Source organism: Lygodium microphyllum, chromosome 6 (assembly GCF_053477565.2).
Source record: "Lygodium microphyllum isolate KBCC chromosome 6, Lygodium_microphyllum_v1.1.10, whole genome shotgun sequence".
NCBI lineage: Eukaryota > Viridiplantae > Streptophyta > Polypodiopsida > Schizaeales > Lygodiaceae > Lygodium > Lygodium microphyllum.
In genome coordinates this window covers 105025417-105097505 of record NC_141140.1, presented here as the reverse complement: position 1 = coordinate 105097505, position 72089 = coordinate 105025417, and the positions used below count along the sequence as shown (strand labels likewise).

The following is a 72089-nucleotide window of genomic DNA, read 5'->3' as shown; positions in this document are numbered from 1 at the left end:
CATGGAGAAAGGGGAAGATGTGGCATCTTTTGTCAATAGGCTAAAAAGCTACTGCACACAACTAGCTTACATCAAGAGCCTCGTAGATAATGAAGATCAAGTTGCAATACTTCTAAAGGCCATGACAGTAAATGATGATTTTAGCCAAATCGTGATAGTGCTAAAAGAAAAGGACCCTATGCCAAAGATAGAAGATGTAATCAATTCACTTTCAAGAACATGAAAAGAAGTTTAAAACAAGCACCAACAACCATGGAGGAGCGTTAGTGATAACTTCAAGGAACAATACCAAGAGCAAATGTGCGCATTGTGGAAGAAACAACCATCTTTCAAAAGACTGTTTCTCAATCAATCCTTGCAAACACTGTGGCCAAACCAACCATTCTGCCAAATTTTGCAGAATCAAGGAAAGATCACCAACTATGACAAGCAACAGCTCAACATCAAGCAACAACCACCACTCTCAAAACAAAGGCAAAGCCAAAATCAACATTGCTATTTGTGAAAACTCTAGCGAGGATGATCAACAATCCATTGGAGTTAGTGACAGTGATATATTGTAAAAGCACTCAGTTTGTGTGTCTCATTACCCTCTTTATGTAGGAGAGGTTTATAAATGTGTACCTCTACCTAGATGTGTTGTAGGGGAGGATTTGTGTCTACACCCTTTATGTCAGGGGAGACAGTTTGTGTACTTCTACCCTCTGTGTGTTTTGAGGGGAGGCAGTTTGTGTGAGTAATCCATTGTGCAACAAAACCCACATAGGGGAGGGTTGTTGGGGATGTAGGTTTTGTTGCAGCTCTTGTGAGAACCCTCTCTAAGTTAGAAGCCATGTGTAACATGTGTGAGCATTTATGAAGGCAAGAAGAGTGTGTAGGCAAGAAGCATGTGTTAGGCAAGAGTCATGTATCATCCTTGTATAAAAAAACCTCTTTGTACTCACTTTTTAGCATTGCAATCTACTCTATTTTGTATCCACATTCTACTACTATTTGATTAGGGTTTCTTGATTAGGTTTTGTACTAATCTTTATCATTAATGATGAATGCATCTCTCTTTCATCCACCCTAATCCCATCATTATCTCTTTGTGAGTAAGGCACCCTCAACATCCTACAGTTTCAAACCATTCTTAGGCATATTAGTAAACATGGCAGTACGAAAAGTATCCCACAACTCCTTAAACTCAATACCTTGTGAAGTCAACTAATTTAGAATCGAGTGAATTTCATTCGAATACGCCAACAGACTACTCTCTTCCCTTGTGCAAAGGTCCATGAGCTATTTCAACCAACATATTTGCGAAGTAGGATTTTGCTTATCATAAAGATTACATATATTCTCCCATAACTATTAATCCTCAAGTCCCATAACATTGGAATAAATGTGATTTGACAATAATAATATAATAGTAGATTTACATAGCTCAACCAACTCATCCCAAGTATCTGAATTAATACCTTCAACCTTTACATTATTTATTTTCAAAGGCCTAATCTACTTCCTTTGAACCAACACCTACCATATCTATGTCTTCAAATAGGTGAAGTTTGTGCCATCAAGCTTTTCAATATAGAAAATAGCTGATCGTTTGAAGAGCCAACCATAATGATAGTATACCAATGTAAAATCCAAGAAAATGGCCTATTGTCTATAAATCAACCCCCAAAACCCAGCTAAAACAAAGGCAAAACAAGAGGAAATACCAAAGTCTAGAGCTATCCACCAACTACAAGCAATAAAATACGAAAGTATAATATCTCTCTCTAAGATAATGCTAACTAGGTTTACATGTGTAGCTCAGTAAAGGAGTTTGAAGTTCTATATATAGTTCTTGCATGTTTGTTATGTAGTAGTTTTACTTATGGTCTTTAGACATGTGTCATGTTTCGAAGCGAAAGAATTTGTAGATAAGATTTTGTGTTGTTTAAATACATAGAGGATGTCAAAAGGAGAATATGATACATATGTAGTTCAAGTCATTGATTATGATTTTGAATGTTCATGTTTCTTTTGGTCGTAGCACGCCATGGCCAAGTGGGAATAAGAATGGAAACACCACATTTTCCAAGTTGATATCTAGGTAGAGTGAGGTTCTTGCAAGCAAGCAGTCTGTCTTAAACGTCATTGTTCTTTCAATGAGATGGTTACTATTTTGTAATATGATGCATGCAAACTCATGCTGATCGGCTCTTTGGAATGCCGATCGCCGACTTAGCTCAACTACGTTTTCAAGCAAACCGTAACATCTTTCATTCTCATGATCTACATGGAGCATTGGGTCGAATGGAGAGCTTTCATGATGGAGCTCTAGAATTCTTTCGATGGATTGTCTGTTGAGGATGCAAAGCCCTGTCCTTGGATGTGGATGTTCTACTCTAGCCATGTACTTTTGGATCCATGGATTAAAGCAAATGCATCCGCAATATCGAATGCAATCAAGTCAATTTTAGCAGATGGCTACGAAAGCGATCCTTCATTCCAAGAGACTAGAGGCTTATTGAGAATACATCAATGATCCAAGGTTCCATTCGCAATCGCTCTTGTCGTTTTGCAGACTGAGATAGAAATATCAATTATGCTCAATGGTTGAAGTTGTAATGGCTTTGCATTGAGAATTCATTTTGTGTAGTCTGGTACGAGTGGCACCATGTATTTGTTTCTCTCTTTCTTCGCAAGACATGGTCGACATTTAGTTATCATCATGTTGACTCCATGTTGTTGGTATGCAAGGATGAGCATAGTGCTTGACAAAGCTATTGTAACTTGTATTTCTTCTATAGATGGATCATTCTTTTGCAAGTTGAGAGCATGATGTTGCACTATGACTATATTATAGAATGCGCACATTGCTAGTCTTCCAATGATGCTTTCACATTATGTTGCCCAAGATTATTTGAATTTTTCTGTCATACCAAGTTGCAGCAAACAGTTTTAGTGATGTTTTTCTAGAAGCCATAGTTTTCCTTTTTTTTGGAAGTTTTGAAGGATGCCTTGTGACTTTTTTTCTTTGTAACATCCATTAATACTGATGATAACAATATGTTTTTATTATAAAATTGTAGTACACTTGTTCACGAAAAAACATGCTATACTTCATAATTTCATTTTTTAATAGTTTATTTTTTCGATATACAAGGATGATGATTTTTTTCTTCTTAATAATTATTATAATAAAATAAATAAATGAAATCAATAAATAATAATATTACTTTAAAAATTAAAATAAAATAAATTGAGAAAACATGCTATATAACATACCAAAGAGTTGACACAAATCTCTTCGTAATTAAATAATTATAGGCGAAGGTGTCATTTCCTCGTGCATTCAAAATATCCGCTTTATTGAAGTTTTACATTTTCAGTTTTTTTTCGTACTATGTTCAGAAGTTCATTACACTTTCATTTTCCCCATATATTCAAAAGATCATTTTCTTTCATTTTCGTTTCACTGCTAATTGAAATGAGAAAACATGCTATATAGCATGCCAAAGAGTTGGCACAAATATCTTTGTAATTAAATAATTATGGGAGAAGGTGCCATTCTCTCATCCATTCAAAATATTTGATTTGTTGAAGTTTTACGTTTTCATTTTTTTCAATACATTCGAAAGTTCGTTACACTTTTATTTTTACCATACGTTCAAAATATCATTTTCTCTCATTTTCGTTTCGCTACTATTTACTAATCTTGAAAAGAACCAATGATGAATATTTGAATCTAACCTTAATAAACTAAAAAGATGAAGGACAATTTTTTTTAAACTAATCCTAAAAAGAACGAATGACAAAGATTTGAATCTAACATTTTAGCTTGCAAACATGATGACCCAGGAACTGACGTTTGTGTCTCCACACACTTGTGTATGACCTTCCTCTCTCCTCAAATAAGAGACTAATTTTGTAATGAAGAGAATGGCCCATACTACTTAACTCTCCCCCCTTTATATAGGCTTAAGGCTTCCCAACATTCAAAAGCTTTTCTTTAAGCTTTTTAAAGCTTTTGTAGTTTACAAACTTGAAAAACCTAAAAGCTTTCAAACGTTTAAGCTTTTCTTACAAAGCTTTTCTTCAATTTTGGGTATACACTTATGTTTTCAATCTTTAACCCAAAAAAAAAAACAAAAAAGATAATTATAAAACATCATATGGTTGCACCTGTAAAAATTATAATTACAACAATGCTAAATTAAAGACAATAATATATGTCAATCCAACTATGGAAAAATACCCAAGAAAGCAAGCTCCATTACTAGGGATATTTGAGTAGCAACTCGGATACAAAGAATGCAACTAGCAATGATTAAGCATAGACTAATGGTACCAAATACTATCACAAACTCAAATTGTTAGTTAAGTCAAGTCCAAGGTATACAAAATCAAATCAACCCACTAGCAGAGATAACTACATCCAATAGTATATAAGAAAGCATAAACCAAGAGTCCCCCTATCTCAAAGAAACAAGCTTTGCCAAGTAAGTACAAGCATCTCCCATTGGAAGAAAATTCAAAATGCAAAGTGGGCAAGCAAAGCTCAATACATATATATCAAAGCATCAAGGAAGCCCAAGCGCATCACAAATACATCAAGAGCATAAGTGTTAAATAAAGCTTCAATAAGTGAGTAAACACAAAAGCTCAAAGCAACTAACTAAAGCCCATGTACATCAAATGCAGCTCAAATCCAAGTGTCAAATCATATCAAAATTGTATTCGAGCTCATACATCAATGCTAGACATCACCATAAACATATAGCATACTTGAAATACCATGTAAGTGTATGAGGCATTTAAAGCATGAAATGCACTATTGTATACTTGTTCTTGAAACTCTTATGAAAGCAATAAGCCTCTACAAAACTGAGCTAATCAAGCTCTAAACAATCCAAGTATCATTGCAAAAGCATAACCATACCATCTGGTACCAAAGTAGCATCAAACATGCATTATAGAATTTATTGTTTGTTGTCCAAAACCACAATTGTTCTATTCTTTGTGGAATAGAGAATAGAAAACTTCACAAAACCCACTTTGTGAGTACTCAAATCTATAGTTATTATTATGCTCATTTTTTCTAGCCATAGAATGCTTAAATCCAATACCATATATAAAAGTTATGACCAAAATAAGACAGTGCTATCAAGGTACCATCATTGTCCACAACTTCTAAAGCATGCTCTGTATCTACTCAAAATGGATGGAATACCTACTTAGTCTAATAAGCACTCAACAAGGCTCAGCTAAGCCCTGGGAAGCTCCTTGACAAGTTGGGAGCAAGCTGGGAGAAGGAAAGACTCAATGCATACGCTAGGAGGAATAAACAATGGTTACCATGAAACCTTGATTTGAAGCTTTGAATCTAGGCTGAAGCAAAGGATGAAGAAGCCTCTCAAATGGTTGGCTATGATACCACTTGAAAGGTAAAGCCCAAGTGGAAGCACACAAGTGGAAGCAAGAAAGGAAGAGAGAGACACCGTATGTGGAAACTCTAATAGTGTGAGATCAACCTTCCCTTATTCAATATTCGCTAAAAGAATAAAGAATAAAGTGGCAATGATGGGTGCCCACCACCTACAATGTACAAGTGTGCATTCATAGTATGTGAAGTAAATAAATGGTGGTGTAGGCACAAGTGCCTTTGCCCCCAACATTCATCTTCAACATCATCATAATTTTTTTCCCTATTGTCAACATCATCATCAACAACATCAGCATCATCCTCATCTTCTTCTCCAAATTCTTCATCACAATCCTTCTTTCTTATTAACATCAAACATCATCACCATGTTCCCCATTGTCCTCTTTTTGTAACCCATATGCTTCACCCTCTATTGATTCTTCTTCACCACCACCATCAAACATCATCATCACCATCTTTGTCCCCTTTGATCCTACCGCTCTCCCTGTATAATGACTATCATAGCCACTTATTGCCACCAAAAGGAAGGAGGAAAGTTTGAGGGAGAGATCCACCATCAAAAGCAAGAAGAACCACTATTGGACGCTAGAGGAGATCCCCTATCAAAAGCACCATCAATGCACAACAACACTATATATGCTCCTATTTCAAGCAATTAGGTGGCATTTAAATGTTGGGTTCAAGCAAATTGCCTTGGGACCCCCTCAACCCCCACAGTGACTCTACCTAGAAGGGAGAGAGTACACTAAGGGTAAGAGGTAGAGAACAGGTTGTCTACACACAATACCTTTTAATGTTTGCACATGGAATAATCCTCTTGGAAATCCTTTTGTCTATGTGTATACCTGCATGTTGAAGATAGATGATGTGCCCTCGCTCTCCCTTGTGCAATGCATTAAATAACATGAGAAGGTCTCTATGTTGATAAGAATGAATTTCTATTTAATTTATTTTGTTCTTTAAGATATTTTCTTTTTAAAGAAGAGGGGTCTCTATCCATCTCTATGTACACTCTTCCTCATCCTCTATACACTCGTGTGTTTCATTTATACCTAGTGTGGATTTGTGAGCATTAGCTTCACCCTCTTGCACACAAAACCATCTAACCTACTAGGAAGGAAGGATCGTTGGAGGGGTAAGATAGGGAGGAGGGCTTGATGCACCATGGCCACTCAAGGAAGGGCACATATGCACTACATCAACACACATTGACGCACATGGTGACATGCACCACATCCTTGTGTATGCCCACACTGTGAGCATCACTATAGGTGTGCACACCAAGACCCGCTATCCCTCTCACAAACAACATCCTCCCTTCCTAGCAGGGTAGTAAGAGAGATAGAAGGTGCTTAGATTACACCTGTGTGACACCCCCTTATGCCTATGTGACACACATACAGACTCCATGATCCATTGATGCATGCACCATCTATCCATAATCACATAGTGTATCCACTATGCACATATAGATAAATGCATAAAAGTGTGACCACGAACATTCACACAAAGATCCCTCCATCTCCACAACCAACATCCTTCCTACTAGAAAGGGGGGACCGTAGTAGAGAAGTGTGAGAAGTAGAAGGCATCTTGGTGTTGCACCTATGTGCATCCACCTACACACACCATGCATCTACCTACACATCCTCTACACATCTTAGTGCCCACACGCATGCGCACGCACACGCACAAGCACATGTGCACACACACGCACACACATGCGCACACACGCACGCACGCACGCACGCACGCACGCACGCACGCACGCACGCACGCACGCACGCACACACACACACACACACACACACACACACACACACACACACACACACACACACACACACACACACACGTGCATAAGCACACATGCAACACACCTTCGCACATTCACCTAGCTTACACACAAACCATGTGTCCACAAACCATACATAGCATAGCCACATCCCATAGTGCATTTATTAAACAGATGGTGCATCTATATCCATAAGGAACATCTACCTATGCACTTAGCCCAATAAAACTTTTTGCACAAGGAGACCCCCTTTCCTACCTCAACTACCTTAAGTGTACGCTATTAGGAAGGGAAGACTAAAGGAGAGAGTGAAAGAAAGGTAGTGTTTTCCAAGTTTATAGGCACATTCCACTCATTTGCACACACATCATGTATCTAAAATACACATAGTGAACATTTAGCTACATACACTAGCTGTATACACTCATTGTACATCCACCTAGATGCAAAATCCTTCCAATGTTCATAGTACATCTACCACAAACACTTACTCATGCATCTCGCATAGTAGAGCACTACAAGTAGTAGTGCTCACACGCATGCTCACACTACACCTTGAGGCATATAGATGGAGTATGCATAAACACTATGTGCATAAGTAGGGCATAGTGTCTTGGATGAATTATTTCTTTCTCGATCTTCGTGATTTCCATCCTAATGGAAGGAGGGAACTCATAGGGAATTGAGAAGGAAGCAACATCTTGCTTGAGTAAACTATAATACCTTGCAACACTCATACACAACCGCATCCTAGTGTACTTGTGAATTGGATCCACTATGTGTGATGTATTAATCCACCCTCACTAACCCACACCATAGCCTAAACACTATGCATATACAAGCACTACTTATTGAAAACGTGTTCATAACTTTATTTAGTTTCTTGCACTCCTGTGGGAACTTGTGCCACCTAGGCCACTCAAATGTATGTGTAATATAGTGTGCACTTGCAATACCTTGAGTACCCACAAGATCACACTACCATTTACACCATCATCATACACATAAAAGATGTAGACTCCCCTCAAACCCACACACTGCTCTTTGATTCCCACCCTAACTTAGCCCATTGCAACCACAATCTCATTAGCTCAATGCATCACTAGCCCGACTACACAGCACTAGCACATGTACACAAATAACACAACAACTAAAAATCCTACATAACACACATATCTACGCATAGCATAATCACAACTGCATAAGGATGCTCATTTCGCTTGTATTGTGTTGCTTTCTTTTCTCAATAAAAATCAAAACAAAAACCCAAAATACAAACAAAAAAAAACAACCACAAAACAAGAAAATCAACCACAGGAACAAGAGACCAAAACAAGGGAAACTGCACTGCCAAGTCTGCAACCAAGAGAAAACATACCTTGGGATGAAACATAGAAAAAATGATTTTAAGAACTTTAGACCAAGGACCAAAACCTGAAGCATAGCCTATAAAGGAGGTGCATACACTTACAAAGTGGATGTAAGCTTCAAAATTCAACTGCTAGTAGAGACACTAGTCTTGACCGAACTCTCGATCTTGAGAGTACACCCCTTAAGGACCTCATCAATCAAGTAGTTTACCTAGTCAATCAAGTGACCACCGGGACTTAAGCTAACAATATGGATAGACCTGGGAATCCAAGTGGTGACTCAAACCATTTCTAGGATACTGTTGATAGCTTCAAGAAAGCTACAAGCTTTAACATAAAAAATATGGCTCTAGACACCATAGAACATAAACTTGTTGAATTGCAAGTGTAAGAAACTATAATTGTAAATCAATTGCTTAATATCAACAATGAAACCAAACAACATATTGCTGTGGGAGCTTTCACTCAACTGCCAAGACCCTCATACCGCTTATTATTTCAAGCGTTCCAAGCCGAGCACTAATGGCTACCTCTCACATAGCTGACGCGCCATTCATATCTATAGGTGTAGTGATCTTACCTCCATGCCGATTGAGTTACCTCCTCTCCCGCACACTCCGGTAGCTCCATGATCCAAGTGCAAGCTTCAAGCAAGCTCCATCCTCAAGCTCCACGCTCCAAGCTCCATCGCAGCGAGCAAGACAAGAGAAGAGAAGAAGAGAGGAGAAGATGGAGAGCTTCTCCTCCCCGGTCCCTCACCCTCACACACTCACTCCCTCACACTCTCACACTCCCTCTCTCAAGCACAAGCTCAAGCAAGCAAGAACAAGAAGAAGAAGAAGAAGAGGAGGAGAGCTACTTTTGGCCACACACAAGAATGAGCTTCTCATTCACTTTTCAACTTTATATACAAAACCCTAAATCCCTTTTGGGCGGTCATCCCCTTTTCCCTTTTTTACGTGGCCAGCCATAGCCTAGGCCCTTTTTCCCATTGTCCTTCTATCTTTCTAGCTTCCTTTCCACCGCCCGTCTACATTTACAAATTGCACGGGTGAGAGCCCGGTGCTCCTTGAATTAAACCATGATATGCTTGCGCTCTTTTACAAAAGTATTGATTTGCGCTTTTTTTTGTGCGCCTTTGCCTTCCATTTCTCTCGCCTTGGCCTTTATCTTTGTCTTTGTCTTTTATTTTGGCTTTCCGGCTTTTCCACTACCTAGCACTCTTTTACAAGATTTTTGTATTTTTAAAATGCACCTTTCTCCTTTTGCAGCTGCCTAGGACTTTTAAGGTTGCCCTTGCACTTTTTGGCCTTTTCTCCTCTCCTTTCTTCAATCGAGCTACCTCTTCTCAGCCTTTGCCCTATATCTTTTTTATTTCCTTTTGCTTTCTTCGTGTTGGGGTTAACATTACCCCCCTCCTAGACGAGTGCCAGTCCCATGGCACTCTTCATTGAAGGTAGCATGCGGAGCTTGCACCGAAGATGCGAGTGGAAGGGTTGTTGTGGGTTGCCTTGGAGGAGCGCTTATGTTGGTGCGAAGGAAGGGAGTTTGTGGCATTGTGATGTGCCGATTGGCGGTTAATAGGATTGTGGTATATAGCGATAGGGCTATTCTTTGTTGGGAATGGCCACTCATGGCTGGCACGAGGTTTGGGGTGTGTAGGATGCTTATGGTGGATCTTGCTTGTGAAGATTTGCTAGGGGTTTGCATGATGAAGTAAAGGACAAGAGTTCAGAGTTGAGTGTTGATGTAGATCTAACGGCGCGTTCGTCGGAGTCTTTAATACCTGCAGTTGGAAAACCTCTCAGGTGGTCTCTCCCTAAGGGGTAGTGCTAGTTTTAGTGTGTACAAGACATATTTGGATTAGTTTGGGAAACATGTCGAACTCTAAGCAAGCCTGGAGTATTGCCTCGCACTTGAGGACCCAAACTATGTATAGACTTTAGTGTAGATATTATGTGAGTGCCCATGCATACTTAGATATTACGTAGTTAGAAGGCCGCGGGCTAGGTTATCGTAACAATGTGTGGATGAAGCCAAGTTGTCTCTTTTGAGAAGTTCTCGTGAAAGTGTATGAGACGTCCTTTGCGTTGTGGCTGCACAACGTAGCATAATTGAATACAGGAACACCGCACTTTCGGTAGCTAGAAGCTATTGGACTTGTTTTGTGGAGGATGGTGTACTTTTCATGGCCAATTATGCGATGCCCACCACCATTGATATTAATGGGGTTAAAGCAGAGTGCCGGAGGGGATTGTGCAAGCGGGCCAAGGTGATAGGTTTAACCATAGGCGAGACAAGCTCACCTCGGTATGTCCTGCCCGTGATGTGCCCTGAACTTGTGTGGGTGATGCTAGGGGGTTAGGGGGACTAGGAACGGAGCCAGCCGACTAAAGTCACTGGACGCACCTCACTTAAGGACCCCTAGGTGCGGTGCTGTGATCGTGGGTACTTCTTGTTTCTCCGTTTTTTTTTTTTTCAAAGTACAACCACTGCAATATGCTGAGGCTATGAGCCCTTTTCGGCTGGGAAATGTCAAGCCTAGAAATGGATATGACAACGATGATTGTGCCCGAGCCTTGTTATTAGGGAAGTCGTTGTTGCGATATTGGTGTGATTGCGGGGACACCCGTCGTGAGCTCACTGTAGCGCTTGGCCCTAGAAGAGAGTGTAGCCCACGACTATTCTTTGGTACGAGCAATGGGGGTACGAGCAAGGGTGATTTTTCGCATTCCTCATCGTGGTTGTGTTGAGGTTCATGTGCGGTTTGTGGTCTTGTAGTGGCCTAGCCGTTGGATATGTTTGAGCGACGACCTGTGTCATCCTGCATCCACTTGGCACTTCGTGAGAGTATATGTTCACTTACGTTAAGTACATTGAACAAATGCAATCATGCTAAGACATAAATTTTCAGAATTCTATAATGTCTATTGGGATGCCTATTTCATTGCTTGTTAAGGTCACATACATTAATGAGAGGTAACGGAAATGTGTACAAGTGGGGATCCTGCCCCTTTACTTCATCAAAAACAAAAAGTTATGGCATGCCGACTTGTCGAGCTACTTGCACATCATTGGGGTTTAGTCGATAGGTATGAGGTGGGGTGCGTTTGGTTGGCTAGGCGACCGAGGCGGTGCTAGTGCGGAGTTCCCTTGAGGCTGTGCAGGGAACATGTCGACCGGGACATGAACAGTGTAGTCCTGGGCCACTACCGCTGCCAGAATGTCTTTAAACAATTCATTAAATTATTCCCTATCCCGAGCTGCCTTGTCACTTCGTGAGCACCTGGTACTCGAGCGCGCGTTGGGGGTCTATGCAACTGGCGTTGCCACATGCTGCGCGTTTCTATGAGTCTCGACTTTCTTGGCCCCGGGATTCTTCGGCCTTCGTCTTGGACGGTGTCGCTTAGGGCCTCGCTTCTTCGCGTACCTTTTGAGGGTGGGCACGTAGCGCACCTGTGGAGGGGCACGTGCCACATGTTCCCGACGTGTGCGAAGAGCGTCCTTGCATGCCAACTGACCATGGTTCTCCATGTTTTTTTCTTTTGGAAACTTGCAAAATGCAATATAAGAGTTAGGCTTTGATACGGGATAAGGGCGTTTGCATTGCGGAATTACAGTGTGGGTTATCTAACGCATATGACTTAGAAGAGGCGGAGTGGCCCTGTGATGTCGTTGACTCAGCTTCCCGCCCTTAGCAGGTCTTGGCTCACGCCGAGTTACATTGGTTGGTGGCTCTGCGTTTGGAAGGCTCCTCGAAAGGATAGGATGGGGAGGGGATCGTGGACAGAGAGAGAGAGAGACTGTGCCCTGCTTACGTCCTTTGGACAGAGCTACCGTGGTGGTAATGCGGAACACATGCTCTTCACCTGGAGGCGAGCATGATCTGGTGAACGTGGAGCCGGCCTAGCATAGCTTGGCAGCCCTAATTTGTCTGTCTGCGCTTGACTCATTATGGCTTGTGTGTGTTGATAATGTCTGTACAAGGTGACACGAAAATCATTGTATATATATGTGTACACACATTTGTCCGAACCCTTGGCATTCCACTAGGATAGGAACCAATGGTAGAACTCGGGATTGTACTGAAGCGTGGCACACGCATCTAGCACATGTGGTAGCTTACTCAATACTGATAAATATTTCGCCACATCGAGTAGCATGGAACCTTGTCCGAGTCTACTGGCGACATGTAACTCCTCCTCAGCAAGAACTTTATCAAACAGAGGGTTTTCTTAGCTTGGTTCGGCCAAGTCCTTGCCTGGAATGGCAGTCAGCACTCAAAGGGAAGTTGGTGCCACATAGGTTGGGTCTCCTTGGGATCGCCATTTGGCCAATCACTCCTCAGAGACTGTCATGATCTGAGCACCCAGTTCGGCCATTGCAATGCGGTTTTCACACCAACGCTGCTCAAATTGACTCTGGCCTGTTACGGTCGCTTTAGTTGCTCTATGTCTACGAGATTCGGTTGGCAGAGCACTTCATTGAACATGACAGTTAAGCGTAGTTTGTTAGCTTCCTCGCCCGAAATGAGTCACAAGCATTCGTGTAGGAGCCTGCTATAGTGCTCATCTAGATGTTCCTGCTCTTCCCAAGATAAAGGGAAGGGTAAGTAATCCCCAAGCTGCTCCTTGGGGATTGTGCCCATGTCCGCAAGGACGTAAACTCGTGCAAACACCTTGAACTTAGCATCCAACTCAGTTAAGCATTCTGCAACACTTCTATGTTCAACGAGGGCTTGCTTGGTTGCTATCTCATGCAAGGTTATAGGAGTTTGCCTAGGCTTTAGCATGGCTGGGGGTTTAGGCCTATACGAGCAAGATTGGTCAACGCTAGAATTGCTCATGCTCTTGGGGTCTCCGTGTTTCTCTTGAGGCTTCGTTATTGCGTCATGGTTCTTTTTGGGTGTGATAGGTGTGAATTCGTCACCTCGTCGTGATAGTGTTGTATCCACTCTTGATTTGTCAATGCGAGTTCTATTGCCAGTAGATAGAGTGTTGCAAGCAGTCATTGATGGCCATGACAACTTTGATTTGTCGAAGCATACGGATGTGTCCGAGGCTTCACCGCTATTAGAAGAGGCATCAGTGGGCTCATTGGTGGATGGACTTGATGCTTTATTCATCAGCTCTCCAGCACTCTTCGTCCCAATGTTCTTGGGGTCCACAACCACGTGCAACTGTTGCTGTTTTCACTGTTTTCTCCTCTTTTTCTTGGTCAGTGCAGGCGCATCTAGCGGCTCTGGATCCTGGGCTATATCGATCATTGATGTGCTTGGTTGGGCCTCAGCGTTTCTATTCTCTAGTGGGTTCTCATGGGACCTAGTCGTGGCCTGCAGAGTAGCCTTGCCAGGTTGCATAGGTACGAGTGTCTCCCTTTTGGGAGAGTCCAGCTCTTCCGCTAGTTCCCATGTGCGTAACCCCTCCATCCCAGGTTTTAGGCGCTTTGGAAGTGCTGGAGTTGTCAAGGAGATAGGTCGCGACACCTCCTTCACAGGTAAACTACTAAGGACCCATTCCACAAGGGGCATTGTCACGACCAAAGGCTGTGATGGCTGTGATCCCTAATTTGAAGTACTAGCAGCTAGTTTGGTGGTCTTGCTACTATTGGTGGATTGCAGTATCTGGTCCTTATGGCGATCACAGGTGGTCGCATCTTTTGTTTCCCTTTGAGCATTCATCTATGTAGATCGAATGATCTAGTCACATTGGGTTGCACAGGCATATCCGTGGGCCGAGGGACACAGCTAGTGTCATGTCCTCCCTCTTGGGTATTTGTAAGCCTTGATGGAGATGGAGATTGAGAGTGAGCAGCCACCATTGACGACCACTGTTGTTCTTTCTGTGTCTGTTTTGAAAAATAGGATGTAGAAGATTTGGGACTCCTACGTGGGCTTGGCACTACCTCAAAGATTTGCTCGTGATTATGTAGACGATTCTGTCATTAGCTTTGTTGAACAATCAGCCTCATCTTGAGCAATGTTGTGCCTATGGTGCTCATTATCCTCTTGGGAAGTCAACGGCTCCCTAGGCACTAGTGGACCTCGTGCACGCTCGACAATTACCTCTGATATTTGCTAGCTAAGTACGCTAGACTGAGGATCCACCTTTTGATAGACCATGTATGGTTTCTTGATTTCAATAGTGAGGGGTTCAATCACTCCAATATTTTTGGTTCGAGACTTGGATTTTCGTTTAGGTTTCCTCCTACCCCTCTCTGCTTTGGACATAAGTTGGGCTTCTGACAGAAGTGGTTTAGCAAGGGGTTTTGGTACCCAAATCCATTGATTGTCTGCATAATACCCTTGAGCACGAAGCAACGCCTTGGATATCCATCGTGGCGTTGAGCTAGCTCTCTATCGACGCCTTCGTCTATAAGGCTTGGGCTTCCTTCTTGGTCTTCTACGATATTTGTATGAAATCATATCCTTGGCCTTGTCTCCTAACCCTTTTGTTTCAAGTATGGCCTCACTCGCTGGTTCTTTCTGTTCAACCTGCGCTTGTATTAACTCTCTCAATAACTCCTTGCTCTCATTACTAGGCTTGCTTGGCATGTCAGAATGCTCCTTGATGTTCCCTCGAGGTTCGCTGAGGTCACCCTTGCTAAAGGTTGTGACTATCCTCACGCTTGGTAGTGTCAGGTGTATCCTCTGTTTAACATAGTCAGCCTCATATTTGGTCGCCCTTTTGAAGGGTCTTCCCAGGAGGGTTTCCTTACCATATTCAGCACCATTTGGAGGAACATGAAACAGGTAGTGTCAGGTGTATCCTCTGTTCTACATAGTCAGCCTCACATTTGGTCGCCCTTTTGAAGGGTCTTCCTAGGAGGGTTTCCTTACCATATTCAGCACCATTTGGAGGAACATGAAACAGGATAGGCAAGCTTTCAGTCTAAATTGTTGCAAGGATATTGCACTTCCCTATGAGCGCTTGTGGAGGTCCCCCATAAGAGCTAAGCGTTGCATTAGTCAGTGTCAGCTCTGGTTGGCCTAGTAGGGTCCATGCCTCATAGGTCAAGACATTAAAATATGCCCCTTCATCAATCAAAGCATCGATAGTGTGCTCTCTCTTTGCGGTGAGTTTGACCCTAAGATAAGCAAGTGGAACCATGTCTTCATCTTCCGGGTCTTGGCTTGTAAATTTAAGCCTTCTGGCAAATGCCCTTGAGTCCACACTTGCATGACTAGACGTGGATGCTCCACCAATGTCTTGGGTTGTCTGTGCAATGTTGCTCAAGGTACATCTCTCGTCAAGAGTGTCATGTCTAGTCATCTTGGCATTTGTAGCTTACTGATGTTGCATTGCACTCTGACTAGACATGGTTTGAATACAATGTCTTTGTGTTCTCGGGGTGTGGCCTTTTTTTCCGTGATGGCTAGATTGGCCCGTTAAGGTTCTAGGGTCTCTGTTTGCTTCTATTCGAGTGCGGCCTTCTGGTTGCTCCTTTGCAAGGGAGCTTCCATGCTCGCATAGGGCCATTACTGCCCGAGGGTCTAAGTTGGAGGGCCTGTCACAGCACGCGTTCTCCCTCCAACCTACTTGGGGTGGAAAAGGAGGGGGTAGGGCCCCCCTTGCGGGGGTCCTGGAGGCAGTCCCCTCCTCGACCCGTAGGATCGTTGCGGTAGGCACCATACACAGCATGGAGGATCGTTCTGCCAAATCTTGAACCACTTACTCGAGGGTTCGGCCCAGTCGTGGGTCTCCAGTGCGCCTTTTGTTCTATATAGCATGTGGGGTCAATTTTGGGGCTCGGCGCTCCTTTTCCACTTCATTGCCTCGTTCATTTTTGGGTCTAATCAGGCTTTCCCCCTCGGCGGATTGCGCCTAAGTTCCTGGTCTTGTGATTACCTGCCTCTAGCTCCTAAGCGGTTGCGCCCTACGATTTTTCCTATTCCATGAGCCAAAATAGCGTTATGGGTATCCTACGGGCTTCCGACAGTTCGCGCTGTTGCGTTTTAGCAGGGCCAGGTCAAATTTCTGAAAATTGGATAAAAATTGCACTCTGACCAATTGGTCCAAATTGCAGGGTCTGAGTAGGTCACTCGGATGGGCCGAGGCACAGAGCCGAGGGCCGAATTTCAGGATTAGACTCGGACGGTTTTGACTCAGATGGGCCGAGTGGCACTTGGCCGAGGGCCAAGTGTGGAGAGTGGCCAAGGACCGAATTGGAGGCTCGGACGGGTCATTCGGACGGGCCGAGGTCGAATGTGCCATGTGGCAAAAGTTTTGATTCGAACGGGTCGAATGGGCTCCCTCGGACAGTTTTGACTCGGACGGGTCCGAGGGCCGAGTCTGGGCCTCGGACCAGAGTCGACGTGACTCGGACGTGCTGAACGCCGCACATGTTTTCACCGAAGCTCCCAAAATTCATCGTGCAGGGTGCTGGGGGCTGTCCCCCTTGTCGGGCAACTCCAGAGTGGTCCTACTACTGTAGGGGGAGGTGTATAATTACCTGGGCTAGCCAAAGATCTCTTTGATGCCAAGATTGGAGCGAATTTCCTCGCCAAGCTTTCCTCTTCTCTCCTACTCTCTTGAAACCCTACAATGCACAACGTGGCCTTCCTTGCCACTTTTGGTCCTTATACCCTCTTCCGGGTATGGTATTGGCACCCCCAATAACTCATTTACTGCCCTTAGGCATCATAAGTAAGTTTTTCACCCCTTTTGCACGATTCTTGCCCTATTTCTGCCCTATTTTGCAACAGTAACCCTAATGCTTATTTTCTTTATTTTTCTTTGTTTTCTCCTACTCTAATGTGTACAACTCACAAAGTAAATACCTACTCTACTCCATCTCATTACATAACTCTCAAAAAGCAAAAAACCTACTTTCCAAGGAGATCAAATACCATCTTCAACCCCCTCACTACCTACCTATCTCAAGCACCGGTTCGGGGAAACCCTTACTTGGATGCTTGATTTGAAGCGCGTACGCGCTCAAGGCTTGAATCCGTTGCTCCTGGCAACGGAACCAAAATGTGGGAGCTTTCACTCAACTGCCAAGACCCTCAAACCGCTTATTGTTTCAAGCGTTCCAAGCCGAGCACTAATGGCTACCTCTCACATAGTCGATGCGCCATTCATATCTACAGGTGTAGTGAGCTTACCTCCATGCCGATCGAGTTACCTCCTCTCCCATGCACTCCGGTAGCTCCACGATCCAAGTGCAAGCTCCATCCTCAAGCTCCATGCTCCATCGCAGCGAGCAAGAGAAGAGAAGAGAAGAGAAGAGAAGAAGAGAGGAGAAGATGGAAAGCTTCTCCTGCCTAGTCCCTCACCCTCACACACTCACTTCCTCACACTCTCACACTCCCTCTCTCAAGCACAAGCTTAAGCAAGCAAGAAGAAGAAGAAGAGAGCTACTTTTGGCCACACACAAGAATGAGCTTCTTATTCACTTTTCAACTTTATATACAAAACCCTAAATCCCTTTTGGGTAGTCATCCCTTTTTTACATGGCCAGCCATAGCCTAGGCCCTTTTTCCCATTGTCCTATCTTCCTAGCTTCCTTTCCAACGCCCGTCTACTTTTACAAATTGCACAGGTGAGAGCCCGACGCTTCTTGAATTAAACCATGATACGCTTGTGCTCTTTTACAAAAGTATTGATTCGCCCTTTTTTTTTGTGTGCCTTTGCCTTCCATTTCTCTCGCCTTGGCCTTTGTCTTTGTCTTTGTCTTTTATTTTGGCTTTCCGGCTTTTCCACTGCCTGGCACTCTTTTACAAGATTTCAGGGTGCGCCTTTGTATTTTTAAAATGCACCTTTTCCCTTTTGCAGCTGCCTAGGACTTTTAAGGTTGCGCTTGCACTTTTTGGCCTTTTCTCCTCTTCTTTCTTCAATCGAGCTACCTCTTCTCTGCCTTTGCCCTGTATCTTTTTTATTTCCTTTTGCTTTCTTCGTGTTGGGGTTAACACTTGCAAATATGTAAGCGGAAATGAATAGCATTTGATGGTTGGATACTGCACAATGCTGGAGTTACAAGCTCATTACAAGACTTCCTCTCAGACCTTATGCAAAGGCATTTGTTTGACCACATAGACATGGTACAAGTAGAAACCATATTGGACAGTCTGTTTTGACAAGAATGGGCAACACACTGGGAAACCAAGACCAAGCAAAAATTCCCTTAGTAACAAAGTAGTTAGTGAGCTAGTGATGATCCCTATAGTTTCATAGAATAGTACAAATAATTTTGAGGCAAACAATCTTCTTGCTAATGCCAAGCAAGCACGAGTATTTGGACTTTGCTAAGGCGAAAAAAGTAAACTTGGTTTATGGGCTTGGACGCACTAAGAAGGCCTCTTTTCTACTACTAAAAGATATGTTCATCAAATGATTTGCTAAAGCTAGCTATGAGAATAACCTCATTGAGGGCTGAAATGATGAATGGGTTGCCTCTTACCCATCCAATCTCCAATCCTCATTAAGAGAACTAAAGAGAGGCACCACCTAGCCAAAGGAAGGATGGGCTAGGACATCCCTTTTCTCAAAGAGAATCAAAAGAACCAAGACACAAATTTACAAGAGAGAATATATGCACTAGACACCATATTAGAATATGAGAGAGAGAGATGAGAGGAGAGGGAGACAAGAGGAGAAGAGGTAGAGGAAACTTGCCATTATGCTACATGGAATGAGAAGATGAGAAGAGAGGGAGATAATACGAGAAGATGTAGAGGAAACTTGCCATTATGCTACATGGAATGAGAAGATGAGAAGAGAGGGAGATAATAGGAGAAGAGGTAGAGGAAGCTTGCCATTATGCTACATAATAAAAGAACTCACTCATAGCTCACCTCAAAGAGATGGACTAGCATGAGGGTATTCTAGAGTGCTCTCATGGGCTTGTCATTGTCATTCTCCCCTCTTCATTCTCCATGGGCTCTTTATATAGCCTCCATGAGAGATTAGATTAAGCTAATCTTCTTGATTAACATAATCTTAGATGATGTATGGCATCTTTGAAAATATGGAGAATAGTGAATGGGACAAGTCCCCACCTTGGTTATCATGCAAGAAGCCAAGGGTGGTGAAAGACAAAATAGAGAAATTGAGCTAGATTACAAGAGATGGGTGCCCAAAGCACATTATTATAATATATTTACAAGAAGGATAGAGTGAAAAGTTGGTGTGGTGAAAGAGCGAAGCAAATTGCATATAGCCAGCAGTCTATGCCTTCGTAACTTCAAATTCGTGAAGAATCTGAAAAAAGTTTCTTCTGCAACTTTGTAGACCAGGTCAAAACCGATTGGGTAACGCAAGAATTTTCTTGAAATTCGCTTTTTCTTGGGAGTTTTTGAGATGATAAAAAACGGCTTCCAAAAGCTACTTTGACTTTAGTCCCCCATATGTATATAAATACATATAAGCATGTGACAAAAGGGGTCCATGCTTGTAAGCTTTTGTGCAAGATTCAAATGACACCATAATGTGGATATTGACTTGTGTGCTAGGGTGAGGTGTCCTCTAATGATGGTGATAGATTCCAAATCTTAGTGATGTAGACGGAGCCCATGTGTAGTTGGAGGCCAGTCCTTTGAAAAATCTATGCACTCACTCAACTCCTAGGTGTAATCCATTTTCATCTTCACTAAGATAACCATCCCTTTTACCCTTTACATTGACATGCCTCCTAAGAACTTGTTCCCCCCATTTGCTAGAGTTATCATAATCGAGAAGCAATGTAGCATACCTAGTGCTTGAAGAGTAAACCCAAAGTGATATGGTAAGCTCTTGATAGGGGCTTTGGCCAAATTTGGTGGTAGTAATCCTGGTTGTAAAAAAATCGGATCACTCATCATGCGATTCATGAACATAAAATGGCCAGAAGGGGAAAGCATGAGAGACAGTGTCTCTAAAGTCCAAAGCATTTTCCAGCGTCTCCCTCTTGTAGAAAGACCCACATCCAAAGTAGTCAACCAAGGCCTATCAAGGACATTTGGAATGAAAGGATATACAACACCTTAGCTAGGAAGTTTGAGCTAAATCACACCATCATCAATGATGTCATTGATAAGGCTATCCACATGGATGACCTCCATAGAGAACAAAGCAATGACAAACACTCGATGGAACCCCACCAAGTGAATCGTACATGACAATCTCACACAATGAGTAAAGAGACGCTAGAATTGATTGTTGACATCAAGAGTTGCTCAAGATAGTCAAGTCACTAAAAACCATATCACCAAAACATGGAATGTACATTGTGGTGGAGATCACCTTCCCTCGGAATCTGACCACCAAACATGTGCATGAATTGCAAACATTTTGGCCATGAAGCAACATACTACAAGACCCCACAATGACTCCCTAGCCCTAATTTTACCTATCCTTGGACCTAAATTTTCCCTGATCCCCAACCATACAAAGGACAAAAAATAATCCTTCAAGAATACATAGACTCCTCATGCCAATAATCACCTATCTACCTAGTGATGCCCCTATCCATTTCATTAAGGAACCACTGGGGGAGGAAGAATGTGTGAACTCTTTTGTCTATTATGATGACAAAGGACACCCGATTCTCATGAATTATGGACCTATACCAATCATAATGTTGGAACAAGGTTGCGAGCAAGGTATGCCTTCAACTAGAGACCCAATTGCTTGTTGGACTTGTGCACAAGAAGGACATGTTTCCTTGAGGTGTCCACAAAAACACAATTAAGCTAAGGGAAACAAAGTTTATGAATGTTGTCTAAAATGCAATGTCACATACATGTATCCTAATGACCCACAATGCAAGGCAAGTGGTATTAAGGCCATTGTGTCTTCAGTACCCTTAAGTTTATTGGTAGTAGAAATGATCAATCATGAGGATAGTATTTCCATTCTAGTGCATGCTATCACCCGTGTACAAAGCAAGGTGGGGAGTAAGCATCGAAGGACTGAAGACAATGAACAACTTAGTAATTGGTTTAAAAAATACCAAGAAATAAAGGAAGAGAGCTAAACTCAAACTTAAGAATGATAGCCTCTCCTCAATTTCACAAACTACTCCCATCTGTAGTACTACAGAGTGCTACAATAGCACCTCAAACCATAAAGAAATTTGTTGCCAAGGATAACTCACATCATGAACCAATTCAACAATTAGTTGTTATTGACAAAGTTAAAGAATGGGTAAAGGCAACACAAGAAGAGCTACAAAAAAAGCAAACCAACGAGATGCTTTGTATCCCCTACTTGTCTTGCATATCTAATGCATCTCTCTAAGCAAGGCTAGGACCAGCATATGAGATCACAATTGAACCACCAAATAGAACATGCCCCATAACATGAGGCCTCTCTAGTTCATGATGTAGGTCACTGGTGATATGTCTATGAAAATATTGAACCTTCCATAGTTGTAGCAATTGCATCAACTAAAGTTACATTCCACTTAGAGCTATGCTCAAAGTTAGTCCATTGGTTTGGCAAGGACTAAAGGCATAGGTAGAAGGCACAAATGTCGATGACCGGTCCCATCCCACTCCACAATCAGGCCTTAGTGCACCTGCAACCCTAATTGCCTCGGGGTCAATACATTCTAGGAAGGAGGTGAATGATGTGAAATTTTGCCCATGGAAACCCTAGGAGACATTACACAATGAGGAATCGTGGATATTAGACCTAGCATGAGTATAGTTAACCAGAATTTACTTCAAGCCTGAGAAGATCCACTAATTGAACTGATACACTTTAATCTAATTATAGATGATGGATTCAAAGTTAGACCACTAGGAGTCTTGAGAGATTGACCAATCAAGATTGTGAGAGTCCAATTCAAGGCAAACTTTGTTGTCATGAAAGGAGTTGCCTATGACATATTGCTTGGTCAACCTTGGATGTGCAGTGCACGTAGTAGAGAAATGGCCTAGTCTTTCTACATAATTGAATGGAGGCAATTCGTATTGAGAAGGAGTCTTGGAAAACATCCCCCATTAGCCTAGATGCTATCTTTGCAGTATCAAAGGGAGACACCAACAACCCTCTAACTACCTCACCTTTGGCTAGATATATTTCCTCTCCTAATGATGAGCAAGGCTAGATGCACATTCTTGTAACCTTAGAATTACCATTCACGAAGGAGTTGGAGTATCATTCAGTCCATGAACACATGAGTCAATCAAATGCATTACACACTAAAGTCTCACCCTTGAACCTCTTATTGAATCCATTTCAATGCCTCTCTTCATGATGGCCCCTAACTTAGCCATCATCAAATTCTAGGGCTATCCAACATCAAAAGACAGGCGGTTACGCAAGATCCTTAGCAAGTGGAGACAATGTTTCGCAACCAATTAGATACTAATCTAGCCATCTTTGAAGAACACTTGGCCCACTCCACATGGCACTAGATGAGAGTACACCAAGTCCTATTTGATTTTCACAATGAGCTATTTGCCTCATTGATGCATGAATAGGGCATGGACGTTAAGAAATTAAGTAATTTTGAGGACTAGTTATCAATTTAGGACAACAAGGACTCTAAGTTCGACTCTGTACACTATGAAGCTAATGGACACAGGCAAGTCTAACTAGATCCAAAACCCTCTCCACTTGATGGACTAATTATTGATGCTCGAATGATCAGAGTGACCTCAAAATTGGAATGGCTTGATTATCTCAAGATTATTGACTACAAACAAATGAGGTATTAAATCAATGATCTATACCCAGCCCCATAGATACTCCTAACTGAAAATGACCATTGCAAAGTTCAAGAGGATATTAGAATGCCTTCTAACTTTAATACAAATAGAGATAGTGATTATTACCTAATTCCCCAAGCATCCCAATCTGAAAAACTAAAACCAAACTCCCTATCCATTTGCAGAGAAAACACCTAAAAAACAACACATGTAACACTTAGCTTGAATGCCAAAGTTAGAAGAAGCCACGTGACTTGCCCCCATGCTTCACAAATTTCAATAAGAGTGATCAAATAGTAGTATTGCTTGGGGCAAATCATTAAGGCACATACAATGAGCCCATGAGGGTCCTACAAAGGTAAAAAATGTGAATATTGTAAAGTATGGGAAATCTCCTAAGCCTATATACATCATTGTAGACCTCACTAAAGATGATGAAGCACAACTCATGGACTTGCTAAACAAATACCAAGATGTCTTTGCTTGGAACTACTCAGATCTTAAGGGGGTTCCCCTACAAGTCCTTACACACACAATTTCGTTGAAGCCCAATGCTCGGGAAGCAAAGACCCTATGTCATGAATCCATGCTATGCTCAACCATATCAAAGAGATCGAAAAGTTATAGAAAGTAGGATTTATATATGAAATTGAGTACATTAACTTGATATCACCTATTGTTCTAGTACTCAAGACATTACCCCTTGGCTTACATTGATCACATGATTGAAGGAGTAGTAAAGAAGGAAGTTTACAACTCCTTAGAGAGATTCTCAAGGTACAATTAACATCTAGACGATAGACCAAATACTACCTTTTCCATTGAATAGGGAGTTGCATATATTGTTATGCCGTTTGGACTTCTAACTAATCTCCCCCAACCTTCCAAAGGCTAGTGTATACTATATTTAAGGACATGCTACGAAAGTGGCTAAAGGTGTTCATTAATGAACTTCGTGTCCATTTAGGCTAGAAAGAGCACCTTAAGAAACTTCAACTTGTCTTTGAGAGATGCGAACATTATAACTTGTCCCTAAATCCCCTAAAGTTTCAAATTTGGATAAAGTGGATTGATAGCCTTAAGACAATGGAGGTTGCACATTATAACTAGTCTCATCAAATACGATGTGGTAGATGAAGCCTACTCTTAGACTATTAGGTGCATGCTACATTAATGTGTTGGTTATCTTCATGATTTTTTGTGTCTTTTCCATCAATTATGGATAGAAAATTTCCTTGAAATGCTATCCTTGTAAATGCAAGTTGCATGTCACCTTCATTATTATCAAGTTACTATTGAATTTTATAAAGGTCATCCACTATGAGAGTGGATGAAACTACTAGTTTATTAAAAGGGGGAAAAAAATAAGAGAGAGAACGAAGAACTACACTTGTTATCGTCTCCTCTTGCTAGATTTGTATGCCATTATCAATCTCATGATTGCTCACAACACACTAGTCCACAATTTAGGCAAGGACGGAGAGAGAGAGAGAGAGAGAGAGAGAGAGAGAGAGAGAGAGAGAGAGAGAGAGAGAGAGAGAGAGAGAGAGAGAGAGAGAGAGAGAGAGAGAGATATATATATATATATATATATATATATATATATTATAACATACAAAATTTGCAATGTTGTTTTGGTTGAAAAGAGAACTAGAAATCCTATTCTATGGATGTGGCAATAGAAAATTCTTCGCTTAATGGATAGAGTTGAGAAGATGATAATCCTTATTTGCATGGTCCACTTGGAGCATAAACTCGCAAAACAATTTCAAATTGTGACTTTGCCCTTTTCATAATAAGACAAATAACATTTTTGCATCTAACTTTACTTACATGTGTAAGGGTAGGCATATACAACAATGTTACTTCTTGGAATTCATGGACATAAATCAAATGTTTAAAGCGAAAACACATTAGAATGTTTCTAGTGCTGCACCTCTCAAAGCAATGATATCTTGTACATGTAAACATGCATATTTGAACAAACATATATTGGAATAAGAAAAAAATGTGTTTTGTTAAATTACCCAAGAAACTTGTAAATTGTGGTGCACCATTGATTGTACTTGGGACAATTGTTATAACAGAAGGTTTACATCTTGTTTTATTAACATTGATACAACATGGCAAGTGAGTTTAGCTTGCTTACTCTACAATTAGATGAGACATACATGAAGTCTAATTTAACAACATTAGTTTTCTCCTATCAAAATTCACAATAATTTTAAAATTTTAAGGATTTTATTTGGATCAAAGCAAAGTTTAAAGAAACATAGTTTTCAATGCCTTCAACATCAAGCAATACACAATGCTTGATGATTCATATCGGAATCATCTAACCTCTTTGAAAAGGACATTCTTTGACACTCCACCTCAACCATGGAGCCATCCACCTTGCCTACACAAGATTGGTTGGCACTCACTAACTAAGGAACTTTCAAGCATTTGAATGATTGATCTCAATCCTTGCTCATTGATATCTACTTTAGAACCACAAATGTGTCTATTCCACACATCAAGCTTTCCTTCAATACACTTTTACACGTGTATATTATCAATGTTAAACTTTACCTTTAAGTACATCAAACATAATGTTGAGATCCATATTTGGGTGCGCAAATGGCTAGGTTCCATAATGGAAAGTTGTTGTTGCCAAAGCCAAAAGAAGTGGTATTGGTTCTACATTGTTATTTGGCTTTGTTCTACTTAGTTAAACATGTATAACAAGGCAAATGTAAAGACTAGAGAGAGAGAGAAAAAAAAGAACAAATGTCCAACATAATAGTTTTTGTATGACTATTATGCATAAGCTATAATTGATGAGTGTTAAACACTAGAGCGATAAGTAATGCTATCAAAATGGAAATTTTGGACCAAGCTTAAACGCTATTGTATATTAAAAGGAAGCACATACTTTTTAGAAGCTATCTTGAATAAAGTCATGTACTCTTTCCCCCTCTCTCCCTTTCTTGTAAGGAGAAATAATGTGTACACCTCTCTCTTATTATAAAGGGGAAAAGAGCCTAGAGGTACACATGTAGTTCATCTCTTCTTTCTCTAGCCAGTGAATATTCGTGTCATTGGCTACTTGCACTATACGTACTTATAGAAATATCACATACAATAGAATATACCCCTTGTTGAATCACACAAAGTCTTGTAAATATTTTACTTTGTCTCAAAGCATACAAGTCTCTTGTGGCATCCCATTAAAGATCAAGAGCTTAAGGTTAAGGCCTTGTCTTTGTTAGAGCCTCATCACCAAACAAATGTAATGTTCACCCCCCCCAAACACACATACACATGCACGCAATCTCTCTCTCTCTCTCTCTCTCTCTCTCTCTCTCTCTCTCTCTCTCTCTCTCTCTCTCTCTCTCTCTCTCTCTCTCTCCACCAAATAAATGTAATGTTCACCCCCAAGCACACACACACACACATACACACTTAAATATATACTCAAGCAATGGGATTATAGTCCGTTGGTTCAAGCATGTGGATTTGAAAGGATGGATGCATTGAAATAATACGATTGACTTTTGATGGGACAATCAATTAGCATCCAAAAATAATAATCAACAATGGTTTGAATCTTAAGGTTTAATGATTAGTGGACTATGTTGATATGCTCAAACTTAAGCTCACATGGAGTAAGTCTGCAAGGGCATGTTTTAATTGTAACATGTGGGGGAATTACTTTGGAGAGTGTCCAAAAGCCTCAAGAGAGGAAGAAAATGATGTTTAGTTTGATAGTGAGGCTACATGGGTTGATGTGGTAAAGGGAAAACAAGGAGTAAGAAGCAAACAAAGGAGTGGAGGAAATCAATCCCCTAAGAAAGGTGGAGGCTAGAATATGGTTAGGATATAAAAAAGGAAAGGAATCAACAATAATCAAAATCTGATTGTTCTTGAGACCACATTTGTCAAGCTACCAATGGTTAGAAATTTTGGAGCAAAGTTGTATGTCCAATAGCAACAAGAGAAGGGCTAACACCTTTGTGCAGCTTAGTTAGGTACCCTTGGATCAGCTTGGGCTAGAATACCTTGAATGGATGCAAATATTCAAATGTATTTTGATAATGAGGGTTATGGGCAATATAAAACCCAAAATGATAGGTGGCTTGAAGCTCAAATCCAAGCCAACAAGCAAGTAAACTTAGAAGATAAGTTTGTTAATATTTGGTTTAATGAGCAAGGTGCTATGGGAAACTAGGATAAAGGATTTGAAAGGGAAAACAAAGATTGTCAATCTAATCATAATGACTTGGGATAAAATTAAAATAGCAACCATTAATGTCAAAGGATTTAATGGGTACATTGAGAAGAGCTTATTTTGGAAATGGGTTTTGAGCCAAGCATTAGCATTAAATGTGGTGTTAGTTCAACAACATAAGTTACACTCATCGAGTTGGTTGCAATTTGCATATAAATGCTATAAATGTATTGTCACTGGAGGTGGTAGCAAACATTTAGGTTTTCTAACCTTAGCTAGTAGAAATCCAAAGTTGAAGCATAACTGAGAAGATGGTAGATTATTGGGATTATTGGTAATAGGAATGCTTTAGGACAACATCTACATTGACTTAATTAATATGTATGGTAACAATGATAGTAGATCTAGCCTGAAATCACGGAGAACGATAGACAATCTTAATAGCAACAAAGGGTTAGTGGGAGGCAATTTCAATATAGTGATCAACGAAGAGGGTACCTCCATGAAATCATCCCTCATTCAAGGAGAAGAATTTGAAGCCTTGATAAGTATAAAAGAGATGCTAGGGCTGATTAACATGGTGGAGCACCTATAAAGGAAGGAAAGACCCCTCACACACAACTCCCTCATCCACCTTGGCCATGCCTCGATAGATGATATCACCTCAATGAAGGTGAATGGCTTCCTCTATTTGCCACATGGGATGTAGAATTCAAATACTTGCTTTCTAATCATGCTCCAATCATCTAAAATCTAAAATCGATAGAGTTAATCTAGAGGTATGCAAAAATGGTTGATAACTAAACCCAAGCACTTCATGTAGATTCCTTTTTATTACATGGTGTAAGGTGCTCTAAGTCAACTTGAGGAAGATTTAGCAATGGGTGAAGGCAAACCTCACCTTCTACACTATTGAATAATGCATAACCTTACAAGATGTCTAGTTATGTGCTAAGGAAAAGTAGGATTTACAATGGGTTGAAGAGGTATTTAAATTATTGGCAATTAGAGGTAAGGGTAAGAAATTAAATAGCTAGGAAATATCCTTGCTTAATCAAGCATTTATTATTAGAAACACTAACACTAGCCAAAGAAACAGAGAAATACTCTCTCCCATTGAATAAAAGGATGGTGATAGACATGCAATGTAGTTCTACAGAGTTATTAAGAAGTCTATAGCTAAGGAAATACAAGGAGAATATGGTGGAAATTCAAAAGGATGATGGATCATGGTTGACTACTCAAATAGACATAGATGTGACAATGTTGAAATCACTTCCAAAGCGTGTATGGAGAGAATGAGTAGGATGATATGCAAGCTCAAAAACTATTTTGGAGGTTGTTAAGAAGCTAGTACCATTGGAAGAGAACAAGAGGCTAAATGCAAAATTCTTTAAGAAGGAACTCAACACTACTCTTAAAGGTTTAGGAGTGAAAAAGTCACCTACCTTTGATGGGATTATTATGGACACAATGTAACAATTCTAGAATGAATTGGAAGACAAAATCCTCCAAAATGTGAATTTGTTATGTGAGAGGGCTATTTGCCAAGCTCATACAATTCCCAAACAAGAGTAGGGAACAAAGTTAAATCACTAGAGACCAAATTTCCTCATGGATACAATCTACAAAATAATGGCAAATGCACCAGCTAATAGGTTGACACCAATTATATAGAAGTATGTGAAGAAATAAAAAAAAATGGCTTTATTAAAGGAAGGAGTCTTCTTGACAATGTACTCAATGCCCTGGTTGTAGTGGATCAAGCAAAAACAACTAGTGGCTAGAAAGTGGTGTTTTTGCAGCTAGATGTTGAAAAAGCATTTGACCAAGGCACACTAAGAGTTCTTGCATCAAGTCATGGTGAAAATGGGGTTTGAAGGAAGGATAGCTAAACTTCCTTTCTTCCTGATGGATCGAGTAGAGGCTTTTGCAACTCTCAATGGAGCACTCCTAGACCCCATCAAAATTAAAAGGGGAGTTAGGTAGGGATGTCTAGTGAGTCCTTTTTTTTGCGTTGGTGATTCATCCTTTCTTTTGCATGGTGGAATCTTGGTGACAAAGGGGAACTCGAGGGCATCGATATAGAGGGAAGGATTAGTAAGCTAGGGATTTGCCTATGATTTGCTCATGATATTAAAAGCAATCAAGGAAAATCTCAGCAATGCATTTGACTTATTGGGCTTGTATATTGGACCAACATGACTCTTAATCAATCTAACCAAGTTGTCCATTACATATGACCAAAGACCATCTTTATGACTTGCCATGGGAAGGGAAGATCACTACTAGAGGCCAGTACTTTAGGTATTTTGTATTTCCAATTGGGAGACATTAGGCAAGCAGAAAAAAGAGAACAGGTATTGGAAAAGATGCACATGAAGTTTAGATAGTGGACCACCACTACATGACCACTCCATGTTAGACTCAAGGTATTAAAGCATCATATATATCCTATGATTGCCTTCTATATACCTTTAACATGTTGGAATGGGAAGCATAAAAAGGAATGGTTTTCATTGATTTGAAAATTCTTATGGGGGAAAAAAGAGAGCAATAGATATTTTGCTTTGATTTCCACAAATATGCTAAAAAAGAGTAAGGAATGTGGATGATTAAACTTGCTCTCAATTGAGGAGGAAGGAGGCTCTCTTAGATTGAAGTTGTTGAGCAAATGCTTGAGTCATTGAGCTTAGATAATGGCCGATCTAGTATACATGAAGAACATGAAATGGTGCATCTCCCAGGGTCTTGATGCTTAATACTTGTTTTGTATGGAAGGTGTGATGGAAGTTAAAAGTCATGCCATAATCGTAGAATTACTACAAACTTAGTTAAAAGTCATACCATGATAACAGAAATACTACAAATTTGGTAAAATATTTTGAAGCAATAGAGGTGGAGGAGCAAGGAGCAAGGAATAAGGAAATATGAAAATGCATTTTGTTATTGGACAATTGATCCTCCATTAGCCAAATAGGTAGGAGAGAGATGCACATCATGAGAATGGGGATTGCTAGGGCAATGAATTGGCATGAGGTAGATGAAAATATTAGAAGATTTAGCATGCCACAATAAATAAGGAATGTAACCAAGACTTGTAAATTCAAATGGAAAGTTGTTGCACAAGCTTGTGAAATAAATATTGTAGGCAATGCAATGAATGGCACAAGGCCAACTCCTATATTTGAGAAAAGGAACATGCCCATACTACAAGTCCTAAAAGTGAAAATTATCAAAGGGTTGAGGAATTATGAAATGGATTTTGACAATATTCTAAAAAGCTAGAGAACACGTGTATTTGAAAGAAAGCTTAAAGAAATCCTAAGCAAAACATGGTCTCTTAGGCTCTCATCGAAGAACAAAACATTGATATGGAAAATAATCATGGGGGTTATAGCAATTGGCCTAAAACTAAAGGAGAGGAGAATATTGGATGGAAGATGCATGTATGGGGAGCAGGAAATTGCCAAGCACTTGTTTTGGAATCACTGCAAATCTAATGTTATTTAGAGAGCAATTTTATCCCATCTTTGACCAATAAATGGCCAAGTAGGCTCAATGAAGAAGAGGACATGGACATGTGCAAATTTGGGCTTACTAGCTTTAATGATGAGTATAATCCACTTTCCAATCTATCTAACGTTTTGTTTTTTAGGAAATTTGGAAGGCATGTCTACTAGGAGTCTTTGAAACTGCAAGTGTAGCTATATTCTAGCAAATAGCCTTCAAGGTCAAGTGGTTTTGGGTGTTGGCTTGTAAAACTTGTAGATTAAGCCATAGAGCCTTGGCTAGCATACTAAGCTGTGTGGCCTAGCTAACTTTTGTATTTGGAAAATAATTTTCAATACAATCTATCTATTCATAGACCTGTGACCATAATGTAAATATTTGATCCATATATTGCCATTTTTTACCACCTTAAAATATTGATAGATTTCTACGAAGCATATGCTATATGAAGCAAATGTTTGTCACATTAACAAATCCAAACCTTTATTGAGCCTCATACATGTAGTGCATGTCTACATTTGTACACATCATATGCAACATGTACATCCTTTAGTTCAAAGGCATGTGTAAGCCTTTGATAAAGTATGTAAATAATAAGAAACTTTGGTCAACTTCTACCATTCCAACTCTATGAGGCCACAATGTAAACAATAGGGTTTTTAAACTAGGTGTGTGCACATGAAACAAGTATTGTGATTTTGGTGGTTTCCAAGATACTTAAGAAAATGAAATTCCAATTATATTCATTTTATATGAACTAGTAAATAATGATTTGACCATGTTATACAAGCTAAAAGAGCATCCATATGAGCTTAGTTTTCACAAAAGTTAGTAACTAAACTAGGGTATGTTGTCTCATAATATAAAGGTTGTCATTTTATTGCCCCATCACCTAAAATTATACTTGATGTGCTTCCTTTCAAGTTGTTAGGATCGTGATACTATAAGTAAAACAAATTCACATAACCCTTTTTAAGAAGGTTACCTCAAAAATTAATATAAGAAGATTCATGTTACATTGAGAAAGAAAATCATTATTCTTAAAGATTATTGTTTTGTTAAACACGATCTTTGTTTACTCAAAACATTGTAATCTCAACAATTATGTTGGATATTTTATTTTGCTACTCTCAATCTTGAGGTGGATGTTAAAAGAATATAACTAGTCTTTTCAATGCTAAAATCCCCCATTTGAAGCCTTATACCCACATAATGCCTCAGAAAAGCCATGCTTGCCTTTGTGCCTTTATAGAATGTCAAGAATAGGTGTCTTGCAACGAGGTTCCAAAGTTTGCATGCAAAAACTACTTGTAAAGTAAAAGAGTTTAAAGCAATCATACTTGATGATTTGGTTTTGGTTATGTGTGGCATCAAATGGAGGTTAGAGAATATCATCATCATTGGCAATCATCATTAGTTAACCTGTGGCACATGGTTTAAGAGGCCATAACCAAAGGAGCTTGTTAGGCTAGAAATACGATTTCTTATATTATTCAACAACTTTCTTTCCTACCAAAGGAGCTTGTCATGCCAAAAATATAGGTTAGATTTCAATATAGAAGTCTTTGAACGGTCAAGTTTGGCCATTAAAGAAACACTTGAGTTGGTTTTCATAGGTTGCTTGCATTGTTAGCAGCTAGGAGAAAGCCCTTTGGTGTGGCACGTGAGAACTATTATTTTGTGTTTGAGGGGTCATGCTCAACAAGGGACAACAAATCATGGAATTTTGTGATATCCCTTTGTAGCCTCTATCATAAAGATTGAGAACTTCGTAGTTAACTACCATTTTAGACCCTTGCCACAACCAAGGTGGTAAACTTGTTGTGGTTGAGGGAGTCTAGTTGAGAGGTTGGGTAGTTGTGTGTAATTTAGCTCTATGTTTGGTCACTAGTTGACTAAGTGACCCTTCAAAAGAGGGCATTTGAGGAGGTACTTTGTTCACTATCACGAGTGGATGTATTTTCTCTCTCTCTCTAGTGAGCATATCTCTCTCTCGTCCTAGTACTTCTCTCTCCTTGTCCACGTGGGGTGACGTGTGCATAGTCATATTGACAACGAGTCAATGGAACAACATGTGTTAAGTCCACAAACTTATGTGTGGACAATCCCATGCAACCTAGATAACTAGCAAGGGCCTTCAAAGTGCCTACAAGGTAGCATCTAATATGAATCAATCCTAGGGTAAGAGGGAAATATTGTGGCACATAACTTGGTCCCCATTAATTCTAGCCTTTGTGAGCATGAATATAAAGTTTGACCTAGAATAAGCTTCACTACCATCATAGATCTCCATTTGCAAAACAAAATTGAAGTCAATTGATTCATCAAAGGCAAAAATCAAGCCACTGAGCAAATTTGCGTCTTGCAGAAAAGGCTTGTAAAGGTAAATTGTCCCAAGACACAGGAAGAAAAATAAGGGAGCCATAAGGCAAGCAGTAGTTGAACCTTCATCGACCAATCCACATACACCACAAAACTACACTTACCTTCTGTGCAGCTTTAAGAAAATTGTTATTATTGGGCTCCAACTTTCTCAAGCCCCTTACCTTATGATGTCCACACAAGGGGGTGTGCAGTAAAAAAATTCGTTATTACCTTATGATGTCCACACAAGGGGGTGTGCAGTAAAAAAATTCGTTATTACTGGGGGGGGGGGGGGGGGGGGGGGGGGGCCCAACTTTGCCTTGGAGTGTCCACATAACTTATAAGGGTGTGGGAAAGCAAGAAAAGGAGACTCTATTTGACCTGGTTAAAAGCAGACTCGATTCGATTGTTCAGATTGACCTGGTTTCAAGAGACGGCATCTAGAGTCTAATAAAAGAGCGTTAACAAATCAGAAACAAAAGGGCAATAAATAAATAAATATCAAGGTGACGTGGCAATGGCGGGTGGGATCGGACGAGGCCCAATTAGGGAGACAAATCACGTGGAAGTCCGACGTGGTGCAAGGCAGGCTGGGAGGATGTGCATCCCACGTCATCAATCAAACTGGGTTCCTTTTGCGCTTGTGCTCTCCTGGCCACCTGACATTATGCTTTGCAAAACACATTCACGCACACGCGCGCGCGGATACACACACACACACACACAGACAGAAGAGAGCCGCCTATCATTCCCTCTCCCTCCCCCTCGTCCTCCTTTCCCCTCCCTCTCCTCTGTCTCAGTCCTCTATTCCTCTCCTCTTGCGCCATCGCCATTTTTGCTAACCCTAGCCTCCCCCTCCCTTCCCCCTGCCCGGGCCTCCTCCCCTCCTCCCACTGCCCCGCCCTCCCCTTCCCAACCCTCTCCATCTCCCGGACGCAGCCTCGATCGCACCGCAGCTTGACCTCACCTTAGATCAGATCTGACGCCATCACTCTCGAATGCTCCAGTCGCATTTCGCGCATGTTGATGATCTGTGCTGCCTCTTGATTCAATGGAAATGGCAGCGCCATCGCTTCTCTTCAGATCACATCGGAAGTCTATCGATCTGTTCCCAGGTACAGCTTCTTCTTATCAAACGGTTGTACAAATATCGCTATATTGTGCTACACATTCCATCTGAGAATGCAACAGAGCAATATTTCGATTTCAGTTGAAGCTTTCACTGCTCACGAAGCATCTGCTGATGACAACCAGGTCATGGGAGAAAGAAACGGTGTCTAATTGCTCTATGATCTCACTCCTTCGAAGACATCTGGCTTAGCAGCTCTATTAGCACTAGCGCTGGTCCAGAATATGGATAAGCTCATGGAGGAGCGAGAGATATTTGATAATTCTCGTTTCGATACACGGAAGGTTATTCTGGAAGATGTTGAGGATAATCTAGGAGCTCTGGATATGTCCTGTGATGATCCTTCAACGCCCCACACAGGCCCAACAGTACAGGAAGAAATCCCTCCATCCAACGAGACTAGGCAGAAAGTAGCTGCTGCCAAGCAGTACATAGAGAACCATTACAAGGCACAGATGAAGAATATGCAGGAAAGGCGAGAAAGGTACTCCTTTTACACTTTTTTATCTCGGTCTTGTTATTCTTGTTCCACGTGATCTTCGTATGTGAGGAATGTTCCGTGAAATGAGCTGCTTGTTGCTCATGGCCTTATCTCAGTGTGTTCCAACTGATTCAGTACGTCTGAGGGCTTCAGAATGTGTCTTTGTGCTAAGGTTATCATCTGGTGCAAACCTCTTCTGAACGAGGTGCAGCACCTAGCCAATGGGATTCCTTACTAGTTTAAACCATCCTGACATAGGGATTGTATAAAATCTTCCCTTTGAAATATTCTTGTGTGTCATCTCTAAGTCTCAGTATACAAAGACTTAGTGGACATTGGCTTACTCTCAGCGCAACAATCCAACATCTCTTATGCACACACACACACACACACACACGTGCGCGCGTGGGCAAGGAGGGAAGGGAAGGTGGAGAGAGAAGAAAGAGGTAAATCTATATTCATGATGTCAAAAGGCCAAAGTGACTTGTGAGACCCAAAATGTCACATGTCCCATGAATAATTACCTTCATAAGGTGATTCAAGGGCATGTGTGCATGCCCTACTCGTACACATGCATGAAGCTCAGTTGGTAGATTGAACATGCGGTGAGTAGAACTTAGAAGGTCTAATCTCTTTTTGTGAGTTGATTATTTCGTGGCTTACAACTAGCGTAATATATGAGAGAGAGAGAGAGAGAGAGAGAGAGAGAGAGAGAGAGAGAGAGAGAGAGGCAAATGATAATTACTTATGATAGTACAAATCTAGGGCCTTAATATAGAGGCCAAGGTACACATTCAAATCTTTTGACTCTTATTAAATGCTTGGTGGTGTAGGAGATGTTTGCATCTACACACACACACACACACACTCTCTCTCTCTCTCTCTCTCTCTCTCTCTCAACCCGAGTCATGGATGGCTGAACTTGTGACATTAAATAATAAAGAAAATGGGAAGGATCAAGGTCTTACCTCACAAAAGGTAGTGTTTAGTCTCGCACTATTTTACTAACAAGCTTAGGGACTTGGAAGTTTGGGCATGATATGCATGTGCATGGCGCAGAGGTTGGTCAGAGGGTAGCATGGTGTAGAGGCATAGTACATGAGCAAGGGCTGAAAACCTAAATATGGCTTTTACTCAACTCAAAGGCCATGGAAATTGGAGATTGAGTAGTGGGCTATGGAGGATGAAGCTCCATACATCTCTGTCTCACACACATATAGAGCTTCCAAGAGATGGAAGCAAAGGATAATCACTTAACCTTTGATATGATAGTACTAAGCTAGGGCTTCAATATAGGCCAAAGTACACATCCAAGCCTTTGATCCTTACTAAATGCTTGAAGGTGTTCACACGCACACATGTAACACATGAATGTGTGTTCACAATGGAGGATGATAAATAACTAACATTCTTGTTTGAGTCGATAGTCCAACTGGATGTCAATGGCCTACCTCAGTGCTGTTCAGGATTAACAAACTAAAAGATCATGAAATTTGTTTTGTGTGGATCCTTGGGAAAGCCTGCAGCTTTGTATCTTGATTCTTTTTAAATCAACAATGTGCACAAGTGTGCACTTATTCACATCTGTATGATAGGAATGCTATCTTGTTATTTCCCCTTCACATTTGATGGAACATCTGCGATTCTACTGTTCATCCTTGATGTCTTGTATGGGATCCTCGGCAGTCAGAATTCTTACTGCCCTATCTCTGACTGTATCCAGCTGTTTTGTAATTGTAGGATTTAGCAAAAATTTGCAGAGACAGATGTGAGGGCACCCGACTTGAACAGCAGCAACATGCTGCTTTTGGCTTTAGAGTGCATTAGCAAAAAAAGCTATAGTTATTTTCTGACTTGTACGATTGTTTTTTCTGGTGCTTTTTAAATTGGATGGGGGAGTTGTAGTTTGTTTTTAGCTTGTTGCACTGACCAATTTGATCTGTCTAAAACTTTGCTCTTATTGCCTAAGTCATAACATGCTTGCCAAAGATTTACAATCCTCTTTGAGAGTCTGATGTTACTTGTCTGAACTTCTCTCAGGAGGTGGACTTTGGAGCGAAGGCTAAAGGATGCCTCTGTATCAGAAGAGGATCATCAGTTCCTCATGAAAGACCTTGAAAGGAAAGAAACTGAAAACATGCGACTGCAGAGGCAGAAACTCTGTGTAGATGATTTTGAGCCTTTAACTATCATAGGCAGAGGAGCCTTTGGCGAGGTACATTCTTAAGAGTTTCCGGCTTGCATAAACTTGAACATGCCTCTGGTCTCTGTTGAAAATGCATTTTTACCATGGCAAGGGTTGTTCATCACCATCAATGTCTCTTAGGTATGCATTTTGTTGCAGCATCCAGTTTGTGGGGGAAAAGCTATCTTCAACGAGAACAATACTGCCTTATACTTGATGGAATGATGCTGCTTATTTATACTATGTTGTATGCAATTATCAGTAGTCAGTTTTCACATGGTTGGTTCTTGTGTGTGTGGGTGTGCACTTGTGTGCATAGAGGATAAATAGGTAGGTAGGAGATAAGTAATTGGGAAAATGAATGAGGGCTATATGAACATTCAAAGGATAAAATTCAAAACCTGACCTTGTAGTGATGAATTAGAAGTAATTAATGAAAAATAATGCTTGAGACTTCCATTGTTGGGTTCTTCAATGTGTAGCAGAGAAAGTAGCTTGCTGGGGCAAGAGATGAGACCAAGAGTTAGGCAATGTAAAATGCAGCTGGTGGTGTTGCAGCTAGCTACCCTGTTGTACAGGCCAAGGGGGCTGGCTGGTCTGTAAGTGCGGCATGTGAAGGAGAGAGCAGCTGAAGCAATATCATTTTTTCCTCTTGGCCATGTGTTGACTCTATTGGCCAGCATGAACTCTGGCTTTGGGGTTTCATCCAGATAAAATGGAGAGATCTATTGAAAAATGGGAGCATCCACAACCATATTATTGCTGATTGCATGGAAAATTGAGCTTGGAAACTGTGCCAAGTGACCAGTAGTTGTAGGTCATGTATGTAGGGGAGGTGCCACAGGTTTTGGAACCATTTTGTTTCTTGCTTGCACATGGATGTTTATTTCTGTTTTATGGTTTTCCATCTCATTGATTGATGTAGTTTGGGATGATCCTAGCTCTGGGATAAAAGCTCGACTTTATGTATGTATATATGTGTTTAACATTTGTGTATGTGTATGTATGATATATGTACTATGTACACAGATATCTACATGCATATGACTCTTTAGCCTCATCATTGATGATGTTATCCATACCCTGGGTTTAAGTCAATGCCAAAAGAGCCATGACATCATTGATAACATTATCCATACATGAGATTTGAGCCGATGTAAGATGGTAAGGCATAGGGTGTTAAAAGTCTCACTCTACTATCACAACTTGCTTAACAAGAGCAAGGAATTGAAAGTATGTGGAGACATTAGGTTGAAAAGGGGTATGTGCCCTTCTTTTAGAATATCTTCCCTCACGTGAGGGGAATTCAAATTTGGAACACCTAACTCACAAGTTTACACATGTTTGGTCTATTCCCCGGAAAGATACATGAATCTTGTAGTTCCAATCTTCTTCCAGGTTTTCGGTTGGCATGGCTGTTTAACTTCTTTATGCAAGAATTTTTGAGGTCGAAAGTGCAGTGATATAGTCATTTTGATTGCACTTAAATCAACTCAAAGTTGAAAAAACATAAGAGGAAAGATTTGGATAGTAGGGCTTATCATTAGAAAATCATGAACTCACTTAACATAGTATGTAGGGAATTTCTTGTCAAAATTCTCAATCAATGCTAGGAAGCAAAACTTAATATTTTTATGGTAGCACAAACTCAAGAAAGGTTCTTTCTGATTTTGGAAAAGGCTCTTGAGACTCGTACTCACTCCAATGCCATTGAATAACGATACGTATAGATTGTTGATGAGATGCTGCTCTTAAGTGGGCCAGTGTGCCAAACGTGGGGTGCCTAAGACAAAAGTACTGTGGGACCAAAATGCAGTTGGACAAAGTATCTCCAAATCTTCTTGGTGATATTTTTGAAATGGGATGGAAATGAGAATCCAAATGAAGCTAAAAGCCTGCACTCTGAATGTGGGGCAAGAAGTGCTTATCTAGATGTTGAAGCGACACCTCTCTTAGTGACATTTTCAAAACAAAATGGAAATGCGAACCTAAATGTGTTAGCAGAGTATATGTCTTGGGTGCTAGAGTGCCGATTGTGGGTGCTGGAACCTCCAGTCAGAGTGCATTCTGTTTCAGAGTCAAGTGCATTAAATGTGGCTGACTGGTATTTTTGGCCACATTAAATACTGGCCGACTGGTCATTATTGTTTTAATTTTCCTGCCTATTTTTAGGCTGCTCCCCTCCTGTCATTCATTCATCAGATTCTCAGCACACTACTTCTGTTGGAGAGAGGAAGACTACTGCACTTTGTTGGCTGTCCTCAACGGTCAACCCATACCATTGTACTGCTCTTGAAGCTTGGTATATGGTTTCATTTCTCAAGTCAATTCTTTCTAAGTTCGTTGTGTTCTTGCTATTCTTTTCTACTCATTGTGTTTACAAGATATTTATCAGCATCGTCTCTGTGCTTTCATTGCTCCTTTCTTAACATGGTATTAGAGCTCGTGTCTCTTGGTTTTGCTGGTGGTGGTTGTAGACTGTTTTCAGGTTTGAAGTGCATAGACTACTCCAGAAACTTGCATTTGCTGGTGTCCTAATCACATGCTTGAGCTATGGTTCCTACAGCTGGGGAGCAGTTTTCAGCCACTAGGCGGCGTGTTCCATTGTGGATTTTTGCTGCCAACTCTGCACTTTGACTGATCAGCTTGTGTTTTTGCCTAGACAGCTGCTGTTATGGCTTCTGCTGTTGACAATTTGTAGGTTCCTTTTTTTTTGGGGTGGGTAGGTCTGATCATTCTCAGCTGGTGTTTTCATCCAGTTCGACACATGGTGGTTGTCATGCTTCTATCATTATACTTTTCACATTCGTTCCTATCTTTGTGTTCTTTGAAAATTGAATTGTTTTGCTTGAACAATTGAACTCTTGGTGTTGGGCTGTTCATTCCAAAGTGCCTCTCTCTCTCTCTCTCTCATATCCCTTATCTTTATCCTCTTTGCATCTCATCTAAATGGCTCCTCCATGTTGCAACACTGATAAGCTTAAGGTACCTAACTATCTCACTTGGAGTATTGTTGTGAAAGCTTGGTTTGTATAGAAGTGACTTTGGTATATCGTTTTAGAATCAACCTTGCATCCTTGGAAGCCCTCTCCTATTCTAGCTAATTAGGATGAAGAAAACTACTGGGAAGCAATTCTTACTTGGAACAATATTCAGCTCTCCTTTGGTGTATCTCAAAGGAAGTATTATCGGCGGTTACCTCCTACAAGACATCCCAGAGGTGTGGGAGAAGCTTTTATATTATGAATAGTTGCCATAGTTGGGCTTGATCAAACCATTATTTTAAGGCTTGTATGTACACAAGGCCAATTTGTTGATGTTATTTTCAGTTTTGTAAATCTCTTAATCTATAAATCGTAACTTTATGGTTGCTATAGCTTCACACTATGCCTAAGACCATAAGATCATAAGTGTTGATAGAAATCTATCTAATTTCATAAATAGGCTTATGCCAATAGGTGGGCACATGGTTTCAACCAACCATTAGTAATAAGCCAAGGCCTAAACAACCTACAATTATGATCCAACTCGTATAATAGGCGGAATTGACATTAAGTCGGGATTAGTCATACATGACAAAGTGCGCATAGTGCTATGGTTAGTTATTACAGACCATTAGGTTTGAGGCAATTAATATGACTCATTTATTTCTTCTTAGGGTGACAGATATATGATTAGCTTCACAACTTACAGTATACTCTTCTTGAAGCATGTCTTGTGGGGAGTGTTCTCTACAAGCTATTTTGAAAGTTTGATGATGTGGTTAATGCCTTACAAGCTCATACGTAATTTTGATCATTTGACCTTTATGTTGCTTGAGTATGGGGCTTCCTTGCATTTATAGGCAAGGCTACCATCTTAGTTTGGTGGCTTTTAGGATGGTTTTGTTGCTCTAGAGGGGTGTGGCGAGTATTAGAAGGAAAGTCAATGCTACCATTGTGATAAGACAGGGTATCTACAAAAGGATTGCAAGAAACTAGCAGCCTTGCAGAAAAAGAAGAAGAAGAATTGTTAGGGGCTTCTTTGACGAGTCATCCTCCTCAGACTTAGACTTAGACTTAGACTTAGACTTTGGCCAGGCAGCGAAAACCCTATTGGTGTTGACATCCCTCATGATGCTCTAGTGCCAGAGGGGGAGTGCGAGGTTGTGCTGGTGGGGCATCCAAGCCTCATCCTTATGCAAGTATGGTTGATGCAAATTGTGGCTTTCCACAACATCTAAGTGTGGAAGGTCCAAGTCATATAGTTGATTTGCCTTTCAAGTTTGTGGTGGGATGTTTGATAGAGCGCAGTCTTTGAGCTTAGTCTATCCTCACATGAGGGTACACTTTTGATGGTCTGGTCAAAGGCAGTTAATCCATGGTCATGATGTGCTTTTCGCAAAGTTGGTTTGTGGTGATAGGCATCAAGGTTCAACTATATCTACTCTCCATGGTCAAGGATTGGTATGATTGATATCAACATCATTGTGGCGCCTTTGTGGTGGCTGATCAATCATCACCCACTGCTTAGGTAATCCATGGTCTTATCTAATTGTGTATGTACTATGATGAGTCCTTAATCATTGTTTATTTTGTTGTATTTATCACCCATGATTTGAGAGACAGTGTTAGTAGAGTACATATCTTGGGTGCTAGAGTGCTTATCCTAGATGCCAAAACATCTAGTTAGAGTGCATTTCGTCTTTGAGTCAAGTGCATTAAATGTGGGTGACTTGAATTTTTAGCCACATTAAATGTTTGACGATTGTTCAATAATTGTTGTATTCTTTGTGCCTATTTATAGGTTGCTCCCCTCCTCCTCATTCATTCATCATTTACTCAGCACATTGCTTCCATTGGAGAGAGGAGATTGCTACGTATTGTGTTGGTTGTCCTTAGCGTGTACCATTATACTACTCTTGAGCCTTGGTATATGAGAACAAGCCTAGCCCTTTTGAGTTCTTTATGTTCTTGTTGTTCTTTTTTGTTCATTGTGTTTGCATTAGATCTATGAGCACCATCTCTTTGCTCTTATTGTTATGCACCTTTCTAACAAAATGAAGCTAACATGTATGCCATGAATATGGGACAAGAAACACCTTTTCTTGAATCCTTATGGTGCCGATTCTACAAGGAAGATTATAAAACAATAATATTCTTAAATTAGATCCACAAAAATAAATCTTATTTTATAGAAAAAAACTAAATTTCTTTCCATAGTAGAGCCTTGATGAAGACATCAATGACATCGTCTACCCATACCTTGTGTGGCTTCCTCCATGCAAGTAAGTTGTGGTTGAATACATGATCCAAATATACAACACTTTTTGGCTCATTAGTTTTATCCATCAATTGTTTGACATTAATTGATCATTTCACATCCATCAAGTGTTTCTCCTTTTGTTTCTGTCTACAATTTATTGAATTTATAGTAGTTGTGTACTCACAGTCTTTAGGTATGTGTAATGTGCTCAATTGAGGACCCCTTAGCGGCATGATTTAGTGGTCTATTGAGAAACTTTTCCTAAGTGACACTACCCAATACTCCTTAGAATAACACAGGGCTTGTTGCTTAGGCTCTTTCGAGTCCACTTCGCAATGGAAGGTTACAACTGTAATCTATAAGGATCGACTTGAATCTGGGTTCCTAATTCCGCACTAAGGTCACCTAATAGCTTAACTAGTGTTGGTCCTTAAGTCACTGTATTCACAAGTTAACTCAAACCGAAGCAGATCAATACCACACTTGGTTCATAGCGAGTGAGAAGTGAGGGGGAGTGATAATCGTTGACTCTCTACCATAGGGCATAGTCTAGACTCTGTTTTCCTAAAACGGCATTCGTTGGGGTTTAAGATAATATACTAAGCATTTATGCATTTTGGTCTCCTCCTAAATCTAGCGCCTTGAAGGAAAACGCTTGGCTCATTGTGACCACCCATCCGTAAGACGGATCCATCAAGGATCTTCTTCTCTTGCTTTCCTCGGGGGTTTATTTTAGTTGTTTAATTATTCTAATACATTTATGTTTGACATTCAAAGACAACTTTCTTAATTAACCATTAACATTGGTTCCTTTACGTAAATTATGGTCACATATACAAAGGTAATGCCAAACAATCCTTTGAAAGCATTGCCAAAACAACGTATTTTTATCTTGCACTTTCTCCAAGGTACAATGTGAACCTAGCATCCCATTTCTTAATTGAGAACTCGTGTCCAATCTTAGGTATACGATCCACCAATCCTTCCTTATCTAGCATCTAGCTTTCCAAGAAGTCCATCATGGGTTTAAAGTTGCATTGGTACTACGTATGGATTGGTTCATTCTATATGGTTCATACTATATCGTACCATACGGTATGTATCCATACCAATTCGTATAAAAAAATTGATTATTTTTTTCCCATGAAGACTGGACCCTACAATATCTTTCAACTTCCAAGCCTTATGTTTATTTCTATTATTAAGTTGAAGCCTCTCTCACACTCTCTCCCAACTTGCAAGATGAATACGCAATTCCAAGCCTCTCTCTCTCTCTCTCTCTCTCTCTCTCTCTCCCCCCCCCCTCTCTTTGTCTCTCTCTTCCCTCTTTCCTCCTAAACTACCAAGCGCCTCTCTCTCTCACACACAAAAGAATGAAGAGTCTCTCTGTCTCCACCCTACACTTTGCTTTTTTTTAATGATGTATGATGTATTAGGTATACACTCCTATTTCTCTACTTGTAGCACATTGTGCACGTTGTGCATCAGATTTTACCTTGTTTTCCTTATGTATTCATGTTATTAACTTAGCGACATTACCATTTTAGCTCTAAATATGTGCTCTATCATTTGTATTCCAAAATAACCAAGGCATTTTTTAATTACTAATAGTGTACCGTACCTTATAAAATCTTTAGGTACCAATTAGTATCATATTTTGTCGTACCGTACTGCATCATATCTTTCATACCTGATAACCCTATGTGGGTCCCGTAGGGGTTGGGAGTTCTTAGGAGCATAAGGGGTTTACTAGCTAGGGCCCCTCTGGCACTCTAGGGTCAGTTTTAACCTCTAGTGCGGTTAAACAGTTCCTTGGCGAAGGGCTTCTACCACTAACCTTGGGGGAGGTTTAGTGTGTAAGCATATATGTGTCTACGAGGACACAAGAACTTTTGTGCAAATACAATCAAGCAATTGGCTTATCAACAACAACTAGGAAAACATTTCTTTTTCGTAATATCATTTTAAACAATCTCTTTGAATATTCCATAAAACTCAACCTATCTTAAAAAGATAAATTCAACAACCTAAACAATCTCTCCACTCCCCTCACACCCCTTCAGGAGGACATTGCGGTTCGTGGTTTGTGGCTGTCTTCATCATCTTCCTTGTGCTACGGTACCCTTGTTCCCGTGTATCACATTCATTCCATTCATCGGAGTTTCTTCTCTCTTCTCTTCTCTTCTCTTCTCAGTGTTTGCCGAGTTCACTCTGTGTTCCTCCTTGCAAACCCTACTGTCTCACTGGTATGCCATCTTTTGACATGGTATCAAAGCTGGATCTGCTCAAACATTGGCAAAGATTTTCCACTCCAACGAAGGCAAAGACCGGTAGCAGGTTTAGCATTCACTTCTCTTCTTCTTCCGCTACATCATCATCCTAACCGGTGGCTGCTCCCTCTTGCGTTTGTTGTTTTCCAGCTTGCATTCAAGGCTGCTGCTGCCATCTCCACCTCCTTGCTGTGGGCGGCTCAGCAAGACTGTTGGCGGTTGTTCTCTACTGCTGGCAGGGCAGCTCCTCCCTGTTGCTGGCGGTTGCTCTTTGCAACTTGGTTGCTGTTTTTCTCTCTTCTCAGCTTGTCGCAGTAGATTTTCTCTCTCCCTGGTGTCGCTGCTGTTTTTTTCTCTCCTCCATCTGTCGCAACAGATTTTCTCTCTCCACTGCGTGTGTTTGCTGTTTTCTCTATCTTGCAGCCTTCGTTTTTAGTCTTTCCCTCTCCTCACCTGCGTTTTTTCATTGGTTGCAACCTTACTACTAGTTGCATCCTCCTCCCATTGGCAGCTCACTTCCAGCCCTTCCACTTCCCTCCCAGCCCTTGAGGCGGACATTGCAGTTCATGGTTTGTGGCTGATCTCTTTCTTCTTCAGCAAGGCACACTGGTAGCCATGGCTTCTTTACCAACAGATGACCAGACTATTGGGTGCTCCTACTGTGGCATCATCGGATACACCACCGATGCTTGCCGACTTCGACCTTTGCTCCCCACCCCTCGGAGTATATGCGTCTTCCACCAGACACTTCTTGTGCCACCTTCCCTTTTTGGGCCATAGAGATCGTTCTACATCGGCTATCAGAGTACCATGCTCAAGGCAATAAGGTGCATCCAATGGGCACTCAGTTCTTTTGAGCACATGGAGGATCGATTGGCACTATGACCTCGTGGAGATCGTTGCAATGCCAATGACAGTCTTCTCCCACCTATTTTTGTGTATAGTGGCTACCACGGTCCGCGGTTTTGTAGTCCGCTCCATTGAGAGAGAATGATTGTTTGATACCATCTCCTCGTCAGTTCGCTCCTTCGAGAGACAGTGGTTGCTTGACTACTTCCTCTTCTTTGGCTTCTTGGTCGGCTCCATTGAGAAGAAGCGATTGTTGCTTACTCATTGCTCAGTCTGAGTTGCACCCTTAACCCTCGTCTACTCAGGTTCGAGAGGCTATCTCTGGGAGTTCTTCACCACCCCAAATACCTTCTTCAGCATGATCGACGACACTTTCTTCATTCTCAAACATTTTGGAGTTCGTCATCCATGAGTTTTTGGATTCCCTATCTACCTCAGAGGGGGATGATATTTCTTTGCCCTCCGAGGGGGCATCTACATCTACTACAACTTCAAAGGGGGTTCATATTCCTCTAGTTTCAAAGGGTGTCCCCACCCACCGTTCAATCCTTCGCACACTGTGGCGGAGGCCTTTCACCTTCTTCTTCTACCCTTAGATGGGGTAGCTTCCTTCCCGCGGTCATCTCACCTATTGATACCTAGGATCTTGAGGATCTACCTAGATCGGGACCTTGGAGGTTTAGCCACGACTTGGTAACAAGGCCTTCGTATTCATTCTTGGATGGATGCACGGAGCTAGTGGCTTCTCTCCTGAGGTTGAGTTTCGGGTTCTCCAGTTCACTCTGTCTACTATTCTTTACTGCAGGTTACCTTTCATGTGGAAATCTTGGATCTTAGGGATCCTCTATATCTTTTTTCTCCTCTTCTTTCTTGCATGGAACTGATCGAGTGAGCGTTCATTGAAGTAAAGGTTAAGCATGGAAATGGAATGAAGAAAAATTGTGTAAAGACTATGTATAATAAAGTGTTGAGTCATATAGGAAAATAGCTTGCAACATAAAAAAAGAATTAGAGACATATTATGTTTACACGTGACTTAAGTATTGGAAGAGTGGTATGCATCACTTTATACCTTTGCACTCTTAAGGATGAATAAGTTATTGGGAATTGTATCTTCTTTTACAAAGCATCCAAAAAAAAGATGTTTGGGTTGTTGAATTTGTCTTTTTAAGAAAGATTGATTTTTATGGAATATTCAAAGAGATTTTTTGAAATGATATTATGAAAAAAGAAATGTTTTCCTAGTTGTTATTGATAAGTTGATTGCTTGATTGTATTTAAATATATAGTTATGTACTAAACCTCCCCTAAGGTTAGTGGAAGGAGCCCTTCACCAAGGGGCTGTTTGACCGTGCTAGAGGTTAAGACTTACCTTGGATGCAAGAGGTCTCTGTATAGGAAACCCATGGGTAGGAGGAGGTGAGGGCGCCAAGAGGGCTCTAGTAGACCCCCTATGCTTCTAGGAACCGCCCACCCAACTCTTGTGTAACATAGGATGGGCTTCCTAAAAGGCCTTGATGCTAGATAAGGGTGAATTGGTGGAGCATGTGCCTAAGATTGGACATGAGTCTCGGATTAAGGGCTAGAATGCCGGGTTGGCATTGTACCTTGGAGAAGGCGCGGAATAAAAATACATTGTTTTGCAGGTGCTTTCAAAGGAGTGTTTGACATTGTCTTTGTGTATGTGGCCATAATTTATGCGAAGAAACAAGTGTTAATGGTTAATTAAGGAAGCTGTCTTTGTATGCCAAACGTAAATGTGTTAGGATAATTGAATAACTAAAACAAATCGTTGAGAAAAGTGAAAGAGCAAGATCCTCGATGGATTTGTCTTACTGATAGGTGGTCTTGGTGAGCTCAGAGTTTTCCTTCAAGATGCTAGTTTTAGGAGGAGGTTGAAATGCACAATTGCTCAATGTGTGGTCTTAGACCCGGATCAATGCTGTTTTAGGGGAACGGAGTCGAGACTATACCCTACAGTAGAGGGGTCAACGTGTATCACTTGCCCTTGGTTTTTCACTCACTATGAAGCGGCATTGATTTGCTTCGATTTGGGTTGACTTGTGAATGCATTGGCTTGAGGACTCTGATGCTAGTTAAACTGTTAGGTGACTTTAGTGTACAATGAGGAAGCCAAATTCAGGTTGATCGTTACGGGTTATGGGTGGAACCTTCCGCTGTGAAGTGAACTCCAAAGAGCCTAATCAACAAACTCTGTGTTATTCTTGTTAGCCTGCTCTTATTCAGTCTCAGTCTGTCATCTCCTGGTTGTGAGCTCCTGTTAGAGTCTGACAGGAGACAGAGGAGCTCTGTCAGTGTGTTTTTAGGCTGCTTTAGTCAGCATGCAGCCTTGGGCATTTTACAGCCCAATCTGGGCTGTTTCTGGGCTGACTGCCCATTATTTTGGGCAGTCGGACCAGATCTGGCCATAGTCGGCCAGATCTGGCTGGTCGGCCAAATCTGGCCAGGTCGGCCAGTTTGGCTGGTCGGCCAGTTTGCTGGCTGGGGGCTATTTATAGCAGCCCCCCCAGTCAGTCCATTCATTCACTCTCTGCAGGTACAGCACTGCTTCCTCCGTCTCCGTCTCCGGCATTGGTGCTGCCTCTGCTTCCAGTCTGTCCTGGTTCCCTCACTGACGCTCCGAGCTGCGTGCAGGGATTGTTCTGTCCATTCCAGTGTATTCAGCATTCATCTCAGTCAGTGCAGACTTTCTTCCTTCATTCTCTGCTTCCTCTCTCCTCTCCTCTGTGTTCGTGTTCTTCTTTCGCTGCGCACTCTCACAATTCTAAGGAGTACCGAGCAATGCTGCTTAGGAAAAGTTTCTCGATGGACCACTAAATTGTGCTACTGGGGGGTCCTTAGTTAGGTACGTCATAGTATGAATGGTGCTTGTATTTTGTGTTGTCCACATAAGCAAGGCCTAAGTAATTCTAGTAGCTAGGAAATGGTTGGAAAGTCTACTTTTTGTGTGCACTCATGATTTCCAGCTGTTTATGGGTGTGTCTAGTAATGTGGATAGTGGGATCTATGAGATTTGTTTTTGGCTATAGAGAGCTAATAGTGGTGTTGGAAATATGTGTTTTGACTAGTAAGCATAGAAGTGGAAAAAGCCTCGAAATGCCTCATGGAGGTACCTGCAACTTTGAAATGTCTTGGGCCAATTGTGAAACACATTTCTTGTTGTTTGAAATGCAGCCATGTGACATTTTTCTTAAGGCTTCCTTCTTCAATTGGGATTTGGAATGCCAACTAGCAAATTTGTGGAACTGAACATCGTTCAGAGCAACGATAGGCCTACACCTTGCCCACACCCTTTTGCTTTTTCTTTTTTAGAATGTCCCCTCTCCCTTGGCAAGTCTACATATACACTACTATGAAATATGAAACACTGCAAGTCTAGATACACACTATGAAACAAGAAAAGAATTGTTTTGGTTTTGATCCCAAGAAACTTTGCTTGAATTTTATAGTTTCAATCTTCTTCCAAGTTTTCAATTGTGATGGCTTTTTTTGTGTTTAACATCTTTATGAATTTTTTTTGGAGGTGAAAGTGAAGTGATATAATTATTTTTGATTACACTTAAATCAACCCAAAGTTAAAAAACATGAGAGGAAAGATTTGGATAGTAGGGAAGGGGATGATCCAATGCCTTAGCATTAGAAATCGTGAACTCATTGAACATAGTATTTAGGCAATGCCTTGCTAAGATTCTCAATCAATAGGCAAGATTCTTGATTGATGGGCAAAATTCTCTATCAATGCCATGCAAGCAAAATTTATATTTTTTGATGGTGAGCACAAAGTTAAGTAAGGTTCTTCTTTGATTTTTGAAAAGATTTCTTGAGAGTTGGTCATGTAATGATAAAAAAGGCAACATACATGCAAGTCCATGGCATTGAATAATAATAATCTATAGATTGTTGATGGGATGCCACTCATTAAGTGGGCCATTGTGCCAAAAGTGGGATGCCTAGAACAAAGGTAGGTGCGAAAAAAATTCAGTTGAACACAATATCTCTACATCCCCTCGTGGTTACATTTTAGCAATAGGATGGAAACAAGCTTCCAAACGAAGCTTAAAACATGGACTATGAATGTGGAGTAGGAAGTCCTTATCTAAATGTCAGAATGACACCCTTCGAATACTCCTTGGGATATATGCATAATTTTGCAAAACTTGGATTTCAATGGATAAAAACATGATTGAATGTGGGGCAGGAACCACATATCTAAATGTTGAAGTGACATCCCTTTTAGTGACATTTTGAAAACAAAATGGAAATTAGAATCCTAATGAATGTAACATATGTCCAATGAATGTTTGTAAGAAGCATATTTTCTTGAATGCTAAGTAGTACCAACACTACAAGGAAGATAATAAATTCTTTCCACTATAGAGCCTTGATGAGTACATCAATGACATTGTCTATCCATGCCTTGCGTGGTTGCTTCCATGCAAGCAAGACGTGGTTGAACATAGAATACAAGTGTACAACATTCTTGGCTCATTAGTCTCACTCATCAATTGTTTGACATTTACTGAGCGTTTCATATCCATCATTTGCTTCTCCTTTTGTTTATCTGTATAATTTATTGAATTTGTCATGGTTGTGTGCTCGTAGTCTTTGGTATGAATGATGCTTGCATTTTGTATTTTCAAACATAAGGTGTGAGTAGGGTTGGAAAGTCCACTTTCTCTATGCACTTATGACTTCTAGATTTCTTGCCCTGATTGGACTAGCAGGCGTTGCTTGCTTGCTTGTTGACTTGCAACATTGTTTGCCTTGCCTTGTGCATTTGTTGTCTGATCAGGCTGCCTGCCCAACCTGGAACTGTCTATCCATTGGTACTTGTCGTCAAAGATGATTGCTTAGTGAGATCCTTGGATTGATCAGAAGTAGACATTTGGTTTAAAGTCTCGTTTGTGGATTTGATTGTAATCTCAACCTCTTGTGGCCAGATATTTAGTGCATCCTTTGCTTTCCCTTTAGGATCCAGTTTCTTGTATTGAATAGTGACGTAGGGCTGCTGTTTTTTTCTTGTTTTTACTTCGGCAATGTAGGCTCCTTAGATTTGGACACTTCCATGTGGATTGACTCGCTATTGCCTTAGGCTATTGCTTGTTCCGTTGGATGGTTGTGTTTTCACCTTGGTGTTTATCCTTTTGGATTGAGCAACAACATTGGATTGTGATTGTTTTGTTTCCTATCTCAAGTTGGCGGTTTCTTAGACACCTTTGGTTTTGGCATATAGACTGGCAACTACCTTGGACTATTGAACTTTGATAATTGTAGGTTTTGATGTCTTCTTTTGATACACAAGCATTGGCTTTTTGGCTATGGGCTTGTCCTTGGTTTTGATACTTCAGTTGATCGACTTGTTACTTGTAGTATTGCTTTGCATTGAGTTCTAGCTCTTTGGTTCCTTGCTTTGATGAAGCTTTAGTTGGGGTTAGCGGAAATCCTTGTGCGGATGGTTTGAGCAGCTGGATCCATCAATTACTTGCATGGTAGCCCTAAGCAGCAACAGGGCTCTGGGGACCCATTGCAACTTTGAGCTAACTCTTCATTGATACCTATGATTGTGAGCATTTGGTCTTTTGAAGGTCTTTGGTTTAAGTGCAGGGAAGAAGGTGACAAGGACAATACTTTGAACTTAACCAACTCGATCAATTATCACCATGAAACTTAGAAGATAGAGAGAGAGAGAAAAAAAAAGAAAAGAGTTGACACCTTGTTGAGAGGGGAACTGACCCCTTCCTCTTTGTAGGAATTTATTGAAACAAAACCATGAGCAGCAAGTGTCTGAATCATATACAAAAAGGGCTGATTTGTTGCAATTCTGAAATTTGGGATTTTGAAACCCTAATTTTTGCAAACTCTAAGCAGCAAGCTGATTTTCTTCTTTAGTGCTTGGATTAGTTCAAGCTAAGTAAAAAGTGCTTTTTGGATGAGAGAGAGAAAGGAGAGTACAAAGCATGTGTTTGAAATTTTAGCATGAGAGCTTATATCAAAGGAAAAGAGAGATCTCCAATATATAGGTGTGGGGCTTGGGTGCTTAAAAGTGAAAAGTAGAGGCTACAAATGACAAGTGTAGTGACTCTTGTCTCTTTAAAATGACATGTCCTATTTTAGATGCGACATGTCACATTTGTAAAGAAAGAAGCCTCCAAACCTTCGACTCTAAAAATCTCTAAGATGGTTAAGAATTTGAGATAGTTGTTGAAGACAAAATTGTTCCTTACTAAATTCTGGAGCCTTTGTCGCTAACAAAGTTTGCATTTGAGCAACTTTTAAAATTAGTAACCTCTTAAATTTTAGGAGTCACCAAATTTAGCTTCTGGAGAGCTTCATTATATAGGTCCACCAATTCATGGTTTGTTTCTTTGATCATGAGCATCTGGTTTCACTTTTACTCATTATATGGCCTTCTAGTCAATGTGACTATCTGAGTATAAAAGTTTTAGTCATTTAAGTTTTTTGGACAATCTGATCGCTCTCGACTATACTTTTAATTTCTTTTGGGCATCTTGTCAGTGACGACCCAAGTATAATTATAGGGAATTTGGGACATTGACCACCCTTAAATAGAAAGATGAACATTTAATCATATTTTGAAGCACTTAAATAATACAAATCACCTTTCAAAGTACATGAGCATCAAATTAATTTGGAATCATCGAGCCAATATGTCTTTATAACGATTGATATACAAAAGGTTTGTTACATTTGGTGGGCCATTTGTTGTGTGGTTTTGACAGTCTTGGGAGCCGTTGTGTTGCACTTGGTAGCCTTGGTTCTCTCTGCAACCAGCCTTTCTTCTCGGATAGGGTGGTTTAACTTGATTAAGCACTTAATTACAGAAATAAATAAATACACATAAAATCAAATGTACACTTTACCATAAATTTCTTGGATAGTAGACACCCTATTGGCTCCAAAATTGGCGCCCCTTGTGGTATTTCTTTAGCTTTCATTCAATTGGAAGGAGTACAACTTGAGATTCTTCAATCTCCCCCTGCTAATCAATTGCTCTTGCTGTTAGAAATGACCAGCAAGCCTTTTGGGTCATTTGCCCCTTGATTCACCCAGGACTTCTTCTCCAATTCGACCCTTGGCTGGCCAAATGCTACCCCAAATCAATTCGGGATGGGCTGGCTCTTGAAATCCCTTGATAATCTTCAATTATTAGTTGCTGATTTCAGTCTCTTGAGCCTTCAATCACTGGCACGAATCCCAAGGTGGCTGCTAAACCCTAATTTTGTGAAAGTGCGCAACGGAAGAAGAACACGAACACAGAGGAGGAGAGAGAGACAACAGAAAATGAAGGAAGAAAATCTGCACGGACTATAATGAATGTTGAATACAAAATTGTGGACTGATCAGTCCCTGCACGCAGCCCGAAGCGTCAGTGAGGGCACCGGATCAGGTTGATGATGACGGCAGTACCGAAGACGGAGGAAGATGAGGGATTCGGAGTGTGCACCTGCCAAAGGAGAGAAGATGATAATACAACTGACTGCCAAGTGGGAAATGGCTATAAATAGCCAAAAAACCCAAAAACTGGCCGACCTGAAATTTGAGGCTATAAATATGTCCGACCAGCATTTAATGCTGATCCGACCAGCATTTAATGCCGGTAAAAATGCCAGGAATGCTCAGAAAAATCCTGGAAAGGGTGGACAATGTCCGACAGGTGAGGCAGGCTGAAGAATGCAGAAACTGCCCCGGGAAATGCACATAAAATCCCGACTGAAGGAGAAAATGCATTGAAATGCAATAAACTGAGTGCTCTAGAATGAGCTATCTCCTCCGTCAAAACAAGTGATAGACACGTCAGAGCTCCTAAAGTCCTCGTCTGACTAAGATTGAGGCTCACAGGCAGGAGATGACAAGGCATGACAAACATGACTGCTAACACCCCCTCTCAGATCTTGGATGTGGCTGAAGGCCAAGGGAGAAACGGATCCTAGGGTGGCAAGAGGAATGCCAAGGTCAATGAAGTCCGTCGATGTAGACTGCTGCTGAAGGAGCTCCTCACAATCCTGGGAATCCCCCTCTAAAACACTAGGGGCCAGGGAATCCACAGCCGCATCATCGAGATCGTCCCCCTCTGAAAGGGATGGGAGGTACGAGGGAACCATCGGAGGAGAGGGTGGGGGATGGGAAGGAACTTGTGGAATAGAAGGTGCATAAGCGGGAACGGGTGTAGCAATAGACTGCCTCGGAGGACCCTGCATAAAAGAAGGGGAATGGAGCCTATAAAGCCCGCTCTCCTGCCAACCTGTAGATAAGACAGCTCCTGTAAGAGAATCCTCAATAACAACGGCATGCTCGGTGAAGATCACGCGTGTGCCAAGCCTCGTAGGGCCATAAACTGAGAGGAGGGGAAGGCCCAAATCCGGAACATGTAGGGCCTGGGAAAAGGAGCTCGAAGGTCGGTCGGTAAACATAGGCAATGTGCCAACACTACTAATAGGCACCGATAAAATGTCACCAACAGTGACTGAACCCTTTGATGGACGGAGATCCTGTAACAAATCACCTCGGGGAGTCATATGACTCGAAGCACCACTGTCCACTAACCAAGACTGCGCAGAAGACACTGCAGCCACGGAAGAAGGATCCTCCTCCAAAGCATGGATATGAAGGAATAGTGACTCATGGGTAGCAGCTGGTGTAGACGTAGAAGAAGGCTCCGATGTAGATCCACCCTTCGCTCCCGGACGAAGGTGAGGGTACTTCTTCCAACATTTCTCCTTGGGATGTGTCCCTTTCCCACAGTGTGGGCACTTCGGTCTCTCTGAATCTGAGTCAGAGCCTGAAGAACTGTCCTTCTTCTTAGCCTTTGACTTCGTCTTCTTCTTCTTCTGTCCTCCCAAACCTGCAACAAAGGCTCTAGTGGAGTCGGATCTACTAGCACTGACCTCTCTGAGTCGCTCGTCATGCTCCAAGACAAGCGGGGATAGCTCCTCCCATAGAAGCTTCTCACGAGTCCTCGATGTAAGAAGGCTGGTGTAGAAGACATCAAACCGAGGCGATGGCAGCTGAGTCAAAAGAATCATAGCCATGTCTTCAGAAGATATCGTCCGACCAAGGGATGCAAGCTCATCCCTCATATCCTGTAATCTGTTGATGTGGTCCTTCATGGAAGGACTATCATCAATAGCGAGCATCCGCAACTTCTTTTCAAGAGATATCCGGTGGGCAAACGTCTTCTGTTGATAGAGAGACGCGAGCTTTCTCCACACATCTGCTGCAGTCTTCAACCTGTGAACATGAACAAGGACAGAATCCTGCAAACTCAGAAAGAGGAAAGATCTGGCTCTAGAATAAAGCCGATCCCATAAGGCTGCACGATCCATAGATGTCCCATCTGCGGGATCCACCTTAGGCCGGGGAATAGGAACAGAAACAAGCTCCCAAAGATCGAAGGAGTCCAAGATACACTCCACCTTGTAGGACCATAGAGAAAAGTTGGAGCCATCCAATCTGTCCTCTTTGGGCAGCTGAGGAAGTACAGGTACCTGTACAGGGGGTACCAAAGGCTGCATCTTCGGCCCACTGGAAGGGGATCGCCGAGATACATGAATAGAAGGGGGACGGGAAAGAGGAATAGACTTTGGACGACGGTCCTCGTGATAGAAATCACGCCTCTGTTTAGATGAGTGTCGAGACAAAAGCTCGTCATCTGAGTCATCAAAGCCCGTAAACTGATGAGAAGACATCTTCCAATCTGCAAAACACCAAACACCAAAGAAAACTGTGCCGAAGCCGAAGTAGGATCAACAGTCTGGTCACCAACCACCAAAACACAGGCTGTGATAGCCTACAAACACCTGGAGCTGCAAAACGTAAGGATATCTGATGAAGATCACCAGAAAAGAAGCCGCCAGCACCAAAACGCAGCTTGGGAGTGGGTCGGCAGCAGGAGATGAGCCACCAGGAGTGGAAACGACAACCAGATCTGCAAAACGCAGCCTGATGATGTGTCGCCCAGCTGAAAGAGGGGCCGCTTGATGGAAAACGCAAGCAGGAGGAGTCGTTTGATGATGTGGCAGCCTCGGGAGGAGTCGTCCGCAGCAAACGCAAGAAGAATGGCCACTTCGAGGGGCCGCCTGGGCAGTTGGAGATGAGGCGACAGCAGCAGAAGAGGGGTGAGGTATCTCTCCACAAGGTTAGGTCCTCCGTGCTCTCAGTCAGGCTCTGATACCATGTGAAAGTGCGCAACGGAAGAAGAACACGAACACAGAGGAGGAGAGAGAGACAACAGAAAATGAAGGAAGAAAATCTGCACTGACTATAATGAATGCTGAATACAAAATTGTGGATTGATCAGTCCCTGCACGCAGCCCGAAGCGTCAGTGAGGGCACCAGATCAGGCTGATGATGACGGCAGTACCGAAGACGGAGGAAGATGACGGATTTGGAGTGTGCACCTGCCAAAGAAGGAGGGAAGATGATAATACAACTGATTGCCAAGTGGGAAATGGCTATAAATAGCCAAAAAACCCAAAAACTGGCCGACCTGAAATTTGAGGCCATAAATATGTCCGACAGCATTTAATGCTGATCCGACCAGCATTTAATGTTGGTAAAAATGCCAGGAATGCTCAGAAAAATCTTGGAAAGGGTGGACAATGTCCGGCAGGTGAGGCAGGCTGAAGAATGCAGAAACTGCCCCGGGAAATGCACATAAAATCCCGACTGGAGGAGAAAATGCATTGAAATGCAATAAACTGAGTGCTCTAGAATGGGCTACCTCCTCCGTCAAAACAAGTGATAGACACGTCAGAGCTCCTAAAGTCCTCGTCTGACTCAGACTGAGGCTCATAGGCAAGAGATGACAAGGCATGACAAACATGACTGCTAACAAATTTCTGCTGTAAATTAGGGTTTATTGGAGAAATTACAGATCAACCCACCAAAAATGGCTGAGATCTCCTCGGAATGGCTAAGAATTGCTGAGCATGGGCTGAAGGAGATGAGAGAATGCTGTAGAGAGAGAAAATTCTGAGATTTGTCACGAAGAACTGATCAAAATCTGCTGCTGCCCTGCTGTACCAGCCCCAAACGGATGCATCAACAACAATAGGAGTATCAGAGACTGTGATCTTCAAGAGAAAGTGCATCAGCAGCAATTGCGAGCTTCCCAAGGTCAAGAATATGCAATCTCCATTACCAAAATGGTCTCCAATGGTTGGGAAATGGCCCCAAAAGTTGGCAGCAATAGTCCAACACCTCTTTCCAACAGCTCCAAAATGAAAAAATGAGATTTCCCTCTCCCTTCAGCCCTATTTAGCCTTTCCTCCACTTCCATAGGAAAGTTTTGCCAAGTGGTAGCTTTCTTAATCGATTTTCAGCAATTTCCAGCCATTTAATTAATTTTCAGAATTAATTAATTCAGCCCTTAATCCATGCCCAAAAAATTGACCTTGCCCATCCAAAAATTAATTGGCTAGGCCATTTGCAACCCAAAGTGGTCCCATGCATTAATTGGCCCTTGGACAAGCATTAATCCATCAATTAATGCCTAGGCCCTAGTGTCACTATTGACACTTAATGGCCAATTATGGTCCTAGGGGCAAATTGACACCATAGTTCACTTAAGAACCTAACAAGTATAACTTGTTACAACTTTTGCCTTTGACAGCTATCTTTTTCACAGGGTCCTTGGGCCTTCAACTGTAAAAAAAGTAGCTTGCACCTCACATTTACAACACATGTGCATCTTTAATTGCACATTTGATTAATCCTTTAATCAAATGTCAATTAAACATAAGCAAAGCATCAAATTTTCACGTCCTCGTGACACACACACACACTCTCTCTCTATACACGTGTGTGTGTGTGTGTGTGACGAGGAGCTTTGTTGAGTGGCTTTCTTTTCTCTTTCCCACGCTGCCCTGCCTGCCCACCTGGCCCTGCCTGTCCAGGAGATGACTGCTAACAGCATCCACCCAATTAGGAGGTGGTGGCATGTGATTGTGGGCTGGCCTTTAGCCCTAATTCTTGTATCTTGCCTATTTAAATAGGCACGCATCAATGAAACAATCTAGTGAGTGCATGGATATATCTCTTCCTGATGGCTCCACACTCTCATGACACCCACTGTCACTCTCCTAAGTTCCTGAATTTGCACTGGCATTTTCCTCATGCATATGTCTGCAACCTTTTGATTAGCATGGGGCATTTCCATTTCCTCCACTTGTATGTGGTGCTTGTGTGCTTGATCTTTCACAAGGTTACCTTGGAAAATTGAATGTTTTTTCCAAGCCTTGATATTTATCAATCTCACTGGTTCATTTTGTGCACATTTTAGGAAAGGGTGAACCTGATAAAGCAGCTCCTTTTTATCATTATTGGGTGTTTGTTGGATTTTTTTAAAAAAAACAGCAGTTAGTTGATTACTCACGAACTCGACAGACATTATATCTTATATAGCATTCTAGATATCTTTATATCTGCTTCTGAACCTGCCAATGTTCTGTACTGCAGGTGAGACTTTGTAGGCTGAAGTCGACTGGGCAGGTTTATGCAATGAAGAAACTTAAGAAATCTGAGATGCTTAGTCGTGGGCAGGTTTGAATCTCTCTCTGAAGTGATGTTTCTGTAATGGTGCGATAATGCATTTCTTGTTGATTTTGTGAAGTACCATCATCAAGGGTGTTTGATATTCATGCTTGTATATCTGTTGTGTACAGTGCATGCTTATGTTGTACTAGTAATGCATTGTGTTTATGTCATACATGTGCTGTGCACAGAAAGGAGGTTAATAAGGTGTTTAGTTTGTGAAAATATTTAGGGAACTGCTATGATTTCAGGTGCTTTAATCTTTCCATTTGTTTTTGCTACATACATTGAAATCATTTGTATCATGTTTCTGCTTCAGGTAGAGCATGTAAGAGCAGAACGAAATTTACTTGTAGAGGTTCATAGCGAATGCATCGTGAAATTATTTTACTCATTTCAAGATGCAGAATACCTGTATCTAATCATGGAGTATCTGCCTGGGGGTGACATGATGACGCTTCTGACACGGAAAGATACACTTACTGAGGATGAAGCTCGATTCTACATAGCAGAAAGTGTACTTGCTATACAATCCATTCATAAACACAGTTACATTCACAGGTGCTTTTTTGCAGTAAGATAACTCATGTTTTGTCTTATGTGCTTGTAAAACTACATTCACAGGTGCTTCTTTGCAGTAAGATAATTTGTTTTCTGCTTTATTTTCTGGTGCAGGGATATTAAACCAGATAATCTCCTCTTGGATAGAAATGGACACATGAAACTTTCAGACTTTGGTCTTTGCAAGCCATTAGATTACAATGCCTTCACATCTTTGGAAGAAGAAGCATTGGGCAACACAAATATGGATGTCGATGGGTGCAGTCAACTTGGAGGGCCATGGCGAACTCAACAAGAACAATTGCAACGCTGGAAACAGAATAGACGGACGCTTGTATGTTTTCTGCTAATCTGGTTTTGTTTTGACGTGGTGAGATGTGCTACTAGATGAGTTTCTTAATACATGTTGTAAATCTTGTTTGCAGGCCTACTCAACTGTGGGCACACCAGATTATATTGCACCAGAAGTGCTATCAAAGAAGGGTTATGGTATGGAGTGTGATTGGTATGATTCCTATGTGCCTTTGCTTCATTTTGGTGACTGCATATACTACCTTTTTGTTGCATGTGTGTTTGTTGAATGCTGTGGTTTTAAGAGCATTGGATAATCCTTAAAACTTCTTGTCAAAAAGGGACAGTATGCAAACTTAACGAAGGAAAGCAAGGTAATCATGGGAAAAACAGCAACTGTTCAACTGTCCACAGGCAAAGCCATGGGAAGCTAATATTGCTACCTTATTTAGACTTAAGGAACACATTTCCGTTGTATATGGATTTTTACAGATATGGAACTGCCTTTTGTGTGGGTGAAATAGTGCTATCATATGTTCAGCAGATCATTGCCTTGTTCATTGTATCTTTTCCATTCCACGTTATGCATTGATGTGCCCGAGTTCTTAGATGCAGGCTTGGCGACATAGGAACGGACATTGCATTTTCTGCCCAACGTCTCCATTGACATCCTGCTGTCTGGAGGACTCTTTCACTCCCTCCATTTCTGCCCGCTTCATCATCATCCCAGGTGGACTGTTGCTACTGCTTTTGGGATCTGCCAAGAATATAACGCATTCTTAGAGCTGTCCTTGATGACTCCAACTCCACTCTAAGCCATAGTCCTTGACGCATGGAGGTTCAAGGCCCTTGTATCAATTATTCATCTCTATATACCCATCTTCATGGAACATTCACATGATAAGCACTCTGTGTTTGCCCTAGCATTTTCTTATTATGGGCTGATGGGACTAGACATTGTTCCCTTCTAGGAGTAAGACCTTCTAATGCATTTGCATGTAGTCTAAGGATTAGACTTGCCTTGGAAAGTAAGACATTCATATGTAGATGCATTGATGTTGGGTGTGGTCACCCATGGCTCGAAGGGGGAATGTTTGGGAATAGTTGTGAAGACACTTCTTTTGTGAGAGTATGCGTTTGTGGTATCTATGTGCATCATGCCATGTGAAAATACTTCAGGTCAAGCTAGTGGGAAAAAGGCTGTCCTTGGCTGTATAAACAAGTGTATGCACCTTTGACTATCATTGTCTTTGTGTCATCTTATCAAGTAAAACGTTCTCCCTCTTTGAATCTCCCAGTCTAGTTTTTCACCCCCTTTGATTTGACAATTGACAAAGAGTCTATGTTGTAATGATGTGTATTCTTAACGCTTAGCTTTTGGCATTATTAAGTTGTGCACATGTGAGGTGCACATGTGAAGTGCAAGCCAATCAAGTCACAATGATGGCCTAAGTAACCCAAGTGAATAGTGGGTGGCATTGGCAAAAGTTGTACAAAGTTGTGCAAGACAGGTATTTGTGGGTACTTGGTGTCAATTTGGGCCTAAGCCATTAATTGGGCCATTAAATGTCTAGTGGTGACATTGGGGGATGAGGCATTAATTAATACCAGTTCCTAGGCATGGTCACATGGATGTCTAATTAATTTTCGGAATTAAATTCTGAAAATTAATTAATTAATGTTTGAAAAATGCAAGTAGAAGGTTGTCCAATGGAAAAACAAGCTGTCGCTTGTTAAATTACCCATGCAAACTAGGTGAGGATTGTTTGGGGCTGGTTGAGGGCCATTTTGAGTTTTGTGTGTGTGTGTGTGTGAGAGAGAGAGAGAGAGAGAGAGAGAGAGAGAGAGAGAGAGAGAGAGAGAGAGAGAGAGCATGCTTTGGGACAAAAGGAAATCTCACTCGACAAAGATTCGTTTTGAGGTTCCAGGCTTACAAATGTTGGTGTATGAGTTGAAATGGGGTACTTTTGCAGGATATTGTTTCAGATGTGGTCAGTTGGGCCATTTCATTTTGGAATGCGACAAAAATATGGAGACAGGGCAATGCTCTATGGATCCAGATATGGAAATGCAAGACCACCTCCCTGAGCAGACGATTCAGAAGCCCGTAGCTGATCCTGAGTAGCTTTCCTAACATGGTCGTAATGAAGGCAGGAAGGATGTTTTCCCACGGTGGTGGGGAGCGTGCTTTGCTTGCGGGTGGGCGGAATTTGTCTCTTCAGGAGGATTCGCGGGTTATTGTGGTTCGTCGTAATGCCAGACAGGATTCTTGCTCTGCTCTTGCCCATCCTTTGCCGCCCCTAATCACTCAAACCTTTCAACGTAGAGGTAGGGGATTTTATATGAAACCCCAATCTTCCCATGCTCCGGCAGTATAAGATAAAAGGCCTTCTGATTGTGCTTTACACTTCGATGCGCGTGGGAGGCTTGTGCCTCCTCGGGATGTTTTCCGGTCCCCGCAACAGCAATTCCCTTCCCGTGCTTCCATTGCTAGCTTGGAGAGGGCAGATCTTGTTGATGTTAGTCGAGGTGAAATGGAGAGATTCCAAGCTGCCAAGGCTATTGATGTAAAAGGCAAAGGGAAAGTGGTGGTTCAGTAGTTTTTCTCATTTGTGATTGATCATGAAAATTGCTCTGTGGAATGTGAAAGGTATTTCTTCAGGCAGAAAGTAGTATTAGTTGTGGAAAGTGGTGCTAGCTGGAAAATGGGATATTTTTTGTGCTGTGGAGCATAAACAACATGCTTGGTTGGATCTTCATATGTATATAAGGATTATGCAGTTTTCTTTAGTGGTCGTCCCCTGCATGGATTGGGAGTCATGTTGACTATCAAATCCTCCCTACAACCATCGTTGGTCTCTCAGGAACCTCGTGGCCGATTTTTGATTCTTGAAATCATTTATGAGGGTGATGTGTTGTGGATTGTAGGTGTATATGCTTTTTCTAATGCCAAGGAACGTCATCAGCTTTGGGATGACCTGCACTGCCTTCCGTCAAGGTTTTGTTATGGGTGATTTTAATGCTCGTGTTTCTGCAGATCAGGCAATCTCTCCGCATTCGGTTATGGATGGTCTTGAGAGAGGCTTGGGATGCTCTTGCATCAACATCTTTGAAACAGGACATGTGGTTTTGGATGTATCCATCACAAGCTGGATACACTTATCGTTCTTTTCAACATCTAAACACTTGGGCCAGACTGGACAGGATTTACATCTGCCAAAGTGACTCCCTTCTTCCCGCAGTCATCGATATGCGTGTGGAACAACATGTTTTGTTAGATCATTTCCCTTTGGTCTTGGAAATGAGGCACAAACCTGTTCATGCATTTAAGGCTCTCCTAGCTTGTTTGCCACTTTGGTTTAATCAATCTTTTTTGCAGCAAAATCAGTTTTTGGAAGGTGTTCAGCAACTAATAGCCTTTTTTAGCTCGAGGGTTCTATCCACAGAGATGGAAGCATGGGTGGTTTTAAGGGATAATGTGCAAGCGTTATCTCGACAATATGGTATTCAACATGCCTCCTCGTTTCGAGCTGAATTGTAGCATGCTCAATCCTTATTAGGTCATTCCTTGTCTCTGTGTCAAACTGGGATTCCAATGTGGACTTGCTCACATGCATTGAATGGCTTAAAGGAAGGGCCCAATCTCTTTAGGAAGAGTAATATGCAAAATACAAACTGTTGGCCAGAGCTGAAGCTTTACATGATAACAACTGTCAAACTCATCAATTTTTTGCTCATTTGCATCAGAAATATGCCCAGGAAAATATTGTGGGCTTAAAGGACGGGCAAGGTGATATGGTGACCGATCTTGTCTCTATTATTCGGATGACTATTGACTTTTATAGTGTCTTATTGGGCCCGCAAGAGATTCTTTCCGATACTGTTCTCTCTGCTCATACATATATTTGTGAATTGGTTAGTAATCAGATCAAACCAGAATGGGTGAATTTAATGGAGGCTGATATTTTTGAAGATGAAGTGGAAGAAGTGCTGTCTCACTTGCCTCAAAGGAAAAGTCCAAGCTGGGATGGGCTTTCTAATGAGCTGTTTTCGGCCCATGTGCAACTGCTTAAGGACCCATTAACTCACTTGTGTCAACAGGTGTGGAGCTCTGGTATGATGCCTCCGGATTGGAAGATTGCTATCACCAGGTTGTTGCCCAAGGTTCCTTCTCCAACCTCTTTGAAACAATGGAGACCCATTTTTGTTATGGGATCGTTATATAAAATCTTCTCCAAAATTATTGCCAACATATTATAGAAAGTTTTTCTGTACCTCATTTATCCACGTCAATATGGTTTTATTAAAGGTTGGAATATAATGCACAACATTTTGAATGCTCAACTCAGAATTGACTATGCCAAAGCTTCTAGCCAGTAGGTTGTTATGCTTCAACTAGATATTGAGAATGCATTTGATCATGTCAGTTGGTTTTTCTTGCGGCAATTGATGTCCACAATGGGTTTTGAGCCCCGTATGCTTTCTCTAGTTGATACCATCAGTTAGGGAACTGTGGCCCGTATTGCTCTTAATGGAGGGATTACGGAGGAAATTGCCTTGTCTCGGTCCTTTCGGCAAGGCTGTCCTCTTAGCCCTTTGCTGGTTGCTTTGGTAACTCACCCCATGCTCTCATTATTGGATAAGTTGGCAGCTCAAGGTGAGATAGTTGGCTTAACTCTTTCTCGTGGTGACGAGCTTGTGGGTCGATCTTTGGTAGATGATTCTTCTATGTTCCTTAAGACGGATTGTATTAATGTTAATTGGGAAATGGTGGTCTGGAATCTTTTTGCCTTGGCATTGGGTCTTCACATTAATACTCAGAAATCCACCCTTCTCTCTTGTACGGAGAATGATTTGCAGGCCTTGGGCTGGAATGGAATTGTGATCACAAGTGGTAATATAACCAGACACTTGGGATATCCTATTGGTTTGGAGGTTATTCCCTGTGCCTTGCTGGATTGGATGGCCTCTCGAATTCATGACAAGTTCATGTACTGGAAATCTTAGAGTTGGCCACTACATGTTAGACTAAAAGTGGCTCAATGCATTATGATTAGTATGATCGCATTCTTTCTGCCATTGTTTCCTTGGACTAAGAAGTCCATTTTGGACTTGGTTCAGTCTATCAAATTTATGCTCTAGAAAAAGAAAGACAATCGTTTGGGGTAGGTATAGATTTCATGGCAATATGTGACCACTCTGAAAAGGATGGGGGGTGCAACATTGCTAGATGTTAATTTGCATATGGCCGCTTTGAGGCTATCCTTGTTGCAAAGTCTATGTATTCAGTGTCATCCTTGGTTAGATATTGCCAAATTCTTCATAGAAAAGACTTGCATCTCTCATGGTAGCTCGGTTATTCATGCTTCTTGGTGGCATGCGCTTAATTCTATGAGGCCTTTGAAGGTCTCCCAATCTTTTCTCCTTTCTTACTTGATAGCTTCTTGGTAGGAGATGCTTTGTTTTGTAGTTTGGTGTCCCTCGGATATTCGAAAGAGGAAAATTTGCTGCAAGGAGAAATATTGGCTTCCTCAAGGTTGTTGGATTGGCCACAAAAAGATTTGCAGCGAGACAAGTTCAATCGGATGGCTAGGTTGGGGTTGAAGACAGTCAGTGATGGTGTTATTCCTGGGGAACTTCGTCTTTATTCCTTTAGGCATATTTGTCAGTATTTTAGGGTGCCTCGTGGATACAGGGACATTTGGTTGTCCATACAGGACAGTCTTCAGAGGTTCTTTCCTCTACCTGTGTTACGGCCATTGGATCCTTGGCGTGATTGGATGCTTGTGCTTCCTGATGATTTTGAGAAAAGATCAGCTAATTAGATATATCATTAGATGGTGGAAGCCAAGAGATGGGTCATGGGGAAAGTGAATAGGTTATGGCATTGTAGGGACAATAAAAAGAAGTGTCGGGAAGGATTTATCAAGCTTTGGAAGTCTAAGGTCCCGTATCAGGGAAAAGTATTCATGTGGCGGCTACTCATTGGGGGCCTTCCAATAGGAGAAGTGCTTCGCGCCCGAAAGATCTCTGCTGGGCATTGTGCTTTCTGCACTACGTGTGATGAGACATTGCTTCACCTCTTTGTCTCTTGCCTTGTTGCGCAACAGATCTCGAATTTCATTTCTCATGTGTGGTCCTTAGTGACTCAGCACCGCCTATCAGTTCGTTCGTGGATTATGGGAAATATGTCCTCCATGTCCTCTTTGAGTTCAGATTGTTCCTGCCTATTTCATTTCATTAGATGGATAACCCTATGGCATATATGACGTACTCACAATGCCTTTATTTTTGATTCAGCAGCGGGCATCCATGGGTATGTGGCCCGTGTGCGTGGACTAGTGTTATGGCAAATCTCCTCTATGATGTCAGCGGACTTGGTTCTTCCGGATATTGTTGCTCCTTGGTTGGCGATTGTTCACTCTACTCCAGTTGTTCCTTCTGTGTGAACTATTAGTATTGTTCATGTAATAGGTTGTTCTGGTTGTTCTGTGAGCTTGCAGGCCTCATGTAAATATTAGTTTTAGAGAGAGTGAGAGAGACAGAGTATGCTGATTTGATGGTCTGATGTAATAGAAAGTAAGAGATACAAAGAGAATGTTGACCTAATGGTCTGATGTAAATTTTCGCTACCTAATTCATTTATCTTTATGAAAAAAGGAGAGAGTGCATATGTGCGTATGTGCTCTGCTACAGCAAGTGCAAGTAGTGTCAACGCAATTCCACCTTGCTATAGCCACTAGGAGGCCAAGGAGCAGTAGGTGACAGCCTAGCTAGCCTTCCCAATTGTTGACAACAGCATTTTGTGGGATCAAAAACATTAGGCGGCAGCACCAAACGCAGTCCCAGATCAAGCCAGCAGCTAGTATGGACACTTTCTAGTGACAAAATTGAGAAATTTCTCTCATTAGTTTTCTCTCTCATCCTTCGACAATTCCTTAACAGTTCTTAGCTATTTTCAGCTTGGGGTGAAGGACAATGGAAGAAATTACTACTGAAACCCTAATCTACAGTAGAAATCAAGGATCCAGCAGCCACCTTAGGATCCGTGCTGAATTATTGAAGACCTAGGTATTCAGTGTAGTAGTTGAAGGCATTAATTTGCAGCTGATTTGAGGGCTAGCCCATTCTCAAATTAGTTTGGCCCTACATGCAAGAGATTAAAGTGAGCAGGGTAAATTGTGCCCAAGAAGTGCTGATCATTTATGACACCCATTGTATCAAAGTTTGAAGGAGATTACTCCATATCTCAATGTACTTCAACCTTATAGCAATACACGATAAATAAATACTGCAAAGGGTGCCAGTTGTTGGGGCCAATCTGTTGTCGGTTGTCTAAGATTAAGCGGTAAAGTGTGTATTTTGTGATTTGTGTATTTTCATGCTTATTATAATTTAAGTTGAATTAGGTTATCACCACCCTTACCAAGAAGTAAGGCTGGATTCAGCTTATATGTTGGTACATGATCAAATTGGGTGCAAAATGTGTCTAGGCCCTAGAGACATGGGCTGGCCCGAAAACAAGGGCTCTAGTGACCATAGTTGCTTGAACATTCTTTTGCCACTCAGAAATCAAAATGTTGAAGTAGGAACACTTGGGAATCATATTTCAAGTGTGTAATAATAATGAATGAAATACTAAATAGAATACAATGCTCAATGTAGCAAACACACTATGTAGTGAAGAATATCGACTCTCAAACTTTCGTGTCTCGGGGTTTGGGGTAGAGAGTATGGGCTGGAGAGTGTGCCATGCTTTGATGGATCTTGAAACACAGCTACCGAGGTAGCCTACGAATGTGTTTGATTGGCAGAAAACACAGTAGTAGGATGCTGGATTGGTGACAGATGGGTAGAGGATGCACAGTAGAACGAAGCACGTAATAATGATGTGGTAGTTGGCAAAGGCTGTGATCAGCAAAATGCAACACTGGATAGCTTAGAACAGGCCAGGCAGAAGCAAAAGCATCAAACACAGGACCAGGATGATGTCTCGAGGTTGGGTGGTAGCTGGAATGTCAGAACGCAGCCCAAGAATATGTTTCTTGCTATTGTTGACAACAGTGCAGCCCTGAATGCAAAGTTTCAGATGAAGATGAGTTGTGAACGCAAACATTGGAGGGCAGATTGCAGCTGCCGTGATGAACAGCAGGGAGATGAAGGCTGGAAACAGTTCGAGTCTGCGAGGAATGGCTGAGATAGGCACCTAATGGTAGAAGACAATGGACAACTTCGGCTGAGGTATCCTTTGCTTACGGGGTGTGGAGAACAAAGCTTTGGCACTTGCAAGCTGCAAAAAGGAGATCGTGATTGAATGGAGGGCAGCATGCCTATTTATAGAAACCTTGGGTCCTCCCAATTTGGTTTGTGCTTATGGAACACATACACTCTCAAGGAACACATTTCTTTTAATAAAATGTTTAATTCATTAATTAATTAAGTTTTGCGGTTGTTTTAATAAAGCAAATGCATTTTTAGCTCAACAGCCCGTAGGCTAGACCCACATAGGTCACCTTTTTGCCGTTTGGTCACATAGACCTCATTCGACATAGTAGTTAGGACCCAACCAATGTTTGAGCTCACACATGGCTTGTCCTCATGATGGGGGCCTTACAATTTTGAGGATGGTAGATCATTGGTGGCACCTTATGAGGGTGGGGCATTAAGCATGTCTAACAAACTAATATCCATTTTATAAATGAACCACTTATGACCGGTAGCCAATGCCATGACTACCTGATAGTAAGTCACTTGAGCTGTTGGTGCAAAGGTTTCCAAGCTTGGTTTTTGGGAAAAACCCTTGGCAACAAGCTTAGTTGTGTGCTTGTCCAACATTCCATCAGCCTTGTTCTTGATCCCAATCATCCCTATCCATGGAGAACACTAAACCAACTTCCAAATCTGGTTGTGCTCAATGGATTCCAATGTCTCCTGCATGGTGTGCTGCCAACTATCCTGTGTTGGAGTGCTGAAGTAGGTTCCTTGTGCTCCATCCTATGCATAAGGGCATGGTTCACATGAAGTCAAAAACATGCTACTGCTGTTCCTACTGATGTTATAACTTCTGGGATCTCCTAAACTGATCTTGGTAGGGCTCTGAAAATGAATGAACTGCAAACTTTTGTGTAAGAGTCCTAAGATGACAATGAAACTCTAATGGATGACTCACTCCACAGTCTCTTTCTTGGAAACCGTAGTCTATAACTGGAGTCTCTCTCCTCAAGCTCATTGTCCTCTCTAGCTCTAACATGTCTGCAACTGGCAGCTGTGGTCAAACATATCTGCAAAAAGGGCATCTTTAGAGAGCGTGCTGGAACTTGTGGTGAAGATGGGAGTCCTTTGCAGAGTAAAAAGCAAGGGTGGATGAAGGAGTGGGCAGGTGGATCTTGTTCTAGAGGGGGCAATGCCTCCCCAGAAGCACCACTAGCTGAAGACAAGTACCACCTCTCTAGCACATAAAGCTGATATCCTTGGGTTATTGGGCTGTAGCTAATGAAGAAGTGGTACTTGGACTCAGCATCCAACTTCCGACTCTGCTCCATTGGAATGTGCACGTATCGGAAGACCTGGAAATTAGCAACACAGGGCTTATGCCCAAAATAAGCATCACAAGAAGTCACACATGGAACAATAGATGCACTGCAGATATGTACCACAGTGGCAAGAACCTCAGCCCGAATGGGATGAGATACCCTTGGTGATCAAGCAGTCAGCAGGCCATGTCTAACAGAGTCATGTTCAGTTGCTGTACCAACCATTCTTGAATGATGTGCTGGCACTCGACTTAGGATAGGTTTTTCCTCATCATTGGAAGATTTTTCTGCTAACAGGCAAGTAATATTGAAATTTGTCCTTTTTTGTCTGATGAAAGTTCAGTAAAACTTTTGTACATGCTCTTCCTGGAAGCTAGGATCATTTGTTTACTTTTGTACGTGCTCTTCTTGGAAGTTAGGATCATTTGTTTACTTTTGTACACGCTGACCAGTCGACATATTTTTAAACTCTACATTATGTGTTTCAACTGGTAAGAGATTGTTTTTGAATATTTGGTTGTGTGGCAGGTGGTCCCTGGGAGCAATCATGTATGAAATGCTTTTTGGCTATCCACCATTTTATTCTGATGATCCCATGACTACTTGTTTGAAGGTAAATATTGGATGAAGATTTGAAGTGCAATTCTGTAACTTAGGATATTAATAAATGAAGTTATGCTATCCACCATCCAGTACAAGGAGCTTATCTGAAATTGGACACGTCCCTTGTCTTTTTTAACAGATCGTCAATTGGAGAAGCACACTGAAGTTTCCTGAGGAGATAAATTTGTCACGTGAAGCCAAGCACTTGATGTGTAGGCTGCTTTGTGATGTTGATCACAGGCTTGGTACGAGAGGGGTTGACGAAATCAAGGCACGTGTTTGTCAGTACACTAAATCCTTCAATGTGTAATTGAATGTGCCAGTGCTTCTGAATGCAACTGTTTGCACAGAATCATCCGTGGTTTAGAGGTGTGCAATGGGACAAGTTGTATGACATGGAGGCTGCATACAAGCCTGAAGTTAATGGGGAGTTGGACACCCAGAATTTTGATAAGTTCGATGATGTAAGCACACTGGCTTTTGGCTTGTGAAGTTCTTCCCCTCTCTCTAGAATCTTGTTGCATTTGTTCATATTCTTCTTCCTGTTGTTTTGTATAGATTGACAGCAGCCAGCATCGATCAAGTAAATCAGGGCCATGGCGAAAGGTAAGTGAAGTATTGATCGATACAGCAGCATGCTTCTTGGTGTGGCTTATTTTGTGCACTCCAATTTTTATTTCCATAAGTCAACCTGTTCTGGTTTGGAACTTCACAGATGCTACCATCCAAGGATGCAAATTTTGTTGGTTATACCTATAAGAGTTCAGATGTTTTCAAATCAATGCACTCTACCGTTGGTAAGACTCCTCCCTCAACAGAAGTGAACTTGCTATCTTTGGTGCTTTGCTACAGGTTTATTTATGGAAATTAAGATATCTCAACAGATTCATAGTGCATTTTAATGACATTTTGCATGAACAGCAGATTTGAGAGCGAGGAGCTCCCCCAAGAGACGATCAATAAATTCCATATTTGGTGAGCCTGCCTCTTCTAGTGTTGTGAGCGAGCGTAACTCTGAAACACACGTAACGAATTGGAAGACACAGTTGTCGAAGTTTTTCGTTACTGAATGAAGCAGGTTTGTGGTCTAAATGTATGCTTTTGTCTTTTAACACTGTTATTGCAGAAGAGAATGCTATTGGTGTCAACAAGCGTGAGGATACTGGCATGAAAGTATCATGTGGAGATGAAGCAAATGTGTACTCTCCAATGTTGATTTCATCAAGGCAGTCGCAGACACCCACTTGCAACGAGGAAAGATAGGTGGTTAGTTTGTTAAGCTAATGTAGATATTCAGTTTTGCAATAAAGTACGTAAAAAGGTTCAAAGAACCTGGAGGTGTGTAATATAGTTGCAAAGAATGTAGAAGGTATCATGTGTGAATGTCAGGCTTTGTAGAATTAACAGAAATGGCCACAGAGCAGCCTTGCCTAAATGGTTGGCAGGCTAAAGAACAATAAGGTCATTCTTATCGCTCAAAATGCATGCTTGCAGTGGGCATTGCACATTTTCCAAGTAACTTGAAATTGTATCTTAGCATTGTACAAGTTACCATGAGCTGCTAGCGAAACTTTTCCATTTGTACATTAATTAGGTTTTAGCTGGCATTAACACAGATCAACTTGAGAATTGTTTGTAAAGCAACTTGTGAACAATTTTGCTACTTTTCTTTCAAAAAGGCCTGGGGACAGGTATCTGCTGTATTCTATTTCATAATTCCAGACAGAGTGAAGCAGGGTGACGGAAGTGTTTCTGGTGATGTGTCTGCTATAGATGTGTGTGCTTTGTAAGTCTTTCATTCAATGTCTTAAATATTTGCGATTGTTTGGATGTATGGACATGCTGGTTTTTAATATGGGTTATGTTTGAAAAGAAACCAATGACCGTGAGGGTGACAAGAATGTTGGAGAATGTGCTCTCTTAAAACGATAGCTGAAAGTATGTGTGATGGAGCATCATACATTCATGTGGATCTCCACCATAACAAGACGGAAAAGTCTGTTATTATCATTTTTTAGGGCATACACTATTATGGTTGTGAAAGGTGATTCTTCTTTGGAAAATTTACTCGTAGTTGACTTAAGTGGCCCACTTTTAGTAAAAAAATGCTAATAACAATAAAAGGGCAATGCTCTTGCTCATGCTCGTACACTTTTGTTTACAAATGCCTTCTTGAAAGTACCAATTCGCTCAAGTTATGAAAGATTTGTAGCTCAATGGACTTGAACCAAAGTCTTTTGGATAATTGAAGCCAGAGAAGTCTTTTGAAGTTCAAAGTTTGGATATTGAAGCTAGAGAAAATAGTGGGACAATCCTCATGCTTTGCGTTTTAATGTTGAACTTTTGCATAATATTGTGCATATAATCTTTTGTCTAGTTTATTGCCATGTGTGTATATGCCTTATTTAGTTGATTAACTCATGCGGTTCACAAAAAGGACAAATTAATTGAGGACAAGGTCATGTCTACTTTGAAGAACCTTAGGTGTGTCTTCTGGATGTTTAGGGCATATTTGATTTGTTGTGTAACTAGTATGCATGGTCTCCTACTTTCTTAACACAATTGTGATGTATGTTGTATAACACAAACAAGTTCTTGTACATTTTTGAAGATATGAGTTGATGTACTATCGCAAATGTTTGTGAGTTTAGGGCAATCTCTTAGCTCTTTTTTGCAATCTAATATTGGAATGGTGGTAGTTTGATTTTGCAAATCTCTTGCTTTTGCAAGGTGTTATTTTGTCTGTGTCATGCTAATACAAGAGCCAAAGATAGTTCCTTGCAATTCCCCTAACTTCAAGTTCAATGGTATTAATGCCTTCCCAATATTTAATATCGTGCTACCAAATCATGGTCATGGACTTGTTCTAGCTACCTCTTCCAACCAAGTAAGGTATGTCAACGATTTTGTTACAACTTGATATTTTCTCACACATCTAGCAAGTGGGTTGTGTCATCTTGGCCTTGTCTTTGCATGCCAAAGAGGATATAAAAAACAACTCAACCAAAACAATTTAAAATAACAAGGTAGCGCATTGCAAGCGTGTATTGAAAATATATTATAT

The 72089-nt window shown here is 41.3% G+C and overlaps 1 protein-coding gene across 2 annotated transcripts; it reads left to right on the top strand.

Moving 5' to 3' along the window:
* Positions 1-33977: 33977 nt before the first annotated feature.
* Positions 33978-70790, top strand: LOC148034901 (uncharacterized). Of its 2 annotated transcripts, none has more exons than XM_087679850.1 (14): positions 33978-34421; positions 34561-34919; positions 36957-37131; positions 57963-58046; positions 58357-58598; positions 58713-58932; positions 59024-59103; positions 68951-69035; positions 69165-69296; positions 69376-69489; positions 69584-69631; positions 69741-69822; positions 69947-70000; positions 70152-70790. In XM_087679850.1, the coding sequence occupies exons 2-14, from the start codon at positions 34660-34662 to the stop codon at positions 70286-70288; spliced, it is 1713 nt and encodes a 570-aa protein (XP_087535976.1). In that variant the 5' UTR covers positions 33978-34421; positions 34561-34659; the 3' UTR covers positions 70289-70790. The 2 variants fall into 2 exon arrangements, with proteins under 2 accessions (XP_087535976.1, XP_087535978.1); XM_087679852.1 differs by having other exon boundaries at positions 69950-70000; positions 70152-70789.
* Positions 70791-72089: the final 1299 nt, after the last annotated feature.

What these genes read in the sequence shown, in the direction of transcription:
- LOC148034901 (XM_087679850.1), top strand. Translation starts at nt 34,660, where the DNA reads ATGGATAAGCTCATGGAGGAGCGAGAGATATTTGATAATTCTCGTTTC. An exon ending in ATGCAGGAAAGGCGAGAAAG is followed by an intron (nt 34,920 to 36,956) that starts GTACTCCTTTTA and finishes AACTTCTCTCAG; the next exon opens with GAGGTGGACTTTGGAGCGAA. An exon ending in ATCAATAAATTCCATATTTG is followed by an intron (nt 70,001 to 70,151) that starts GTGAGCCTGCCT and finishes CTGTTATTGCAG; the next exon opens with AAGAGAATGCTATTGGTGTC.